This window comes from Lolium perenne, chromosome 5 (assembly GCF_019359855.2).
Source record: "Lolium perenne isolate Kyuss_39 chromosome 5, Kyuss_2.0, whole genome shotgun sequence".
Lineage (NCBI taxonomy): Eukaryota > Viridiplantae > Streptophyta > Magnoliopsida > Poales > Poaceae > Lolium > Lolium perenne.
This window is the reverse complement of record NC_067248.2, coordinates 190,722,319-190,794,407: the sequence shown is the minus strand read 5'-3', so window position 1 is coordinate 190,794,407 and position 72,089 is coordinate 190,722,319. Positions and strand designations below refer to the sequence as shown.

At 44.2% G+C, this 72,089-nt stretch overlaps 2 protein-coding genes across 2 annotated transcripts; both read right to left on the bottom strand.

The window, feature by feature from the left end:
* Positions 1–49,663: 49,663 nt before the first annotated feature.
* On the bottom strand, positions 49,664–51,836 carry LOC127301298 (probable cinnamyl alcohol dehydrogenase 8D). Its single transcript, XM_051331511.2, has 3 exons — positions 51,422–51,836; positions 50,771–50,884; positions 49,664–50,688 (listed from the first exon to the last, which is right to left on the bottom strand). The coding sequence occupies exons 1-3, from the start codon at positions 51,697–51,699 to the stop codon at positions 49,809–49,811; spliced, it is 1,272 nt and encodes a 423-aa protein (XP_051187471.1). The 5' UTR covers positions 51,700–51,836; the 3' UTR covers positions 49,664–49,808.
* A 4,129-nt stretch (positions 51,837–55,965) lies between these two features.
* Positions 55,966–58,284, bottom strand: LOC127301297 (probable inactive receptor kinase At1g48480). The gene has a single exon (XM_051331510.2). It carries the CDS (start codon positions 58,102–58,104, stop codon positions 56,128–56,130), a length of 1,977 nt encoding a protein of 658 aa, XP_051187470.1. The 5' UTR covers positions 58,105–58,284; the 3' UTR covers positions 55,966–56,127.
* Between the last annotated feature and the right edge of the window lie 13,805 nt (positions 58,285–72,089).

Here is a 72,089-nt window from a genome sequence, read left to right as displayed (position 1 = left end):
GCGTCGTCCTCGTCGCTGTCGAAGTCGCTAAGATTGCCCGGCCAAGGGCAGAACCGCTTGGCCGGCGGCTCGTCGGAGGAGCTTTCGTCATCGTCCTCCTCCTCCTCTTCCTGCTCCTCCTCCCCGGAAGAGGTGAAGTCGCAGGAGAAGCTGTCGTCGTCACTCTCCTCCTCCGTTTCCCCAACGGCAAGGAAGTGGAGGTCGCTCTCCCCGTCTGTCGAGGATTGGTCGCCCTCGGACCAGATGGAGAAGTCGTGGTCTGACTCCTCCCCGGCCGCAATGGCGCGGCGGGTGTTCGCCGCGTGGACCTCTGCCGGGTTGTACTCCGGCGTCGGCTCACGGGATGTGGAGGACTGGCTGGAAGGATCCGATGGAGCAGAGGAGGAAGAAGACATGGTGGCAGGAGGGCTTTTGGAGTGCTAACGCGGAGAAGTTGAGAAGGCAGGACATCATGATGAAGGATACTGCAACAGTTCTGCCACGACATGACCCGACGAAGGAGTGATTTTGGAATTACCAATTCCAAAACCAGGGGGGCATGTGTTATCACCAGAATTTGACCGATTCAGAGGTGGGCCACGATTGAGATAGACTTGAAGATATACATGGAAGGAAGAACAAGAATTGGCCTTATACACGAAGTTGGGCTGAATTGCCCATGTATCTGTAATATAGTAGATCGCATCTTAGATTAAAAGTTAGAGTTTTACTCGTGCACGGTTAGGTGCACGTCCGAATTAGAAAGTCCCCTGGACTATAAATATGTATCTAGGGTTTATGGAATAAACAACAACTCACGTTCAACCCAAAACAAACCAATCTCGGCGCATCGCCAACTCCTTCATCTCGAGGGTTTCAATCAGGTAAGCGACATGCTGCCTAGATCGCATCTTGCGATCTAGGCAGCACAAGCTCCACGTTGTTCATGCGTTGCTCGTACTGAAGCGTCTTTGATGGCGAGCAACGTAGTTATCATAGATGTGTTAGGGTTAGCATAGCTCTTCGTATAACATGCTTACGTAGTGCAGCCCTTGCATGTCTAGCCGCCCTCACGCCTATCTCAGGCGTGGGGGCGGCACCTGCTGTTCATCATCTAGTAGATCTGATCCGTTACGATTGCTCCTTGTTCTGCAAGGATTAGTTTAATATCTGCAATAGTTAGGCCTTACAAAGGGGGGGAGGATCCAGCGGCACGTAGGGTGGCGTTCGCAAGTCCTAAACAGGATGTTCCGAGGATCAACGCCATGTTGGTTTTTAGGCCTTGTTTAGGATCGGCTTATGAGCACCGTGCGTGGCCGCGAGGCCCAACCTGGAGTAGGATGATCCGATTATGCGGTGAAAACCCTAAATCGTCGTAGATCTCATTAGCTATATCTTGATCAAGTAGGATCACCAAGTATTCGTGCACCCCGTACGAATCATGGGTGGATCGGCTCTTTGAGCCGATTCACAGGATAACCTGAGAGCCGATCGAGGCTCGTATTTAATGTTTACGTGTATGCCACGCAGGAACTAAGCGAGGCATCCCCATCACCTTCCTGACCAGGTATAGGTCAGGTGGCACGCCCTTGCACTTCGCATCGCCGCGTGTGACCAGAAGAGCATTGCGGGCCGTCGCTCGGAGGGGTCTCAGCCAGCCGCAGCTCTAGGCTCTTCCCGGCTCTACACTGTGTTGACAGGCCGCTGCCCGCCGGTGGGTTTTGGCAGTCAACAGCTGCATCAAAGCGGACACCACTGTTTTGGTTGGTGCTCTTTTTATCTTGGGCGATCGTGTAAAATGTATTCCCATTTATCTCGTACCCTTGGAAAGTCATTATAGTCGAAGATGGTGTCTTGGCCAACATGTACAGCTGATCTACAACATGATCGTCATTCATTAAATGTTTTCTCAACCAACTGCCGAAAGTCTCCATGTGGGCCTTCCTAATCCAGGATTCAGGCTTCCCAGGGTTGTCCGAGCGTAAAATATTCTTGTGTTTCTCAAAGTACGGAGCCACCAAGCTGGAATTGGTCAGAACTGTGTGGTGTGCTTCGATCGAGAGAATGGCCGTCCATACATATCGTTGATTTCCTTCCGATCGTGCCTTTTCCACTTAGTCTCCCCTCGTGCCGCGATCGAGGAAGACCAATCGGCTTAAGGTCAGGAACAAAGTCAACACAAAACTCAATTACCTCCTCATTTCCATAGCCCTTGGCGATGCTTCCTTCTGGCCTAGCACGGTTACGAACATATTTCTTTAATATTCCCATGAACCTCTCGAAGGGGAACATATTGTGTAGAAATACAGGACCGAGAATGGAAATCTCATCGACTAGGTGAACCAGGAGGTGCGTCATAATATTGAAGAAGGATGGCGGGAACACCAACTCGAAACTGACAAGACATTGGATCGCATCGTTACATGCTTAACCGTGGTAGAACTTACGGATTGATTACCTTCGAGAGATTGCATTGAGGAATGCACATAGCTTCACAATGGCTACTCGAACATTTTCCGTGAGAGCCCCTCAAAGCAATCGGAAGCAATTGCGTCATAATCACGTGGCGGTCGTGAGACTTCAGGTTTTGGAACTTTTTCTCCGCCATGTTTATTATTCCCTTTATATTGGACGAGAATCCAGACGGGACCTTCATCTGCTCGGGCATTCAAAAAAGATGACCTTCTCTTCTTTGGTCGTAGCGTAGCTGGCACGACCTTGAAACCGTTCGGATGCCGGTCATCGTGGTCTTTCAAACTTTGCTTGGTCTGCCGTGCTTCCTTTGTATCATTTGTCTTCCCATACACGCCCAAGAAGCTTAGGAGGTTCACGCAAATATTCTTCGTAACGTGCATCACGTCGATTGCAGAGCGGACTTCTATGACTTTCCAATATTCTAGCTCCCAGAATATAGATTTCTTCTTCCACATGGCTGCGTGCCCGTCAGCTCCCTTGAACTGATTGTCCGCGAGAACCCTTTCAAAGATGACTTTCAAATCCTTGACCATATCAAATACCTCAGCACCGGTGTGTTCCAGCAGCTTCGGCCGGTGATCTGCCTTGCCGTTGTAATGCTTGCCTTTCTTTCTTCTGGATGACCTTTCGGAAGAAATCGACGATGCCCAAGGTACACGTTCTTCTTACAATTTGGCAAATGTACACTTTCAGTCTCATGTAAGCGGTGCGTGCATGCATTGTATCCCTTATTTGACAGTCCCGAAAAGGTTACTAAGAGCAGGCCAATCGTTGATGGTTACGAAAGCAACGCTCGTAGGTCAAAGTCCTCTTCTTTGTGCTCATCCCACACACGGACACCAGGTCTGCCCCACAGCTGTAAAAGTTCATCAACTAATGGCCTTAGGTACACATCGATGTCGTTGCCGGGTTGCTTCGGACCTTGGATGAGCACTGACATCATAATGAACTTCCGCTTCATACACAACCAAGGAGGAAGGTTGTAGATGCATAGAGTCACGGGCCAGGTGCTATGGCTGGAGCTCTGCTCGCCAAAAGGATTCATGCCATCCGTACTTAGACCAAATCTTATGTTCCTTGCGTCAGCTGCAAAATCTTTGAACTCTCTCGTCGATCTTTCTCCATTGCGTTCCATCTGCGGGTGTCTCAACTCCCCGTCCGACTTACGGTCCTCTTTGTGCCATCGCAACAACTTGGCATGCTCTTTGTTCCTGAGCAGACGTTTCAACCGTGGTATTATAGGAGCATACCACATCACCTTGGCGGGAACCCTCTTCCTGGGTTTACGGCCCTCAACATCGTCACCAGGGTCATCGCCTCGATCTTATAACGCAATGCGGTGCATACCGGGCATTCATTCAAATTCTCGTATTCACCGCGGTAGAGGATGCGATCGTTGATGCATGCATGTATCTTCGAACCTCTAAACCTAGAGGGCGGAACAACCTTCTTTGCTTCGTACGTCTTTGGCGGGCAACTCGTTATTCTTTGGAAACATATTCTTCAACATTTTCAGCAAGTTTTCAAATGCCGAGTCAGCTACACCTGCATGTGCCTTCCATTTCAGCAAATCCAGTGTGCAGCCCAGCTTTTTCAGACCATCATCGCATCCGGGGTACAGCGCCTTCCTGTGATCCTCTAACATGCGATCCAAATTCTCCCTCTCCTTTTCAGTTTTGCAGCGTCTCCGTGCATCAGCAATGGTCCGACCAAGATCATCAACGGGATCATCACGTGCCTCTTCTTCACCTTCCCCTTCACCTTCCCCTTCACCTTCAGCATCCTCCATGAAAGTATCACCGAAATGAGCAAGATAGCTTTCATCGATGAAATCATCCCCTTCTTCATCTTCTTCCATTATAACCCCTCTTTCTCCATGCTTGGTCCAACAATTATAGCTTGGCATGAAACCATGCGAAGCAGTGCATGTGAACATCTCTTGAGGAAGAGTAACCCTTCCGATTCTTACAGTTAACACATGGACAGATAACAAAACCCCCTGCTTGTTCGCATTAGCCACTACGAAATCTTTCAAACCCGTAGTGAACTCACTTGAGAGAGTCGGTTACCGTACATCCATTGCCGATTCATCTGCATTATTATAATATAAAATATATAATTAACCATCATGCATTTGTTAAACTAACTAGCTACAAACAATATAAATTAAACAATGAACTACACACATGCATATTTTATCAATGACACATCAAAGGTTCAAGTTGCTAACCGCGATCGAGGAGGAAAAATAAATGAGAAAGCTCAAGTGTGGCTCCAACACTTCATATCATGTTTGTTTCATGCTCTTGGGGCATTTCATCAAACACCTTATGTGCATAAGAGGAACCAAAAGCAAACCTAACACCCACTTGTGAAGTTTGTGAAGAGAATGGCTCCAAATGGCTAAGTGTTGGCTGCTTTGGATGGGTATATATAGGGGAGGGGCTTTAGTCGCGGTTGGCCTGGCCAACCGCGACTAAAGGCTTCAGTACCTTTAGTCGCGGTTGGCTGGCCAACCGCGACTAAAGCCCCCACGTGCACCAAGCCACCGAGCGCCCTGGGCCCAGGCCTTTGGTCGCGGTTCGCCTCCCGAACCGCGACTAAAGGTCCCATTAGTGGCGGTTCCTATAGCTTCGCGACTTATGGGGCTGGACGGAAGCCTGTTTTTCTACCAGTGTTTCCTTGGTATTAGGAATCCTAGATCTAAAGCTCGGAAGGATTTCAAAACAGAAGTAATTGATGGTTGTTGATGTGGGCATAACCCTTCGGGTACTTGATATTGCTATACCCGATACAGATTATCAAGATGGACCGGCACAAGGACTCGACAAGCTGAACCTGCACGCGCCTCAACTTGGACTACAAGGAAAGAAGACTCCAATACGAATCCTACTAGGACTCTTGTAAACCCTAACTTGGTTGATATATAAAGTCAGGCAGGGGCACCCCTGAGGAAAAGCATATTCAGAACACACAAATCATAGAGGCGACATGCCTAGACACCGCAACCCGCGGATTAGAACTAGACTAGATCCAACAACTCCGCCTATGGCGGCCCCCTGTACACATATTTTCATATACTGGATTGCTAGCAGGATGTAGCGATCCTCCACCGTGGGGACGTTAACCTGGGTACATCGTATACCGTCTCGCTCCCGGAACTTTCATCGTCGCCTTTCTCTAAAACCCAAGTCCATCATGTTGGGCATTGTCGAGGAACCGCCTCGTCAGTTGTGTTAAGGCAATATGCATACAACGGAGATCTAGTAGCTGGCAAGAGGTATGAAACAAGTCATTTGAAGAATTGAGAACCAACCTTGGATGGTTAGGAGGGTGGTTGTATCCCCGGCCCACCAGAGTTCAGACTTTAGGTTTAACATCTGTGTGTCCCATAAAGACGGAATATTTATTTAGTGGGAGGCGACGTTCCCGTCGATAGCGAGGCGACTGTGGTGACTTCATCAATTTCAAGATCTAATCCGTCGGCTCAGTCTTTCGGAGGTGCCCATAGAGGTAAGGTGTGCGTGTGTGCGTTCATAGGGTGAGTGTATGCGTGTGTATGTAAGTGTCTACGTTTGTATTGTGTTTCTCAAAAAAAAATCATTTGAAAAATTGTATTGAAAATTCATGTCCTCAACTTAAGATATCAAGGAAAAGGAAGTCTGGTGCTACAAAATCAGAAATTCCACCTTTTTACCAACAACAAAGCCATGAGGATTTTGCTAGGAGATTACATGTCGTAGCTAAGCATTTATGACGTGTGAACATTATTACCCAAGGCAATTCATCAATTATTTGCAACCCTTATTCAAGCCAGGGCATAGAGCTACTGTCCAAGTGGACTGTTTGAGGCTTCATATATAAGACAGAGAAAGCAAAATTATCTGGGAAGCAAATTTGGTGCACATGAGTACGAGTGCTCTCAGTTTTCAAAATATTTAAAAACTGTATTTCTGCATTCCAAAAAATCATCATATTTATTCCATGAATACATACACATGTTCTAAATATTTATGCAAAGTTTTGGTGGAAATTGCATTGTATTTTGAGCTACAGGAAAAAAAAACAAATTTGTGGCTACGTATAGATGTATATATTTGTTAGAAATTTGTCTTTTTGTATAGCTTAAAATATAACATATTTTTCTCTAAATTTTTTACCGTACCTTCAAAATGTTTATATGTGTGTGGGTATTTAATTTCAAATTTTTTTAAATCCAAAAAATATGTTTTTTAAAAATCAGGAGCACTTGTGCTCATGTGTCAAAAACACTTTTCGAATTATCTGGCACATTCCTTGCACATACTCTGCATACTACATTGGTCCTCGACTGAAAGCTGCATAAAAAGATACTACTACCTCCATACCGGATTAATGGACAATTACGCACTTCGACAAACAACTTTAACTACTAATTTGGTCAATAAAATATAAGATATATATCACAAAAATTATATTATTGAAAACATTTTTGGAATATGAATCCAACGGTATAATTTTTGTGGCATATATCTCATATTTCGTTAACCAAATTTATTGTTAAACTTGTTTCTTGAAATGAGTAATTGCCCATTAATCCGGTATGGAGGTAGTAATAGACTTTGTTCATGTCAAGACTCCTCATGCTGGTGAACATGTTCCCGCCGAAATTATCAGTAAATTGTATGAACTGAAGTTAGACAGAAAAAGATGTTGCTCTTGTTCTTGATAATTGCTTTGTTGCTTTGGGCCAACCTAAACCAGATGAATTGTCCCGGATCTAGAACATCCTAAACACTTAACCTAAATGAAATGTCCGACGTGCCTACCTAAGCGCCTTGGTTACGTGTGTGATGTGGACACGTCACACCGCTCGCTGCCGCGACGTGGAGGCGAAGCTGATGGAGTGATGGGCGCTTCTCGTGGCTGCATGCCGTGTCAGCAACTCAGGTTGGAAAAACTGTGGAAAGCTGCAACCTGCGTTGAATTATTGCAGCAGCTCTGTTCCTCCAAGGTACTTCTCCCGGTTCTCCTGCTGCGCTCCGGTTCAACCACGTGCCCAAAATGACACACGAGGACTGCGGATATTTCCATCATTTTTTTGGATGCGAATCCAGCAGCTATAGACAGTTCCGAGTCAACGTTGGCCACCACAGTCCGCGCGTGGCTCTCATCCGCTGGTTCCTCGTTGCTGCCTAGCTTGCCTGCTTCATCCTCTTCTTGCTCTGGACTCTGGTTGGACTTTTGGAGTGCGCATGGTTGACAACTTGACATTCATGCCGGTCTGATTTGCCAGTATTATCTACGAATTCCCGTGCCTAGTTTTGACAAGAATCGAAAATTCTGGAGGAGACATTGAGCTCGAGGAAACATGGGAAGAAGTAATAACCACTGATAGAACTTCTGTATATCTACAACACAACACGTCGTAAAGAGATGGAAATCTACAGAACCACAGCATGTGTAAGACTAATAAGCTCTGGTTCCATGCACGCAGAGAACATGGACAGGCATCGAAGTAGCTCGCTCTCCTATACGTATTTACAACACAACGGCCGGCCAACACAAGGCAGCTAGCTAGGCCCAGTCGCCGACGGGCACCGCCTCCCCGGCGCGCCGGAGCGGCGACAGCGAGCGGGAGGCCGGCGGCGAGCTCTCGTGCCCGCGGACGCCGCCGGCGGCAGGCCTCGTCTCCAGGAGCTGCAGCTTCATCAGGAGGTGCCTCCGGGCCTCCTCGTCCTCCCGCTTGATCCGGCTCACCTGGCTGTGGATCAGCAGCACCTCCTGCCGCTCCTGCTCCTCCTCCAGCGTCCTCCCCTCCATCGGAGCGAGAGCAAACGGGGATCTCACCATGGATCGATGGAGCACGTACGGCTAAGAGCAAGCTGAATTATCAATTATGGCTCTCTTTTTGATGTACACTACTGGTAAACCTACGAGTCTCCCGGCGTCTCGGTCGCGATTTATATAGTGGGAACTAGGGGTGGAGAGAGCGGAAGGTGGCTGTCGGGTCCAGGTTTGCTTGCGAGCTGGTTTCCGCGGGAGAGCGACGGCGGCGGGCCGGAGACGTGGGGTGGCTTCCGATTCCGAGCGGTCGTTTCAGCTGTATACGCCACGGCTGCTCTTCTTTTCTTTCGACACATGGATTTTTCGTGCAAGTCATTCTTTGCTTATTTTTCGCGAGTCAGAGTGCTGGGACCGCCAGAGAAAAAAACGTGTGGACTGATCGGCGACAGATATGTTGGACCGCTGCCGATGAATCAAGAGGAGATCCCTATCATCTTTCTGGTCACATCTCACATTATCTCTGGTCGGGTACTTACCTGATTGATTGCTGATCAATTGGATCAATGATTAACACGTGTTGCCCCTGAAAAACACCGCAGGACACATGTTAGGGGAGTGAGACCTCGAGGGTGTTGGAAAAAATGACTATAATGTTTGTATACTGTTACTTTTTTTTAAAGCTTCTTTATGAAAAATCGAAGAGTCGTAGGCAATGCATGTTTTCGTGAACATTTTTAAAAGGGTTTTTATTTTGGAAAATTATGTTTGTCAGTTTTCATAGGGTGTCTTCATGGAGAACCGGAGAGTCATAGGCAATGCATGTTGCTAATCGGACGTACTTTTCCGTCCACACTTTCTTGGTGTAAGGTCAAATATAAAATCCAAGCCAATCATTATCCTTCTCCGCGACCCAGCATACCCACCTTTATTGTAGTTTCGACCTTGCATCCTCGTCGTCCATTCCGACCTCGATATTATACCCCCGCCAGGCCACATACCCCCTTAGATATGTTCCGGCCTCGGTACCTTCGTCGGTCTTCTACAACCCATCATCGACCACAATACCGTGGGGACTTGAGGGTTTCCCACCACTCCGGTTGTTCCCCAAGGCACAACTGCTGTGGTAAGGTGTGTATGTTGATATGCGAGAGGAAAAAGATATAGTTGACTTCTGCGTCCCATTACAGATCTTATGGCTAACACGGGTGTTACGGCGCAAGAATCAGTAGACGATATTGGTTATGAATCATAGATGAATATAAACCCAATTGCAATGGAACCTCCACCAAACCCCATACTATGGTTCCATTGCCCATAACATAGTCATATTTATAATTGGAAAAGTAAAACTTTGATTTGTAATGTAGGAATGATAAGTATATTACATTTGTAAGTAATATGATAAAAAAATAATCAAATGGCATGAGCAAGTGATGAACTTGCCTAGATACTGCTAGGTCGTGCAGTTGGATTGTTTGGACTAGCCCCTGGTCCTCGGTTTCTGAAAATTAGCATCATTGTCCGGTGAGGGCAATGATTAAAGATTCAAATGATGCATGCTTCTAGTGGATTCGTTGGTTTGACCCCCCTTTGTGATGATTATAATTTGGAGTGCTTTCAAAAAAATGTTCAAATTTACTTTTCTAAAATGATATTATATTTTTTAGACAATAAATTATTTGAAGAATTTTATTGAATTCCTTTATTTTTAATAAAAATGAGAACTAACTTCAATGTTCATGTTGGACTTGGAGTATGGAATTGGAGTATTTCCTGTATTTGACTAAAAATATTTCAAGAAATAATTTGGGATAGAATTATTAATTTTAGATTTTTCTTAGATTCCTCATAACTTTTAATGTTTAAGAAAAACCTTTTAAGTATTTATTTGAGCATTTATTAAATAAATTTTAGTTTCTTTTAGAAATTTTCTTTAAATTCCTTTAAAAAATATTATTATTTCAGTAGTAAATATTTTTTATTGGATTAATTGTTCCTATTTTATTCAATTTTTAGGCTTTTCTTTTGGTGTTTTAAGAATTTTCTAGATTTATTTGATTAAATAGAATTTTGAAAAGACCAAAATGCCCCTGGACCCACTGGTCAGGCTAACCACATGGTTAGGAAAGACTAGCTCCCTTGAGCCGGCATGTCGGCCTTACTCACTCGCCCTCTCGTGCGTAGCCCTAACCCCAATTGTCCTCTCCTCTCGCAATTCTGAATCGCCTCCGTCGTTGCCCTCCTCCTCTGGCAAAACTCCGGTCACCCCAACCCTCGCCACAAGTCGCGTTCGACGCGCCAGTTGACGCTCTCTCTTCTGGTCCTTCATGATTTGACGGTCAAGTCCTCTTCTGCTCGCGTGTAACCCCCTATTGCGTCTATGGTTTCGGTGAGGGCGCACATCTCCGACGAGGTGGTGCTCCTGGACGTTCTGGTGCTGGCGAAGCTCGGTGTGGCTGTCGGTTGGGTCGCGGCTCGGCGCAGGTGGCGCCACCATGACCTGCATGTGCGCCGTCGTGTCTATCGGTGCCTCTGCTGCTCCAGGTGATGTTCTACCTCCCTCCTCTCTGCTACCTTTCTCTGGTTGTGCTTTTGGTTGTTGGCTTGGTTGTCAACTCGACTCTATAAATTCAATTCCTAGCGACACTAGTGTTCATGGGCATCTGGTTATGTCGTGTTGTTCGCCGCCATGTTCTAGGAATTCCTATAATTACCAGCACTGTTATGGGTTGACTAGAATTACTATCTATCTATCCTAGAGAATCATCCACTGTTGTTGGAGTGCTATGGCTTGACTAGAGTTACTATCTATCTATCCTAGAGAATCATCTGATGTTGTTGGTTGGTCCTATCATACTTGATTACTATGGCCCTCTGCCATGCCATGATATGTTGTCATATAGTGTTATTTACTAAGATGCTACTGATGCTTTTAAAAGCATTATGGTTCATGGATAAATAGTGTTGTGCACCCTGGTTATGCTCACTGGACACTATTTGGTTATGCGGTGCTTACTATGTCCCTGATATTTATTGGAGATATGCCCAAGAGGCAATAATAAAAGTGTTTATTGTTATATATTAGTGTTCATGATAAATATTTACATCCCATGCTATAATTGTATTAACTGGAAGCATTAATACTTGTGTGTTTTGTAAACATAAAAGAGTCCCTAGTAAGTCTCTTGTTAAACTAGCTTGTTGATTAACAGATGATCATGGTTTCCTGATCATGAACATTGGATGTTATTAATAACAAGATCATATCATTAGGTGAATGATGTGATGGACATACACCCATAGTAAGTGTAGCATATGGTCAAATCATTAAGTTCGTTTTGCTTCAATCTTTACGATATATAGTAACCTGGTCCTTTGACCATGAGATTATTTAATCACCTACACCGGATGGATGCTTTGATGACATCAAACACTACTTCGTAAATGGGTAGTTATAAAGGTGGCATTAAGTGTTCGGAAAAGTAATAGGTTGAAGCGTGTGGATCAATAGTAGAATTTGTCCATCCAAATGACGGATAGATATACTCTGGACCCTCTCGGTGGAATATCATCGAATTAGCTTGCAAGCATGTGACTGGCTCACAAGGGATGTCATATCACGGTACGAGTAAAGAGTACTTATCGGTAACGAGGTTGAACTAGGTATAGAGATACCGACGATTAAACTTCGGATAAGTAAAATATCGCGCGACAAAGGGAATCGGTTGATGGGATTCGTAGCATAGAAAACAAAAAATTTCCTACCGCAAGAACGAAAACACAAGACAAGATCTAATCTAGAAGACGGTAGCAACGAGGGGATCACGAGACTAACCCTTGAAGATTTCCAAAGCCTACAAGATTAGATCTCGTTGTTGCAGAAGATGATCACTTGCCGCTTTCAAAAGCGCGTAGAATCTTGACGGTGCCACAATCGGGCAGCACCTCCGTACTCAGTCATACGTACGGTGTTGATGAAGACGACGTCCTCCTCCCCGTTCCAGCGGGCAGCGGAAGTAGTAGATCCTCCTCGGAATCCCGGCAGCACGACGGCGTGGTGGAGGTCGTGGTGGAGAACTCCGGCAGGGCTTCGCCTATGCGCTGCGGGAGTATTATGTGGTGGATGAGAGGCTAGGGTTTGGGGAGCGGCTAGGGTTTGGGGAGCGGCTAGGGTTTGGGGCGTCGGCCTCAAGGGGTTGCAGCCAAGGGTGGCTTGGTGTGTCCGGCTGATACGTCTCCAACGTATCTATAATTTCTTATGTTCCATGCTAGGTTTATGAGAATACCTACATGTTTTGTTCACACTTTATATCGTTTTGATGCGTTTTCCGGAACTAACCTATTAACAAGATGCCGAAGTGCCAGTTCCTGTTTTCTGCTGTTTTTGGTTTCAGAAATCCTACAAAGGAAATATTCTCGGAATTGGACGAAATCAACGCCCAGTATCTTATTTTTCCCGGAAGCTTCCAGAGCACCGAAGAGGGGCCAGAGGGGAGCCAGGGGGCCCCACCCCACAAGGCGGCGCGGCCAAGGGGGGGGCGCGCCCCCCTATGGTGTGGCCCCACCAGGACTCCTCCGAGGCTGCCCTTTCGCCTACTTAAAGCCTCCGTCGCGAAAACCCTAAAAGAATAAGCCACGATACGAGAGAAGTTCTAGAGCCGCCGCCATCGCGAAGCCAAGATTCGGGGGACAGAAGTCTCTGTTCCGGCACGCCGCCGGGACGGGGAATTGCCCCCGTAAGGCATCTCCATCGACTCCATCGCCATCTTCATCACCGCTGCTGTCTCCTATGATGAGGAGGGAGTAGTTCTCCATCGAGGCTAAGGGTTGTACCGGTAGCTATGTGGTTAATCTCTCTCTCATGTACCTCAATACAATGATCTCATGAATTGCCTTGCACGATTGAGATCCATATGATGAGCTTTGTATCACTATTAATCTATGTGCTACTCTAGTGATGTTATTAAAGTAGTCTATTCCTCCTTCATGATGTAAAGGTGACGGTGTGTGCATCATGTAGTTCTTGGTGTAGGTTTTTTTTTTTTTTGACTGTAACTACGGCGGGCGTTAGCCAGCCTGAACATGTATTAAGTCAAGTTGCCTATGAGGCTTTTCAGCCTCTACAAGATGGGTTCAAATGAACCAGAGTACACGGGGGTTACAAGATAGGAGAAGAAAAAAGAAAACACACAAGCGACATCACCAAGCCTAAAAACTTAGCACCAAACAACGCTGAGACAGACCGAGAAAAGCAGGAAGGAGTGAAGTTGGATCGGTCGAAAGGATCCCGATGTCGAGAGGATGCAGAGAAACGAAACCCGCTTGCCGAGCGATCACTCTACACAATGCAGAGCTAGGAGAGTCGCAGCCACCATCGAAGGGTATCCCACTGCCGAGGTCACGCCGCGACTCCGAGAACCGCCGACGGAACCGAAGGGCAGAGTTCCACCGAGAAGACCGCTGCACCTCCTCTTGGCCTCAAACATGAGAACCATCACCAAATGAGTGATCCCCAACACTATGCGAGGCAACGAGAACCTCCCACACCATCGAAGGACAACGATCACCGAGACCTCACCGCTGCCACGAACATCCCTGAAAGAGAGGTCAACCATTGTTGCAAAAGAGCAGCAGGATTTAGCTTGGCCGCGAGACGCAAAGCACAGGGGACTAGAGCTTGCCGAGCTCGCCCAAGCAAGAGCACCACAACCTAGCCAAGGGGACACGGAACCAGAACAACGCTTCCAACGAAGACAACGACTCCCGAGGACGTCGTCGTTGCTGGCACTGACCAAGATCAGAGCAGGGCTTTCGCCCGTTCCGTATCCGCCCCGATAAACTGCTGCAAGCAGGAGGAAGGATTCCACCGCGACGCCTCCAAGGAGGATCATGACGCCGGAGGCGACACCGCCGCTGAACTTTCGTCCGGAAAGCCAACTCCACCTCCACTGCGAGAGGAACGCAGGAGGGGTCCAAGCTCAGATCTGGAGGAGACCCGCAGGGTCAATGCGGCCGAGCCGACCGCCGACGCCAGGGGTGGCCAGAGGCCGACGCGGCCGAGCCGCGCCCAGGATCCGGATCTGGAGGCGAAGAACCACATCGAGCAGGCAAGGCAGGTGCACTGCGGCACGGATGAGCGAGCACCGGGGAAGAAGATCCGAGCAGGACGAGCAACAACCGCAGCAGGGACGGCCCTCCTTCACCGTCAGCTGCTAGCGCCGGCGAGGCGGAGGACGGGCGGAAAGATCGGGCGCCCCAGGGGAGGCCAGGCCCCATCCGAGCAGCCCAGCGCGAGAGCCAGCCAGTCCCGCCGCCGCCAGCCGCCTGAGGGCTTTGCCCATGGACGTATGCCGGCGGCGGCGAGGGGAGGGCCGGTGGGGAGGGGGGTGGCGGCGCGGTGGTTAGGGTTTCCGCCCGGGTCGCCTCGAGGGAGACGACACGGGGGTCTGGTCTTTGGTATAGGTTATGATTGTAATCTCTTGTAGATTATGGAGTTAACTATTACTATGATAGTATTGATGTGATCTATTCCCCCTTTCATAGCTTATTGGAGACGGTGTGTATGATATGTTAGTACTCGGTCTAAATTGCAATGATCTATTATGCTCTAGAGGTTACTTAAATATGAACTCCGAATGTTGTGGAGCTTGTTAACTCTGGCTTGAGGGAGCTCTTGTAGCCCTACACAATGAATGGTGTTTGTTATCAAACAAGAGAGTATATGTAGCACAAGTGAGGAGAAGTTATTTATTTGTTATGTGATCAATGTTGAGAGTGTCCACTAGTGAAAGTATGATCCCTAGGCCTTGTTTCCAAATACTGCAAACATCGCTTGTTTACTGTTTTACTGCATCTTTACTTTCTGCAATATTACCACCATCTATACCACCTGTGTTACTATCTCTTCGCCGAACTAGTGCACCTATACATCTGACAAGTGTATTAGGTGTGTTGGGGACACAAGAGACTTCTTGTATCGTAATTGCAGGGTTGCTTGAGAGGGATATCTCTGACCTCTACCTCCCTGAGTTCGATAAACCTTGGGTGATTCACTTAAGGGAAACTTGCTGCTGTTCTACAAACCTCTGCTCTTGGAGGCCCAACACTGTCTACAGGAATAGAAGCGTGCGTAGACATCAAGCTATTTTCTGGCGCCGTTGCCGGGGAGGTAAGGTAAAAGGTATTCACATCCTCCGACTACTAAGCTATTTCCTAGCACTGTTGCCGGTGTGTGAGTGCTCGAAGGTATCTCCTTTAGATTCTGCAATTTTATCTTTTTGTTTCTTGTTTTTATTTTCACTAGTTAGGCTTAATGGAAAACAACAAAAAAATTAGAGATCTTTATGAACTTTATCTTGAATTAGGACATGATGTGTTTGAAGAGAGAATTAAAAAACCCATGGAACTTTGTTTGCAAAATAGTTGTAGCAATGTTATTAGCATGAACTCTTTGAATACTATTATTGCTAATGCTATGGTAGAATTTAAGCTTGGGGAAGCTGGTTGTGATATTTTTAGTCCCCCAAGTTTTGAGGAGAAAATTTACTTTGATGATACTTTACCTCCTATATATGATGATTACAATGATGACTATCATATTTTCAGTCCACCTACTATTGAGGAGAAAATTAATTATGATTACAATATGCCTCCTATATATGATGATTATGGTGATGAGAATAATAATGATAGCTATTTTATTGAATTTGCTCCCACTACAATTAATAGTAATGACTATGCTTATGTGGAGAGTAATAATTTTATGCATGTAGCTCATGATAAGAATGTTTCATGTGATAGTTATATTGTTGAGTTTGTTCATGATTCTACTGAAAGTTATTATGAGAGAGGGAAACATGGTTATATGCATCTAAATAATATTAAGTTTCCCCTCTTTATGCTGAGAATCTTGAAGTTACACTTGTTTTGTCTTCCTATGCTATTCACTTTGTTCTTCATTGACTTGTTTATTTACAAGATTCCTTTTCATAGGAAGTGGGTTAGGCTTAAATTTGTTTCATACTTGCTTTTTGATGCTCTCTTTTTGCTTCAACTCTCATCCTTATGTGAGTATCATTAAAATTACTGAGCCCATCTTAATGGCTATAAAGAAAGCACTTCTTGGGAGATAACCCATGTTTTATTTTGCTACTGTTTTGTTGTGTCTTGGAAGTTGTTACTACTGTAGCAACCTCTCCTTAACTTTATTTTATTGCATTGTTGTGCCAAGTAAAGTCTTTGATAGTAGGGTTGATACTAGATTTGGATTACTGCGTACAAACAGATTTCTTGCTGTCACGAATTTGAGTAGAATTCTCTGTAGGTAACTCAGAAAAATCTACCAATTTACGTGCGTGATCCTCAGATATGTACGCAACTTTAATTCAATTTGAGCTTTTTCATCTGAGCAAGTTAAGTGCCCCAGATAAATTCTTCTTTACGGACTGTTCTGTTTTGACAGATTCTGCCTTTTATTTCGCATTGCCTGTTTTGCTATGTTTGATGGATTTCTTTGTTCCATTAACTTTCAGTAGCTTTGTGCAATGTCTAGAAGTGTTAAGAATGATTATGTCACCTCTGAATATATGAATTTTCAATTATGCACTAACCCTCTAATGAGTTTGTTTTGAGTTTGGTGTGGAGGAAGTTTTCAAGGGTCAAGAGAGGAGGATGATATACTATGAGAGAGGGAAACATGGTTATATGCATCTTAATAATATTAAGTTTCCCCTCTTTATGCTGAGAATCTTGAAGTTACACTTGTTTTGTCTTCCTATGCTATTCACTTTGTTCTTCATTGACTTGTTTATTTACAAGATTCCTTTTCATAGGAAGTGGGTTAGGCTTAAATTTGTTTCATACTTGCTTTTTGATGCTCTCTTTTTGCTTCAACTCTCATCCTTATGTGAGCATCATTAAAATTACTGAGCCCATCTTAATGGCTATAAAGAAAGCACTTCTTGGGAGATAACCCATGTTTTATTTTGCTACTGTTTTGTTGTGTCTTGGAAGTTGTTACTACTGTAGCAACCTCTCCTTAACTTTATTTTATTGCATTGTTGTGCCAAGTAAAGTCTTTGATAGTAGGGTTGATACTAGATTTGGATTACTGCGTACAAACAGATTTCTTGCTGTCACGAATTTGAGTAGAATTCTCTGTAGGTAACTCAGAAAAATCTGCCAATTTACGTGCGTGATCCTCAGATATGTACGCAACTTTAATTCAATTTGAGCTTTTTCATCTGAGCAAGTTAAGTGCCCCAGATAAATTCTTCTTTACGGACTGTTCTGTTTTGACAGATTCTGCCTTTTATTTCGCATTGCCTGTTTTGCTATGTTTGATGGATTTCTTTGTTCCATTAACTTTCAGTAGCTTTGTGCAATGTCTAGAAGTGTTAAGAATGATTATGTCACCTCTGAATATATGAATTTTCAATTATGCACTAACCCTCTAATGAGTTTGTTTTGAGTTTGGTGTGGAGGAAGTTTTCAAGGGTCAAGAGAGGAGGATGATATACTATGATCAAGAAGAGTGAAAAGTCTAAGCTTGGGGATGCCCCCGTGGTTCATCCCTGCATATTTCAAGAAGACTCAAGCATCTAAGCTTGGGGATGCCCAAGGCATCCCCTTCTTCATCGACAACCTATCAGGTCACCTCTAGTGAAACTATATTTGTATTCAGTCACATCTTATGTACTTTACTTGGAGCGTCTGTGTGCTTTTATTTTCGTTTTGTTATTTTCATTCTCTGAATAAATTCATGCTTGTGTGGGCGAGAGACACGCTCCGCTTTTTCATATGAACACTGGTGTTCTTAATTCTATCTCTAATGTTCATGGCGGAGTTGAAAACCGCTTCGTTAATTGCTATTTGGTTGGAAACAGGAAATGCTTCATGTGGTAATTGGTATAATGTCTTGAATAATTTGATACTTGGCAATTGTTGTGCTCATATAGATCATGTTTAAGCTCTTGCATCATGTACTTTGCACCTATTAATGAAGAACTACATAGAGCTTGTTAAAATTTGGTTTGCATGATTGGTCTCTCTGAGTCTAGATATTTTCTGGTTAAGGTGTTTGAACAACAAGGAAGACAGTGTAGAGTCTTATAATGCTTGCAATATGTTCTTATGTAAGTTTTGCTGTACCGGTTTATACTTGAGTTTGCTTCAAACAACCTTGCTAGCCTAAGTCTTGTATTGAGAGGGATTACTTCTCGTGCATCCAAATCCTTGAGCCAAAAACTATGCCATTTGTGTCCACCATACCTGCCTACTACATGGTATTTCTCTGCCATTCCAAAGTACATTACTTGAGTGCTACCTTTAAAATTCTATTCTTTGTCTTTGCAATATATAGCTCATGGGAAAATAGCCTTAAAAACTATTGTGGTATTGAATATGTAGCTTATGTATCTTATTTCTTATAAGTTGCTTGTTGAGCGGTAACCATGTTTCTGGGGACGCCATCAACTATTACACCTTTGTTGAATATCATGTGAGTTGCTATGCATGTTCGTCTTGTCTGAAGTAAGGGTGATTTATCATGATCAAATGGTTTGAGTATGCATATTGTTAGAGAAGAACATTGGGCCGCTAACTAAAACCATGAATCATGGTGGAAGTTTCAGTTTGGACACTAATCCTCAATCTCTTATGAGAATATTATCTGTTGTTGAATGCTTATGCATTAAAGAGGAGTCCATTATTTGTTGTCTATGTTGTCCCGGTATGGATGTCTAAGTTGAGAATAATCAAAAGCGAGAAATCCAATGCGAACTTTCTCCTTAGACCTTTGTACAGGCGGCATAGAAGTACCCCTTTGTGACACTTGGTTGAAACATATGTTATGCAATGATAATCCGTGTTAATCCAAGCTAATTAGGACAAGGTGCGAGCACTATTGGTATTCTATGCATGAGGCTTGCAACTTATAGGATGTCTTATACATAACACATATGAATTATTACTACCGTTGACAAAATTGTTTCTATGTTTTCAAAATAAAAGCTCTAGCACAAAAAATAGTAATCCATGCTTCCCTCTGCGAAGGGCCATTCTTCTGCTTTATGTTGAGTCAGTTTACCTACTTCTTTCTGTCTTAGAAGCAAACACTTGTGTCAACTGTGTGCATTGATTCTTACATGTTTACCTATTGCACTTGTGATACGTCTCAATCGTATCTATAATTTCTTATGTTCCATGCTAGTTTTATGACAATACCTACATGTTTTGTTCACACTTTATATCGTTTTGATGCGTTTTCCGGAACTAACCTATTGACGAGATGCCGAAGTGCCAGTTCCTGTTTTCTGCTGTTTTTGGTTTCAGAAATCCTAGTAAGGAAATATTCTCGGAATTGGACGAAATCAACGCCCAGCATCTTAGAATTCCACGAAGCTTCCAAAACACCCGGGAGCCGCCAGAGGGGAGCCCTGGGGGGCCCACACATGTGGCCGGCGCGGCCCAGGCCCTGGCCGCGCCGCCCTATTGTGTGGTGGCTCCGTACCCCCTCCGACTCCGCCTCTTCGCCTATATAAAGGTCCCTGACCTAAATCTTCGAGACGGAAAAGCCACGGTACGAGAAACCTTCCAGAGCCGCCGACATCGCGAAGCCAAGATCTGGGGGACAGAAGTCTCTGTTCCGGCACGCCGCCGGGACGGGGAAGTGCCCCCGGAAGGCATCTCCATCAACACCACCGCCATCTTCATCAACGCTGCTGTCTCCCATGAGGAGGGAGTAGTTCTCCATCGAGGCTAAGGGTTGTACCGGTAGCTATGTGGTTAATCTCTCTCCTATGTACTTCAATACAATGATCTCATGAGCTGCCTTACATGATTGAGATTCATATGAGTTTTGTATCACTATTAGTCTATGTGCTACTCTTGTGATGTTATTAAAGTAGTCTATTCCTCCTTCACGGTGTAATGGTGACAGTGTGTGCATCGTGTAGTACTTGGCGTAGGCTATGATCATAATCTCTTGTAGGTTATGGAGTTAATTATTACTATGATAGTATTGATGTGATTTATTCCCCCTTCATAGTGTAAAGGTGACAGTGTGTATGCTATGTTAGTACTCGGTTTAAATTGCAAAGATCTATTATGCTCTAAAGGTTACTTAAATATGAATGCCAAATGTTGTGGAGCTTGTTAACTCCGGCATTGAGGTGCTCTTGTAGCCCTACACAACGAATGGTGTTCATTATCAAACAAGAGTATATGTAGCACAAAGGAAGAGAACTTATTTATTTATGTGATCAATGTTGAGAGTGTCCACTAGTGAAAGTATAATCCCTAGGCCTTGTTTCCAAATACTGCAATCATCGCTTGTTTACTGTTTTACTGCATCTTTACTTCCTGCAATATTACTACCATCAACTGCACGCCAGCAATCACTTTTCTGGCGCCGTTACTACTGCTCATATAAATCCATACTACTTGTATTTCACTATCTCTTCGCCGAACTAGTGCACCTATACATCTGACAAGTGTATTAGGTGTGTTGGGGACACAAGAGACTTCTTGTATCGTGATTGCAGGGTTGCTTGAGAGGGATATCTTTGACCTCTTCCTCCCTGAGTTCGATAAACCTTGGGTGATCCACTTAAGGGAAACTTGCTGCTGTTCTACAAACCTCTGCTCTTGGAGGCCCAACACTGTCTACAAGAATAGAAGCACCCGTAGACATCAACTTGTTATATTGCTTTATGTTGACAACTATCCATGAGATATACATGTTACAAGTTGAAAGCAATTGCTGAAACTTAATCAACCTTTGTGTTGCTTCAATGCCTTCTAATTTGAATCTATTGCTTTATGAGTTAACTCTTATGCAAGACTTATTGATGCTTGTCTTGAAAGTACTATTCATGAAAAGTCTTTGCTATATGATTCAGTTGTTTAATCATTATCTTTACCATTGCTTTGAATCACTTCATTCATCTCATATGTTTTACAATAGTATGATCAAGATTATGTTAGTAGCATGTCACTTCAGAAATTATCCTTGTTATCGTTTACCTACTCGAGGGCGAGTAGGAACTAAGCTTGGGGATGCTTGATACGTCTCCAACGTATCTATATTTTCTTATGTTCCATGCTAGTTTTATGACAATACCTACATGTTTTGTTCACACTTTATATCGTTTTGATGCGTTTTCCGGAACTAACCTATTAACAAGATGCCGAAGCGCCAGTTCCTGTTTTCTGCTGTTTTTGGTTTCAGAAATCCTACAAAGGAAATATTCTCGGAATTGGACGAAATCAACGCCCAGTATCTTATTTTTCCCGGAAGCTTCCAGAGCACCGAAGAGGGGCCAGAGGGGAGCCAGGGGGGCCCCACCCCACAAGGCGGTGCGGCCCAGGGGGGCGCCCCCCTATGGTGTGGCCCCACCAGGACTCCTCCGAGGCTGCCCTTCCGCCTACTTAAAGCCTCCGTCGCGAAAACCCTAAAAGAATAAGCCACGATACGAGAAAAGTTCTAGAGCCGCCGCCATCGCGAATCCAAGATTCGGGGGACAGAAGTCTCTGTTCCGGCATGCCGCTGGGACGGGGAATTGCCCCCGGAAGGCATCTCCATCGACTCCATCGCCATCTTCATCACCGCTATTGTCTCCTATGATGAGGAGGAAGTAGTTCTCCATCGAGGCTAAGGGCTGTACCGGTAGCTATGTGGTTAATCTCTCTCTCATGTACCTCAATACAATGATCTCATGAATTGCCTTGCACGATTGAGATCCATATGATGAGCTTTGTATCACTATTAATCTATGTGCTACTCTAGTTATGTTATTAAAGTAGTCTATTCCTCCTTCATGATGTAAAGGTGACGGTGTGTGCATCATGTAGTTCTTGGCGTAGGTTATGATTGTAATCTCTTGTAGATTATGGAGTTAACTATTACTATGATAGTATTGATGTGATCTATTCCCCCTTTCATAGCTTATTGGTGATGCTATGTTAGTACTCGGTCTAAATTGCAATGATCTATTATGCTCTAGAGGTTACTTAAATATGAACTCCGAATGTTGTGGAGCTTGTTAACTCCGGCTTGAGGGAGCTCTTGTAGCCCTACACAATGAATGGTGTTTGTTATCAAACAAGAGAGTATATGTAGCACAAGTGAGGAGAAGTTATTTATTTGTTATGTGATCAATGTTGAGAGTGTCCACTAGTGCAAGTATGATCCCTAGGCCTTGTTTCCAAATACTGCAAACATCGCTTGTTTACTGTTTTACTGCATCTTTACTTTCTGCAATATTACCACCATCTATACCACCTGTGTTTTACTATCTCTTCGCCGAACTAGTGCACCTATACATCTGACAAGTGTATTAGGTGTGTTGGGGACACAAGAGACTTCTTGTATCGTAATTGCAGGGTTGCTTGAGAGGGATATCTCTGACCTCTACCTCCCTGAGTTCGATAAACCTTGGGTGATTCACTTAAGGGAAACTTGCTGCTGTTCTACAAACCTCTGCTCTTGGAGGCCCAACACTGTCTACAGGAATAGAAGCGTGCGTAGACATCACCGGCCCCCTCCCCTTGCTCCACATTATATAGGTGGAACCCCCAAGAGTTGTAGTCCAAGTCTTCGAATAAGACCCCAACACCAAAACTTGCCATAAGGACAAATCCTACTCAAGATGGGAGTCCTACTAAAGGTGGGACTCCCACCTTTCCTTGGAGGGGGGTGGCCGGCCATCATGGTGGAGTCCACCTGGGACTCCTCCCCCTTAGGGTTGGCCGGCCATGCTAGTGGAGTCCCTCCGGGACTCCACCTTCCATAGTGATTTCTTCTGGACTTTTCTAGAACCTTCTAAAACCTTCCATAAATGCACCGGATCATTTTCAAACTTATAAAATGACTTCCTATATACGAATCTTATTCTCCGGACCATTCCGGAACTCCTCGTGATGTCCTGGATCCTATCCGAGACTCCGAACAAAACTTCGAACTCCATTCCATATTCCATATCTACTTAAACGACATCAAACCTTAAGTGTGTCACCCTACGGTTCGCGAACTATGTAGACATGGTTGAGACTTCTCTCCGACCAATAACCAATAGCGGGATCTGGAGATCCATAATGGCTCCCACATATTCAACGATGACTTAGTGATCGAATGAACCATTTACATACGATACCGAATCCCTTTGTCACGCGATATTTTACTTGTCCGAGGTTTGATCATCGGTATCTCTATACCTTGTTCAACCTCGTCTCCACAAGTACTCTTTACTCGTACCATGGTATGTGGTCTCTTATGAACCATTCATATGCTTGCAAGCTAATTAGACGACATTCCACCGAGAGGGCCCAGAGTATATCTATCCGTCATCGGGATAGACAAATCCCACTGTTGATCCATATGCCTCAACTCATACTTTCTGAATACCTAATCCCACCTTTATAACCACCCATTTACGCAGTGGCGTTTGATGTAATCAAAGTACCCTTCCGGCATAAGTGATTTATATGATCTCATGGTCGAAGGACTGGGTAACTATGTATCGAAAGCTTATAGCAAATGAACTTAATGACGTGATCTTATGCTACGCTTAATTGGGTGTGTCCATTACATCATTCACATAATGACATAACCTTGTTATTAATAACATCCAATGTTCACGATCATGAAACTATGATCATCTATTAATAAACAAGCTAGTTATACAAGAGGCTTACTAGGGACTCCATGTTGTTTACATAACACACATGTATCAATGTTTCGGTTAATACAATTATAGCATGGTATATAAGCATTTATCATAAACACAAAGATATATAATAACCACTTTATTATTGCCTCTTGGGCATATCTCCAACATCGGTATCGTATGTGAATGGTTCATTCGATCACGAAGTCATCGTTGAATATGTGGAGGCCATTATGGATCTCCAGGTCCCTCAATTGGTTATTGATCGGAGAAGTGTCTCGATCATGTCTGCATATTTCACGAAACGTAAGGGGACACACTTAAGGTTCGATGTCGTTTTAAATAGATATGAAATATGGAAGGGAGTTCGAATATTGTTCGGAGTCTCGGATGGGATCTAGGACATCACGAGGAGTTCCGGAATGGTCCGGAGAATAATATTCATATATGGGAAGTCACATTCCAAGTTTAGGAATGGTCCGGTGAATTTATGGAAGGTTCTGGAAGGTTCTAGAATCATCCGGAACAATTCGCTATGGCGGGTGGAGTCCTGGAGGGACTCCACCAGCCCTAGCCGACCCACCAAGTGGGAAGGTGTAGTCCATGGTGGGCTCCACCATCTTGGTCGGCCACATGAGAAGGAAAGGGGGGAATCCCTCTTCCTCTACGTTTCCAATTTTGGTAAGTTTTTGGAGTTGGACTTCAATGTGGTTTTGGGTGAACCCTAGGTTTTCCACCTATATAAAGGGGAGAGGAGGGGAGGGGCCGGCCACCTCAACTTGGCCGCACCACCAAGGGCACCAAGAGCTGGCGCCCAGCCCTTCCCTCTAAACCCTAGCCTCTCCTCCTCATATCTCCCACAAGGTTTTGGCGAAGCCCTGCCGGAGTTCTCCACCACCACCATCACCATGCCGTCGTGCTGCCGGGATTCCGAGGAGGATCTACTACATCCGTTACCCGCTAGAACGGGGAGGAGGATGTCTTCATCGACACCGTACGTGTGACCAAGTGCAGAGGTGCTGCCCGATTGTGGCACCGTCAAGATCTTCTACGCACTTTTGAAAGCGGCAAGTGATCGACTACGCCAACCACGAGATTTATCTCGTTAATGCTTAGCGATCTTCGAGGGTATGATGATCTCATCTCGTTGCTACCATCTACTAGATTAGATCTTGGCTTGTTATTCGTGATGGGATTTTCCTACCGCAAGAACGAATAACAAGCCAAGATCTAATCTAGTAGATGGTAGCAACGAGATGAAGATCATGATACTAAGCCTCGAAGATTCCAACGCCTACGAGATTAGATCTCGTTGTTGATGTAGTCGATCACTTGCCGCTTTCAAAAGCGCGTAGAAGATCTTGACGGTGCCACAATCGGGCAACACCTACGTACTCGGTCACACGTTCGGTATTGATGACGACGTCCTTCTTCCCGTTCCAGCGGGCAGCGGATGTAGTAGATCCTCCTCGGAATCCCAACAGCACGACTGCATGGTGTCGGTGATGGTGGAGATCTCCGGCAGGGCTTCGCCTAAGCACTACGGGAGAAGTGGGAGGAGGGGGCGGCTAGGGTTTGGGTGCAGGGTGGTGCTGCGACTTGGGGAGCTAGGGCTACGACTTGAGGTGCCCCTTGGTCCCTTTTAATAGGTGGCCAAGCCCCTTGTGTCGTCCATAAACCTGCCCCCAAGTTTGACTGAGTTCCGACAGGTTTCCGGTTCTGAAAACCTAGTCCTACTCGGACTCTTTTGCCAATTCCGAAATTACATTAAGGAAAGACTCCTTTTCCCTTAAGGAAACGTGGTTGCACCTATTATGGAATACTCTGGACTTCCATAGACATCCCGGGTCATCCCAGACACTTCCGGAACCTTCCATAATATTCCGGACTATTCCGGTCCTTCCAAAACCTTCTAGAAGCTCCGGTCAAAACACCGGACTTTTTCCGAACCCTGAAAAATGACTTCCCATATATGAATCTTATTGTCCGGACCATTCCTGAACTCCTCGTGATGTCCTGGATCCCATCTGAGACTCCGAACAACATTCAAACTCCATTCCATATTCCATATCTACTTAAAACGACATCAAACCTTAAGTGTGTCACCCTACGGTTCGAGAACTATGCGGACATGATCGAGACTCCTCTCCGATCAATAACTAATAGCGGGACCTAGAGATCCATAATAGCTCCCACATATTCAACGATGACTTTGTGATCGAAAGAACCATTCACATAAAATAACAATTCCCTTTGTCTCGCGATATTTTACTTATCCGAAGTTTGATCGTCGGTATCTTCATACCTAGTTCAACCTCGTTACTGATAAGTACTCTTTACTCATACTGTGATATGATATCCCTTGTGAACCAGTCACATGCTTGCAAGCTAATTAGATATCATTCCACCGAGAGGGTCCAGAGTATATCTATCTGTCATTAGGATGGACAAATCCCACTATTGATACAAGTGCCTCAACCTTATACTTTCCGAACACTTAATGCCACCCTTGTAACAACCCATTTACGCAGTAGTGTTTGGTGTCATCAAAGCATCCATCCGGTGTAGGTGATTAACAAAATCTCATGGTCGAAGGATTAGACTACTATGCATATTAAAGCTTGAAGCACAAAGAACTAAATGACTTGATCATATGCTACGCTTACTATGGGTGTATGTCCTACACATCATTCACCTAATGATATGACCTTGTTATTAATAACATCCAATGTTCATGATCAGGAAACCATGATCATCTATTAATCAACAAGCTAGTTTAACAAGAGGCTTACTAGGGACTCCTTTATGTTTACAAAACACGCAAGTATTAATGTTTCCGGTTAATACAATTATAGCATGGGATGTAAACATTTATCATGAACACTAGGATATAACAATAAACACTTTTATTATTGCCTCTTGGGCATATCTCCAACAGTCTCCCACTTGCAATAGAGTCAATAATCTAGTTTACATTTGTAAAGATATAACACCTTGGCCTTATGGTGCTTATCATGTTTGCTTATGGGAGAGGTTTCAGTCAACGAATCTGACACACTCAGAAATGTATCTATTTTGCAATTCAATTGCGTCTCCACACATCGCTCATTTTCCAAATGAGTCGGGATTAATCGTATATGTTCGGTCTTCTGGTGGAACCTTAATTCTGTGGTCTGAAATATGTCACTAATATTGTCATACACAATATAGCTTCAAAGTTCTGACACTATCGGAACTACACCAAGTTCTCAAAGAACTCCTCGACTCAAACACTCTCGGTCATTGTCAAAACAATGACATACTCTGCCTTTATTTGTAGAGTCAGTCACAATATTTAGAACTCATCTAAATCTAGCATAGACTTCTTCTAGCTCATTGTGCTACCTTTTAAACAACGCTTAGCCTTATTGAGATTGAAATTTTATTTTTATATGTGACCAAACTAATATCGGTGCAACACCTTACAACGATTTGTTTGTCATTACCCCATACAAAACTATATATATATCCTTGATTCTTCTAAAGCACTCAGGGATATTCTTACTGTTGGCCAATGATCATTACATGAATCATTCTGGTATATGCTCGTAACACTTTAGAGCACAGGACATCTGATTTTGTACATATTATTCGTGATCTAAAATCACTCATGTGCTTTTACTCATCGAGTGTCAAATACACTCAAGTCTTGTTAAACCTTCACATGGAAAAGAACACCTTCTTAATATTTTTATATTGAACTACTTCAATATTCATTCTATGTACTTTAACTTAAACTTATTATGTGTTTCAGTCCATATCCTTTCATTGAAGTTAATTCTCAATGAAACCTTTTAATCACATCAAGTATATAATTACATCATTTATAATCAATGATATGTCATCCACATATAATATTATAACTATGTCTCAGCGCTCCCACTTAATTTCTTGCAAATGCAATCATCTTCATCGTTTCTGATGAAATCAAAACTCTTTGATTATTTCATCCGGTGAAGATTCCAAATCCGTGATACTTACTTCATCCAGTGAAGTTTTTATACCTATCTAGTATTTCACGGACTAGCAAAACTCTTTGGTTTGTATCTAGTATACATCCTTCATACACACTTCTGGTAATAAATGTATTTCTTCCATCCTACTATCATATCTCATAAAAGAAATATGTAGTGATTACTAGAATAATCCACATAGACTATAAGCATCGCTACGCAAGATCTAATCTTATCATAGTCAACTTTTTGAACTTTGTCGTAAACAACTTTTCAACAAGTCGTGCTTCTTCAAGGATATTCCATCCAAGTCCATCAATTTTATAGATCCATTTACTTTCAAAAAGTATTCACCTATCTTGGATTTCATGGCGTATAGACATTTTAACGGAGTCAGGGCCCATCATAACTTCTTTGTATGTGGTTGGTTTATCATTGTTCAAAATCAATCCTTTGTCCACAAATCATTTATTTGATCACAAAGTAAACCATACCTACAAGGTTCAATAGGTACTTCGATCTCCATGGCTAAAACACTTTGTAGTCATGGGAACCATTTCCGATGCTACGCTACTCTGATCATTATGCTCAGGTTCATAAACCTTATCAAGTTCCATTGTCCTCCCACTCAAATACTTCGCTAGAAAACAATTTCTTGGAAATAAGCAAGTAACATTCACAAACACTTTTGTCTTTTACTTCATAGTGGAAAGAATTCTCAATTTGTTCTCTGGGACAACTACAAAGGCATTCATCCGGTTTTGGTTGTAAACTTATTTACTTATGCTACGCATACCAAAATTTAAGAAAATACTATTAGGGTTTAAACCCATGCCATAACTCGTATGGTGTCATTTCAACGGATTATGATGATGCTCTATTCAGTGTAAAAGCGGTAGTCTCTAAAGCATAATCTACAAAAATATAATGGCGTCATTTTATTTTATCTCATCATTAATCCAACAACGTTTTGATACATCTCTCGGAAACTACATCATCACTATGATACTCCAAAACGTGAGTTGTAGAACAATTTCATAACTCTCTTAGATGTTCTCTAAAAATCGTAATTCAAATATTTCCACCATGATCCAATCATAGATATTTGACTTTTCTATTACGATGATTTCCACTTCATGCTGAAATTTATTTGAATCCATTCAAATGTTTCTAACTTCTTTCTTATCGAATAAATATATCCACATATATATACTCAATTCATTGTTGGAACTTTTCATGAAGTAGAAGGATCTCCCGCACACAACTATGCCCATTGAACCACATACATCATCATGTATGTTTCCACTAAGTTAGTTGCCCGTTCAACTCTTGGCCTATGAACGGTATTTCAGTCATTCTCTTTAGAAGAGATTTGCAAGCGTCAAACGATTCAAAAATCAAATGACTCCAAAAATCCATTTGCATGGAGTTTCTTCATGCGTTCCTTTCTAACATGACCTAAATGGTGGTTCCACAAATAAGTGGAATTCAAATCATTTGCCTTATGGCATTTTAGCGTCAGTGTTACGCATGTGTGTTTCACCATTAAGATTTATAATAACTTATCCATCGTACATGGAGTACGGTCAGAACTTTGAACAACTCATTGTTTTTATTTGACCAGAACAAAACAACAATTATGAAGTTCTTTATTATAAATCTGAAGGGCTAGATAGAATGCCAACGACGAACATAATAACACTTTATTTTTGTTCCAGACGTGCATTCCTATCATATTCCTTGTCAGTCACTTAGGCCATTGTATTCTTGTATTGCGTTGTTTTGTATGACACTTCATACCAACCAATATGGTACAAATACCCAAGAATTTCATTGTGTGACCAAACAAGAAATACATTCATAACATGTATATCATCTATATACACCTGAGCTAGACTTTCTAGTCTTTTCTTTCTTTCTGCCAAAAATCTTTTGTAGTTTATCTTGTAGCTTTCCTCATTCTCAGAAAACACTTCACCTTCAATAACTTCTAGGTCCATTGGTCAAATACTAATAACCTTGAGGTTCTTACCTTGAAGTTGATCATCACATGACAAGTGTTCCAGATTTCACTATTAGTAACCTTTTTAATGTGATGAAAAATTTCACTCATACTTTTTATCTATCCAATCATGACAACTTTCCGAGACCATGTCTGTACATGCTAAGCTCGTAAAGTTTAACCTTAGTATTCGCTTGTGCAAATCTGGCTTGCACCTGTTGTATGCACACGTAGAATCTATAACACCTGATCATCACGTGATGCTTTGAAACGACGAGTCTTAGCAACGGTGCATACTAAGGACGATCACTTCATGGATATGCGAATATCGTTAGTGCCCAACTAGTTGGAGGATTGGGACGCCTGGCGTCTTCAACCTTTGTACATTCCTGATGTCTACGGGTGCTTCTATTCTTGTAGACAGTGTTGGGCCTCCAAGAGCAGAGATTTGTAGAACAGCAGCAAGTTTCCCTTAAGTGGATCACCCAAGGTTTATCGAACTCAGGGAGGAAGAGGTCAAAGATATCCCTCTCATGCAACCCTGCAACCACAAAGCAAGAAGTCTCTTGTGTCCCCAACACACCTAATAGGTGCACTAGTTCGGCGAAGAGATAGTGAAATACAAGTGGTATGAATGAATATGAGCAGTAGTAACGGTGCCAGAAAAGTGCTTGCTGGCGTGCAGTTGATGGTAGTAATATTGCAGGAAGTAAACAAGCAGTAAAACAGTAAACAAGCAGCGATAGCAGTATTTAGGAACAAGGCCTAGGGATCATACTTTCACTAGTGGACACTCTCAACATTGATCACATAACAGAATAAATAGATAGATGCTAGACTCTACACCCTCTTGTTGGATGATGAACACCACTAACTGTGTAGGATTACACGAACCCTCAATGCCGGAGTTAACAAGCTCCACAATATTCAATGTTCATATTTAAATAACCTTAGAGTGCATAACAGATCAACATAACCAAACCAAGTACTAACATAGCATGCACACTATCACCTTCACACTACGAAAGGAGGCATAGATCACATCAATACTATCATAGCAATAGTTAACTTCATAATCTACAAGAGATCACAATCATAGCCTACGCCAAGTACTACACGATGCACACACTGTCACCATTACACCGTGCAGGAGGAATAAACTACTTTAATAACATCACTAGAGTAGCACACAGATAAATTGTGATACAAAACACATTGCAATCATAAAGAGATATAAATAAGCACTTCACTATGCCATTCATAACAGCGAATAAGTATTCTGTGAAATATAGCCTAAGAGACCCACACGGTGCACACACTGTCACCTTTACACACGTGGGACAAGGAGTCTCCGGAGATCACATAAGTAAAATCCACTTGACTAGCATAATGACATCTAGATTACAAGCATCATCATATGAATCTCAATCATGTAAGGCAGCTCATGAGATTATTGTATTGAAGCACATAGGAGACAGATGAACCACATAGCTACCGGTACAGCCCCGAGCCTCGATGGAGAACTACTCCCTCCTCATGGGAGACAGCAGCGTTGATGAAGATGGCGGTGGTGTCGATGGAGAAGCCTTCCGGGGGCACTTCCCCGTCCCAGCGGCGTGCCAGAACAGAGACTCCTGTCCCCTAGATATTGGCTTCGCGATGGCGGCGGCTCTGGAAGGTTTTCTCTGGTTTCGTCGAACGTAATAGGGTTTTCGCGACGGAGACTTTAAGTAGGCGGAAGGGCAAGGTCGGTGGAGTCACGAGGGACCCACACAACAGGGCGGCACGGGCCCTAGCCTGGCCGCGCCGCCTTAGTGTGGCGCCACCTCGTGGCCCCACTTCGTATCTCCTCCGGTCTTCTGGAAGCTTCGCGTGAAAATAGGACCCTGGGCGTTGATTTCGTCCAATTCCGAGAATATTTCCTTACTAGGATTTTTGAAACCAAAAACAGCAGAAAACAGGAACTGGCACTTCGGCATCTCGTCAATAGGTTAGTTCCGGAAAACGCATAATAATGACATAAAGTATGCATAAAACATGTAGATATCATCAATAATGTGGCATGGAACATAAGAAATTATCGATACGTCGGAGACGTATCAGCATCCCCAAGCTTAGTTCCTGCTCGTCCCGAGCAGGTAAACGATAACAAAGATAATTTCTGGAGTGACATGCCATCATAACCTTGATCATACTATTGTAAGCACATGAGATGAATGCAGCGATTCGAAGCAATGATGAAGATAATGAGTAAACAAATGAATCATATAGCAAAGACTTTTCACGAATAATACTTTCAAGACAAGCATCAATAAGACTTGCATAACAGTTAACTCATAAGCAATAAATTCTTAGTAGAAAGCATTGAAGCAACACAAAGGATGATTAAGTTTCAGCAATTGCTTTCAACTTGTAACATGTATATCTCATGGATAGTTGTCAACATAAAGCAATATAACAAGTGCAATAGGTAAACATGTAAGAATCAATGCACACGGTTTACACAAGTGTTTGCTTCTAAGATAGAAAGAAGTGGGTAAACTGACTCAACATAAAGTAAAAGAAAGGCCCTTCGCAGAGGGAAGCAGGGATTAAATCATGTGCTAGAGCTTTTTAAGTTTTGAAATCATATAGAGAGCATAAAAGTAAAGTTTTGAGAGGTGTTTGTTGTTGTCAACGAATGGTAGCGGGTACTCTAACTACCTCATCAACCAGACTTTCAAGAGCGGCTCCCATGAAGGACGTTATCTCTACCAGCAAGGTAGATCATCCCTCTTCTCTTTTGTTTACACATGTATTTTAGTTTCATTTTTTTTATTTATGGATGACACTCCTCCCAACCTTTGCTTTCTCAAGCCATGGCTAACCGAATCCTCGGGTGCCTTCCAACATTTCACATACCATGGAGGAGTGTCTATTTGCAAAATTAAGTTGCTTACTGATGAATCAGAGCAAAACATGTGAAGAGAATTATTAATGCAAGTTAATTAATTGGGGCTGGGCACCCCATTGCCAGCTCTTTTTGCAAAATTATTGGATAAGCGGATATGCCACTAGTCCATTGTGAAAGTCTATCAAAAGTAAATGACAAGATCGAAAGATAAACACCACATACTTCCTCATGAGCTATAAAACATTGACACAAATAAGAGATAATAGCTTTTGAATTGTTTAAAGGTAGCACATGAAGTATTTGCTTGGAATGGCAGAGAAATACCATGTGGTAGGTAGGTATGGTGGACACAAATGGCATGGTTATTGGCTCAAGGATTTGGATGCACGAGAAGAATTCCTCTCAATACAAGGCTAGGCTAGCAAGGTTGTTTGAAGCAAACTCAAGTATAAAACGGTGCAGCAAGACTCACATATGAACATATTGTAAGCATTATAAGACTTTACATCGTCTTCCTTGTTGTTCAAACACCTTTACCAGAAAATATCTAGACTTAGAGAGAACAATCATGCAAACCAAATTTTAACATGCTCTATGTAGTTATTCATTAATGGGTACAAGGTACATGATGCAAGAGCTTAAACAAGATCTATATGAGCACAACAATTGCCAAGTATCACATTATTCAAGACATTATACCAATTACCACATGCAGCATTTTCTGTTTCCAACCAAATAGCAATGAACGAAGCAGTTTCAACCTTCGCCATGAACATTAAAGATAAAGCTAAGAACATATTTGTTCATACGAAACAGCGGAGCGTGTCTCTCTCCCACACAAGCATGATGGATCAGATCTTATTCAAACACAAAACAAAAATAAAAGCACACAGACGCTCCAAGTAAAGTACATAAGATGTGACTGAATAAAAATATAGTTTCAAGAGAAGAAACCTGATAAGTTGTCGATGAAGAAGGGGATGCCTTGGGCATCCCCAAGCTTAGATGCTTGAGTCTTCTTGAAATATGCAGGGATGAACCACGGGGGCATCCCCAAGCTTAGACTCTTCACTCTTCTTGATCATAGTATATCATCCTCCTCTCTTGACCCTTGAAAACTTCCTCCACACCAAACTCAAAGCAACTCATTAGAGGGTTAGTGCATAATCAAAAACTCACATGTTCAGAGGTGACAAAATCATTCTTAACACTTCTGGACATTGCACAAAGCTACTGGAAGTTAATGGAACAAAAAAATCCATCCAACACAGCAAAAGAGGCAATGCGAAATAAAAGGTAGAATCTATCAAAACAGAACAGTCCGTAAAGACGAATTTTAAAGTGGCACCAGACTTGCTCAGATGAAAATGCCCAAATTGAATGAAAGTTGCGTACATATCTGAGGATCACGCACGTAAATTGGCAGATTTTTCTGAGTTACCTACAGAGAATTCTGCCCAGATTCGTGACAGACAGAAATCTGTTTCTGTGCAGTAATCCAAATCTAGTATCAACCTTGCTATCAAAGACTTTACTTGGCACAACAATGCAATAAAATAAGATAAGGAGAGGTTGCTACAGTAGTAAACAACTTCCAAGACACAAATATAAAAAAAAGTACTGTAGTAAAATAAACACATGGGTTATCTCCCAAGAAGTGCTTTCTTTATAGCCATTAAGATGGGCTCAGCAATTTTAATGATGCACTCGCAAGAAAGAGGAGTTGAAGCAAAAGAGAGCATCAAGAAGCAAATTCAAAACACATTTAAGTCTAACATGCTTCCTATGCATAGGAATCTTGTAAATAAATAAGTTCATGAAGAGCAAAGTAACAAGCATAGGAAGATAAAACCAGTGTAACTTCAAAAATTTCAGCATATACAGAGGTGTTTTAGTAGCATGAAAATTTTTACAACCATATTTTCCTCTCTCATAATAATTTTCAGAGGCATCATGAACAAACTCAACAATATAAGTATCAAATAAAGCATTCTTATTCACATGCATAAAAATATCATTACTCTCCACATAAGCATAATCAATTTTATTAGTTGTAGTGGGAGCAAATTCAACAAAGTAGCTATCATTATTATTCTCATCATCAAATATAGGAGGCATATTGTAATCATAATTAAACTTATCCTCCATAGTAGGTGGCACCAAAAGACCACTATCATTATAATCATCATATATGGGAGGCATATCATAATCAACATAAACTTTCTCCTCAATACCCGGAGGACTAAAGAGATCATTTTCATCAAAACCGACCTCCCCAAGCTTAAATTCTTCCATAGCATTAGCAACAATGGTGTTCAAAGCATTCATACTAATAACATTCCCATTAGCATGCATAAGTTCCATGGGTTTTTTAATTTTCTCTTCAAACACATCATGTCCTAATTCAAGATAAAGTTCATAAAGATCTCTCATTTTGTTGTTGTCTTCCATTAAGCCTTACTAGTGTAAAACAAGAGACAAAAAGATGCAATTGCAGGATCTAAAGGAAATAGCTTCGAGCACACACACAACGGCAACAGAAAAGTACTTTACCTGGGACCGGAGTATGAGTGCCTTTTACCTTTCCTCCCCGGCAACGGCGCCAGAAAAGTGCTTGATGTCTACGGGTGCTTCTATTCTTGTAGACAGTGTTGGGCCTCCAAGAGCAGAGGTTTGTAGAACAGCAGCAAGTTTCCCTTAAGTGGATCACCCAAGGTTTATCGAACTCAGGGAGGAAGAGGTCAAAGATATCCCTCTCATGCAACCCTGCAACCACAAAGCAAGAAGTCTCTTGTGTCCCCAACACACCTAATAGGTGCACTAGTTCGGCGAAGAGATAGTGAAATACAAGTGGTATGAATGAATATGAGCAGTAGTAACGGTGCCAGAAAAGTGCTTGCTGGCGTGCGATTGATGGTAGTAATATTGCAGTGAAGTAAACAAGCAGTAAAACAAGAAACAAGCAGCGATAGCAGTATTTAGGAACAAGGCCTAGGGATCATACTTTCACTAGTGGACACTCTCAACATTGATCACATAACAGAATAAATAGATAGATGCTAGACTCTACACCCTCTTGTTGGATGATGAACACCACTAACTGTGTAGGATTACACGAACCCTCAATGCCGGAGTTAACAAGCTCCACAATATTCAATGTTCATATTTAAATAACCTTAGAGTGCATAACAGATCAACATAACCAAACCAAGTACTAACATAGCATGCACACTGTCACCTTCACACTACGAAAGGAGGCATAGATCACATCAATACTATCATAGCAATAGTTAACTTCATAATCTACAAGAGATCACAATCATAGCCTACGCCAAGTACTACACGATGCACACACTGTCACCATTACACCGTGCAGGAGGAATAAACTACTTTAATAACATCACTAGAGTAGCACACAGATAAATTGTGATACAAAACACATTGCAATCATAAAGAGATATAAATAAGCACTTCACTATGCCATTTATAACAGCGAATAAGTATTCTGTGAAATATAGCCTAAGAGACCCACACGGTGCACACACTATCACCTTTACACACGTGGGACAAGGAGTCTCCGGAGATCACATAAGTAAAATCCACTTGACTAGCATAATGACATCTAGATTACAAGCATCATCATATGAATCTCAATCATGTAAGGCAGCTCATGAGATTATTGTATTGAAGCACATAGGAGAGAGATGAACCACATAGCTACCGGTACAGCCCCGAGCCTCGATGGAGAACTACTCCCTCCTCACGGGAGACAGCAGCGTTGATGAAGATGGCGGTGGTGTCGATGGAGAAGCCTTCCGGGGGCACTTCCCCGTCCCGGCGGCGTGCCGGAACAGAGACTCCTGTCCCCCAGATCTTGGCTTCGCGATGGCGGCGGCTCTGGAAGGTTTTCTCTGGTTTCGTCGAACGTAATAGGGTTTTCGCGACGGAGACTTTAAGTAGGCGGAAGGGCAAGGTCGGTGGAGTCACGAGGGACCCACACAACAGGGCGGCGCGGGCCCTAGCCTGGCCGCGCCGCCTTAGTGTGGCGCCACCTCATGGCCCCACTTCGTATCTCCTCCGGTCTTCTGGAAGCTTCGCGTGAAAATAGGACCCTGGGCGTTGATTTCGTCCAATTCCGAGAATATTTCCTTACTAGGATTTCTTAAACCAAAAACAGCAGAAAACAGGAACTAGCACTTCGGCATCTCATCAATAGGTTAGTTCTGGAAAACGCATAATAATGACATAAAGTATGCATAAAACATGTAGATATCATCAATAATGTGGCATGGAACATAAGAAATTATCGAACGTCGGAGACGTATCAATTCCCATAAAACTTATGAGTTTATGTAGTCTCACCAGATTATATTCTATCATCTTGCAATAAGGTCTTAGATATCACATATATCTCATATCTCGCTTATTTCTGAAAACAAAATTTCCAGCTCCTTACTTTTCAAACGGATTTGAACTTCAAGTTTCACGGAGACAAGATGATTTTAGGTACTAATTGAAACCATTGCTCTTTGAATCAGAAATGTGAGGTTTACTAAAAGTTTGCAATAGGACTTAATCATTTCTTGATTCTTTAACAATACGGTACGAGTCCGTAAAGTTTCTTGTCAGACTTAACATTATTTCTATCTCAATTAAGACTAGCGCATGGTAGATAACGGATGCCAATTCTACAAATTTAATTCAAAATACTATTCAGACTATGTTCATGATAATTAGTTCATGTTTTAATCTAATTACTAATGAACTCCCACTTAATACAACATCCCTCATAGTTGATTAGTGGCACACGATCCATATCCACTACACCAAAACCGATCATCACGTGAGATGATGTGGCTTCAATGGTGAACATCAACATGTTGATCATATCATCCATATGACTCGTGTTCAACCTCTCGGTTTCCTGTGTTCCGAGGCCATGCCTGTACATGCTAGGCTCGTCAAGCAAACCCAAGTATTTCCGCGCGTGCAACATGGCTTACACCCGTTGTATGTGAACGTAGAATATATCACATCCGATCATCACGAGATGCCTCAAAACGACGAACTGTAGCAACGGTGCATACGAGGGGAGAACACTTATTATCTTGATATTAATGTGAGGGATCATCTTATAATGCTACCGTCGCGATCTAAGCAAGATAAGATGCATAAAGGATTAACATCACATGCAATTTATAATATGTGATATGATATGGTCTTTCTTCTTGTGCTTTTGATCTCCATCTCCAAAGCACACGAGCATGATCTCCATCATCCCCAGCATTGCACCAAGGTCCATGGTGCCGCTTTATGGTTCTCCATCACTTATAGCTACTATAACAACTACTTGAAATAAAGCTATTACATGATGAATAGACACGCAGGTGTTAACAAATTTAAAGACAACCATTAGGCTCTTGCCGGTTGCCATAATACAATAATGAACATCTCATACGTCAAATATAATCATCATCACATCATGGCCATATCACATCACCAAACCCTGCAAAATCAAGTTAGACGCCTCTAATTTGGTTTGCATATTTTACGTGGTTTAGGGTTTTCGAGTAAGATCCAATCTACCTACGAACATGAACCACAACGGTGATACTAATGTTGTCAGTTGAAAGAGTAAATTGTATCTTAACTATGGCGAGAGAGACAGACACCCGCAAAGCCAGTTATGCAATACAAGTTGCATGTCAAGCGTGGAGCAAGTCTCATGAAACGCGGTCATGTAAAGTTAGCCCGGGCTGCTTCATCCCACCATCCCGCAAGATGCAAAGTACACTAACCAAAAACAACAAGAGCATCAACGCCCACAAAACCATTGTGTTCTACTCGTGCAACCAATCTATGTATAGACACGGCTCTGATACTACTGATGGGATTCGTAGCATCGAAAACAAAAAAATTCCTACCGCAAGAACGAATAACAAGCCAAGATCTAATCTAGTAGATGGTAGCAACGAGATGAAGATCATGAGACTAACCCTCGAAGATTCCAAAGCCTACGATATTAGATCTCGTTGTTGATGTAGTCGATCACTTGTTGTTTTCAAAAGCGCGTAGAAGATCTTGACGGTGCCACAATCGGGCAGCACCTACATACTCAGTCACACGTTCGGTGTTGATGCCGACGTCCTTCTCCCTGTTCCAGTGGGCAGCGGATGTAGTAGATCCTCCTCGGAATCCTGACAGCATGACTGCGTGGTGTCGGTGGTGGTGGAGATCTCCGGCAGGTCTTCGCCTAAGCACTACGGGAGAAGCGGGAGGAGGGGGCGGCTAGGGTTTGGGCGCAGGGTGGTGCTGCGACTTGGGGAGCTAGGGCTACGACTTTAGGTTCCCTTGGGGTGCCCCTTGGTCCCTTTTAATAGGTGTCCAAGCCCCTTGTGTCATCCATAAACCTGCCCCCAAGTTTGACTGAGTTCCGACAGGTTTCCGGTTCCGAAAACCTAGTCCTACTCGGACTCTTTTGCCAATTCCGAAATTACATTAAGGAAAGACTCATTTTCCCTTAAGGCAATGTGGTTGCACCTATTATGGAACCCTCTGGACTTCCATAGACATCCCGGGTCATCCCGGACACTTCCGGAACCTTCCATAATATTCCGAACTATTCCGGTCCTTCCAAAACCTTCTAGAAGCTCCGGTCAAAACACCGGACTTTTTCTGAACCTTGAAAAATGACTTCCCATATATGAATCTTATTCTCCGGACCATTCCTGAACTCCTCGTGATGTCCTGGATCCCATCCGAGACTCCGAACAACATTCGAACTCCATTCCATATTCCATATCTACTTAAAACGACATCAAACCTTAAGTGTGTCACCCTACGGTTCGAGAACTATGCGGACATGATCGAGACTCCTCTCCAATCAATAACTAATAGCGGGACCTAGAGATCCATAATAGCTCCCACATATTCAACGATGACTTTGTGATCGAAAGAACCATTCACATAAAATAACAATTCCCTTTGTCTAGCGATATTTTACTTATCCGAAGTTTGATCGTCGGTATCTCCATACCTAGTTCAACCTCGTTACTGATAAGTACTCTTTACTCATACTGTGATATGATATCCCTTGTGAACCAGTCACATGCTTGCAAGCTAATTAGATATCATTCCACTGAGAGGGCCCAGAGTATATCTATCCGTCATTAGGATGGACAAATCCCACTATTGATACAAGTGCCTCAACCCTATACTTTCTGAACACTTAATGCCACCTTTATAACAACCCATTTACGCAATAGTGTTTGGTGTCATCAAAGCATCCATCCGGTGTAGGTGATTAACAAGATCTCATGGTCGAATGATTAAGTTACTATGCATATTAAAGCTTGAAGCACAAAGAACAAAATGACTTGATCATATGCTACGCTTACTATGGGTGTATGTCCATCACATCATTCGCCTAATGATATGACCTTGCTATTAATAACATCCAATGTTCATGATCAGGAAACCATGATCATCTATTAATCAACAAGCTAGTTTAACAAGAGGCTTACTAGGGACTCCTTTATGTTTACAAAACACACAAGTATTAATGTATCCGGTTAATACAATTATAGCATGGGATGTAAACATTTATCATGAACACTAGGATATAACAATAAACACTTTTATTATTGCCTCTTGGGCATATCTCCAACAATTCGTTCTTGCGGTAGGAAATTTTTTGTTTTCTATGCTAAGAATCCCTACAACATTGTTAGTTTAAGGATGTTTTCCTTGATGATTAGATGTATTTACTCGAGTTGTGTTTGGGATTGGTTAAATACTTTGCTTAATATAGATCTAGTGATTTTATTGGAATTGGTGCCTAGATCTGATCCCTACAGGAAAATGATCATTTGGCCTATAGGTTAGCTTTGTTCTTTGTGAATAGAGTAACTTTACTAGTAGCATGGTGATGCATGTAAAATGCATACATGAACTTTGCACTTTATTAAACATATTCCCACATATTTGCAACATATATGATGTTATTTCCATGTTTTATATTGATTTATGGAGATTTACCAATGATCCCCTTTATCTGGGTTATAACTCTGCAGGACAGGAAAATCTTGTTTTGTGTATTTTCACATTCACAGACCTATACGGAGTCACATTGAGCCAGGATTTCAGGGACGTCAATATTTTATCACGAGCCAGCTAGAGCACCTGGACCTCACGAGGAAGGATTGGAGGCCCAAAAGAGCCTAGGTGGCGCGCCCATCAGGGGGCACCACCAGTCTCTTTTCACCATCTATCGTCCAATTCGCTTCAATCTTGCGCCAACCCCTACTTATTTTGACCTAAAAACACCTATATATATGACCCCTCAGGGTTTCCTCATGGGGAGCACTGCAGAAATATCGAAACACGAAAACAGAGGGTGCAGCAGGAAAGATTGGAGGGGGAAACTCCGTCAGAGCCGCGTCGGAGGGATCTCCACCTTCTCCAACATCTTCCTCATCAACACCATGATCAAGGGGGAGTAGTGCACCTCTGTACTATGTGTTTGTGGCAGTAGCTTGATCTATTTCTCTCTTGTTCTTCATAGATCTTAGTACCATATGAGCTACCCAACATGATTATGGTCATATATGTAATTCTTATGTGGTGGATCTTTATTTATGATATTATGATATGAGATTAGAATCTATTATGTGTAAGATGTATTGATAGATGCATATTATGTACCCCATTCTTAAGTATTGGTTTTGATCCAACTTGTATGCAAGAACATGTGAGGAGAGATGTGTGTATTAGATGAAGTACCATGGTTTTACTGATTGGATGGTGACAACAAATTCATGATCTATTATGGTTTTGTCTTTTCCTTTGCTACCTCACTAGGATAAAGTGAATGCATGTGTTATGTTCGTCACGTGATAAAAGTGATGATCTTGTTTGTTCAAGGTAGCAAACATCATGTCAAAGTACTTATGGCTAATGCTATGGTAATTCTTAATACAAGATTGCATTGAGTTTCCCCTTCTTGTGGAGTATAAGAGATATGTGTTGTATCATATCCATGATAGGACATGATGCCCATATTAATTCTTATCAAACACATTCTGAATTTCCACCAATATTATCTCATTGATGAATTGATATTATCCGCTACAACTGTAAAAAGAGAGTAGACAAGTTAATTCATGAACCCCGGTCCAATTTTAATCATAAGAAATACCTTTCTATTGCATTTATCTTAATTTTTTGCAGCAATATTTTAATCCGAAAATACAAAAATATTTAGTTCACTTAATCACACATAAAACCCGCATACAACTATCTCTCTATTGTATTTACTTAGTTTACTTTATTTGTCTACTTTACTTTACTTGTATTGCATCTCTTATTTACTATTACTAATTCGAAACCTTGTGCTTGACAACCACACGGTGGAGTTGGGGACACAAGGCAATTTCTTTACTTTGCTGGATTTCCAGAAAAAAAAAGAAAAGAGACGACTCTATTTACCAATTCTCTGAGAATTCGATATAAACCTCAAGTCACCCCTGTGTGGGGGAAAAAATCTTCGCTGACTATAACACTCTGCTCGGGAGTCCCAACGTCATCACATGGCTACCGCCTGGTTGCTCTTCACTATAGTGGAAGGATTTGTATGGATTTATTGATTCAGTAGGTGATCAATTCATTGCTTGCCACGGTGAAATCTTATATGTAGATACCCCGATTTTCTAATGGTTCTAGGCTAGCTACACTGGGTATTCTCTTGGGTTTTAGATGGACTGGTGCTAGCTCATGTTGGTTCAGACGTTCAGTGGTGCTATTTTCTTGTTTGTTATACATGCACACAATACCATATGGCTTGGTACAAATGGATCTACTTGCTAAGTTGAGTGCTAGATTAGCTAGCCTTAGCCAAGTGATGATTGAGCTGTTGCACTACTTTGTGTAACCTATTTGGGCATTATGCTGAATTGAGGAATAGATCCACTGGATATGTTCATGGTATTTGGTATACCTTACTCCAACTCCTAGATTATATGACTGCTTTTGTTGTCGATCTCTTGGTATTGCTACTTCTCCTAGCTCTAGCTTCCACTTCTTCTGGATCTGGTTCTAGGAGACCATGTTGTTGGGTTGTTGTTCTTGAAGGATGAACACCTACTGTGCTGGAAGAACTGTGTTGTTCTTGTGGTTCAGATGGTTTGTGTGAGTTGTTGTCGATGGATGGCTAGGGTTTGCTGTAAAATGCTATTTGTAGCTTTGGCAAAGCTTGACCTAGTCAACACATATTACTGTGACTCACTCTATGACTAACCTTTGTCTGAGCTTGTTCCCTAGTGACTGAGCTGCCTGGTAACTCGGGGGAACTTCATCTCCAAGCTATCCTGTATAGGATCGGCTGGTTTGGTATTATCCCCTGTGGGTAATTATTCTTGACTGCCAAGTGGTAATGCCCCTTGTTGTCTTTTCTATTTCTTGGTTTTGCTTGCATGTGATCAACAACAAGAAGATGATCAAGGTTTTGAAAACTTAGATATGTTTTAGATTAGATTAACTTGTTTTCTGGTTTGTAAAAAAACTTGTTTTCTAGTTGTGTCAACCATGTAATGCTTTATTTATTTACTTATTGATTTTGTAATATTAATGGAGTATTGTAAAGACAATGTATCCTTGTGTGTATATAAAAAAGCTCAACTTTTGTCTATTGAGCTATTGTTGTATTACTATTTTATAATATTTATTTGAATTCAAATAGATTTCATATTTTATATTTTTATTTGAGTTCAAATTGTTCATTTGAACTCCAATTAATGTAGTGATTTGAATATTTAAAACCATTCTTTATTTATGTTTACATTTAGAATTCAAATTTGAATTTGAATATCAACTCAAATTTACTCTCCCTCTCAAAACCCTAGTTTCAGAGAGAGGTCATGTCGAATTCTATTGCACCCTCGCCACAACTAATTCCTATTTGCAGGGGGAGAGAGACTTTGATCCCCTAGATTTTTATGCAATTAAGCATGATAAAAAATCCATCTATTGCGATGAAATGTACATCCCTTCTAAATTCTACCCTGCAACCGTAAAACTAGGATGTTACAGAAAAAAAATTATACCATTGAATTCTTGATCAAAAGAAGTTTTCAATGATATCAAGTTTGGTGTTATACACATCTCATATTTTTTGATCACATTGATGTTCAAACTTTGTTTGAAGTGCGTATTAGCCTAATAAGCCTGTACCGAGGGAGTACTAAGATTAACCTCTGTTTAAAATAGCGGCTATAGCCTATAGCCGCGGAGATTCCTGAAGCTATAAAGGCTATAGCCAGGCTATAGCGAGCTAAGACCATATATTTGATTGCTAAATAATAGGGAAAAATAAAATATTACGGCAGCATATAAATCGTATATATGAAAAATAGTTCACATATACCATAGTAACATTGTCACATAAGGGATGTGCATAACGAAAACATAGTTCACATATAGATATGTCAAAAATATGGTTCGTAGATAGTTAAGGACATAGTTATGTCAAAATATTTCAACATCATTAAGTAGTAGGTGTCATGGGCATACCCTTCGGGTACCCATTATTAGTATACCCGGCTCGGCCCATTAATGGAGAAGGCCCAAGAAGCCAACCCGGAGAAGTAGTCGACTAGGACTCTTGTAAAACCCTAGGCTGGTTGCATATATAAAGCCAGCCAGGGCACCCGATAGAGGGGAGACAACATATAGACAACATAGCTCCACCTACGGCGGCACCATGTAAACATACTTATGATCTTATACTAGATTGCTAGCAGCATGTAGGGATCCTCCACCGAGAAGATCAGAAACTGGGTATATCGTGTCCCGGAATCACCATCGTTGCTCTTCCCGAAACCCAAGCCTACAATACGTAGGCATTGGCGAGGTGATCCCTCGTCAATTGGCGCCGTCCGTGGGGATTACGATGACTGGATTTTGTCATCCGGATGGGATCCGTCAAGTTCGTCATCAACAACTTTCAGATATCCGAACAGAAAATCATCGAGTTCGTCATCAACTACTACATCTGCCATTCGGCCGGATTTTTTCGCGCACGCGAGTGCACATCGATCGGGTCAAGCGCGACTGCTGGGTCGTGGCTAGATCGTTCCTCAACACCCGCCCCAACGCACTCAATTTCATCATCCACCGGGGCCAGGCGATAGCAGCGGGTGCGGCAATTGACTGGACACAACAAAGATCGATCGAGTCTCAAATCAGGCCATACGGGCGACATATTCTAAGCAAAGAAGAAGTGCTAGCCAAATTTCAGAAAAAGAAATCAGGGGCAGCGCCGGCCGAACTAGAAACAGCATCAGGCTGGATCGCCGTCACGAGAAAAACATCTCACGATTCTGCTTCTCCATGGTTCTTTAACTACTGGGAAACAACCGGGCGTGTAAGCCATGGCGTGTGTGAATTCTATCTGATCTTTTTCTTTCTAACTTTAACTAGTGGTTATTTCTTTTGGTATTTTGTAAATCTGATCTGGTAATTCCTGGCTGAATCGGTATACAGTGGCGACACGGAAAAAGCATCCAGGTTGTTGCCTCATTGTCAACCAAAACTGAATAGTCACAAACCAGACCGAGCTTTCCTCTTTCTCTCCGCTCCCCTTCCTCCAGAGCCTTGAGAGTCGCCAGCTTTTGACCGGGCCATCCGACGGCCTCTCCGCCAGATTAGCTGGCTGGAGCTGGTTCTGGAGCGGCGCCGGAGTAGCTAGGTAGTAGATCTTGTAGGTTTTTCTCTGTTTTGGCGTTCTGCCGTGTTTGGGCGTCTGCCCTGTAGCTTGGAGCGGTGCCATGGATTTCTCCTGCCGAATCCATGGTGTAGGGTCTCTCCTCTCTCTGCTGCTGCTCCTCTGGTCGGAGAGTAGCTAGGATTGGAGCGACATGGTCTCCCTCAATAAATCGGTGGATGCAGGTCTTCTTCCTGTGCAAGATAGCAGCAAGGTTGTGGTACTCCTGTCCGGCCATGGAGGTGAGGGGGATTACCATGGCGGCGCTGTGAGAAGTGCTTCGTTTCGGCTCCTGGCCGGCCTTGGTGGTGAGGGGGAGCATAGGCGCAGCACGGCGCATCTGGCGCTGGATTGGAGTTCCTGTTTTGTTTGCCGATGTCGACTACAGCGGAGGAGCAAAGTGCTGCGGTCAGCTCTGGCCTGCCGTGGTGGCGCGGGGAGGGGCTGCGGTGGTGATCTTGCTTCTGCGAGTTTGTCTTTATCGGATCTTGCCGAAGTGGTGCTATGAAGCTGCGTTGTTCAGATTTCCTCGTGCGGAACACATGGCGTCCAAGTTTGACGTTGTGACCTTTGGCCGAGACGGCGGCCCGAATTCTACCTCCATGGCGGAGGCCCTATCTGAATCCAGTCGCTGGAGCTCGACGCTGCATCGCTTCCAAGTGGTTCGTCCCCGGTGGCGCTGTGGTAGCTGGCGGCTTCGATTCTTCGTCGGCAATGAGATCCATTCGAGCTTCTTCTTCTCTGACCTCGGCGGTGGCTACGCCTTGAGGTCGCCGACGAGCGGCGGTGGAGTTGGTTCCCAGGCACCTGATTGCTTTATTATTTTTAGTGTCAGGGTCCTTTATGTAAAATTGGAGGCCTTTTCTTCAAATTCTAGGTTTTGCTGTGCAATAGACGCCAAAGGGCCTCCTTGTAAAATTCTGTACCCACCGTTTGTATAAGCAGCTTCTAGGCCTCTCAAGGCCGTTCTTTGTTCAAAAAAAAAAAAAAGTCACAAACCATTAGAGACTCGGCCGATTCAACGCAGTCGAATAAAATCCAACTCAATCGCCGCTCAGATTTCATCCGACACAACAATTAGGTGCTATATTTCTAGTTAATTACTATTCGTAAAATTTATTTAGCCAAATATTTGTACGGTTTGTGTTGTTACTTGCTCGTAGAATTTTTGTGCCATAATATCACTGCAGATCAGACCAAATGTCGACTACTTTGCTTCGACGACCCTATTTGCCATCGTGCACTCGCCACGTTCAGGGGTTCGCCTGTCGCGGATTCAACATCGTGCACCTCACCACGCTCGCGGATCCGCCACATCGATTGTGCCTTCTTCATCGAATACTTCCGGCCGGGCATTGTGTGACTACATCGGCAGTGTCCACCGCACTACCTGATTTCATGTCGGTTCCGCCAAAGTCAACAAAAAAGCTAAGTGCTCTTCTTCGTCTTCGTGCGGCCACTTTCGACATCCATCTACTGCATCGGTCACTTTCAGTTATATAATACTGACCCGATGCACTTTCGGGTCAGTGGATTTATCATCTATGGTTATTACTGGAGTTATTTTCTTCGGTGCAGTTCCGGTGAATTTATTTTATTTGGATTCATCTATATGGATATTACTGGTTTACTCTTATACAATACTACCCGATGTGTTTCCGGGTCAATAGATTCATCTTCTATGATTATCACTGGATTTATTTTCTTCGGATCAATGGATTCATCTTCCATGGTTATCACTGGATTTATTTTCTTCGGCTCAATGGATTCATCTTCCATGCTTATCGCTGGATTTATTTTCTTCGGGTCAATAGATTCATCCTCTATGATATCAGCGGATTCATCTTCAATATATGCTTCATATTTAATGGCATAAGCTTCAATGTGGATTCATCTCAATTTCATTTCGGATTCATCTTCAATGATTTATCTCTCATGGCGTAATCTTCAATGGCTTAATATTCAAATGACTCCAGCTTCAATGGGGTCGACAATTTCATTGAATTCTCTAGCGGAAGTTTAAAAAAATGAACAGATCGACACCAAATTTGAAGGAACCCTCATTGCCATCAACTTTGACACGTGCAGTCTAACACTCAGGGGGCTCGATAACGACTTCGCCCCGGATAACAATTGCGACACGGCGTCTAAGCAACAATTATGACATCACCCCAGCAGCGCTCGGGGGCTCGGCTATTTCTTCATCAACAATTTGGCAGCATCCACTTTTACTATTCGGTGGTTTCTACTTCGGCCCGATTTTTTCGCTGCACTCGAAGACTTCATCAACTCAGCTTCACGACCTACCTCCGTCGACTCCGTCGTACCCAATAAAGCTAAGTGTTCTTTTAATTTACACAAAGTTGATTATCATTTACTTTCGCCGCACCCGACACTCGGGGACTGCGCTGTATAAATTCACTCTACATATCAGATCGACAAAAGAAGAACTGCGCCTACGAATTTCTCTTCAATGAGGAACCTCACAAAATTCTCTTCAAGGAGGAACCCGACGAAATTCTGTTCAAGGAGGAACTCGACGAAATTCTGTTCAAGGAGGAACCCGACGAAATTTTCTTTAAGGAGGAACCCAAAAAAAAGTGGAAAAATCTTCGGGTCCATTGGCTCGTCATTTATTCCGATCGAGAGCACCGGCGGTGTACCTGACGATAATATGGAAGAACCTAATATATTCGGCAATACCATCATGCCCGCGAAAAATATAGAAGAACCCGAAAAATGGGTCATTACATCAGCCGAACAAGGCGCTAGACAACATATTCTCGGAGCGCGTCCGCCGCGGTAAAAACTTCGAATGTCGTGACTCGTAAAATGGTCACGAAGATAAGACCCCAGGATCCGTCCTGTGTGGCGTGGCATCACCCGAATGCGCTCTCCCACTTTATCCACATCAACAGGTGTGAAGGAAAATCCCGGCGGACGTGTTGTGGATCCGATAATTTTGCTGGAATTCAGTTTTGGTAAGTCCTAAAGCGGCACATTCTGAATTACACCAGTATCCCGAATTTGTTTCCGGGAACGCGAGTTTGAAGTAGGTTTATCTGGATTTGCCACTAGAGCAATTAACTGGTACCTGATCCGTCAGATGAACCAGCCGCATTTACCAATATCCTTGTACAATATATTTGTCGAAGAAAATATAGCGTCTCCTTGGACTCGAAGAATTTGAAAAAGAGAAAAAGCACGGAAATTCTATTCGATTCTGTAAATATATAAAGGTTTGTAGACTCAACTCGACTCTGCGACTCGAGTGGATCCTACTCCCATTGGGAGCACATGGATTTCATTAAATCCTCCAGCAGGAGTCGATAAAAAGAGGGACTGCGCCCAGAAATATAGTCAAGTTCTTCATCGAGTAGTACAACTTGAGTCTATGCCCAGGTGCAAACACCTGCCCATAGACTCAGGGGCTACTCCCATCGGGAGCACTGGCCACGCACCCGATAGAAAAATAATTTCGAGAATCGTTGACATCATCTACGCTACACGTAATCTATGACATTGACTTGATATATTTCCGGATCAATGGTCTCGCCTTATATTTCTTCGACTTCGGAGATGATTATGATTGGAGTCTCTACGCAAGTCTTCGACTTACCTAGACACTCGGGGGCTACTGTCATGGGCATACCCTTCGGGTACCCATTATTAGTATACCCGACTCGGCCCATTAATGGAGAAGGCCCAAGAAACCAACCCGGAGAAGTAGTCGATTAGGACTCTTATAAAATCCTAGGCTGGTTGCATATATAAAGCCAGCTAGGGCACCAGATAGGGCGGGACAACATATAGACAACACAGCTCCGCCTATGGCGGCACCCTGTAAACATACTTATGATCTTATACTGGATTGCTAGCAGCATGTAGGGATCCTTCACCGAGGGGACCCGAAGCTGGGTATATCGTGTGCCCAATCTCGCTTCCGGAATCCTCATCGTTGCTCTTCCCGAAACCCAAATCTACAATACGTAGGCATTGGCGAGGTGATCCCTCGTAGGAGTTCTTGATATAGTGATGTTTAGGGTCAAATTTTTTTTGGACTGTTGAGCGGTAAGAATGCCGCTATTAGGCTAAACTGGACTAAATAGTTATAACCAAGCTATTAGCGGTCTATTTAATCTTTAAAGGCTCTAGCCCGTAGCCGCGTCTTTATTTTAAACAGAGATATTAACGGTAATGGTTACAAAAAGCTCTAGATGTGCATGCATTCGCCGAAGAAAATTACCACTGTCATGTTAACGGGAATGGTTATACCAGCTTATGCGGTTGAGCCGAGGCTGCCGGCCACGTCGATGACGAAGCGGTAGCGGACGTCGTTCTTCTCGAGCCGCTCGAGAGCTGTGTTAACGTAGTCCATCTTGATGACCTCCACCTCGGCAGTGATGCCGTGCTTCCCCGCGAACTCGAGCATGGCCTGGCAGTCCCTGATGCCGCCGACGCAGTTCCCAGCGATGCCCTTCCCGCCCGGCACGATGGCGTACGCCGGCAGCTCTAGCGGCTTGGTTGGCCCGCCCACGAACACCATCTGTCCCATCGGCTTCATCAGCGCGAACAGCGGCGAGATCGGGTGCCACGCCGACACGGTGTCGAGGATGCCGTCCATGGTGCCGAACGCCGCCTGCATCTGCTCGGGGTCCCGGCTGACCAGGAACTCGTCGGCGCCGAGCCGCTCCAGCGCCTCCTCACGCTTGCCCGGCGACGTGCTGATGACGGTGACCTTCATGCCGAAGGCCTTGCCGAACTTGACGGCGACGTGGCCGAGGCCGCCCAGGCCGACGACGCCCAGGTGCTTCCCCGGCGCGTTGAGGCCGAAGCGCATCATCGGGCTGTACACCGTGACGCCCGCGCATAGCAGCGGCGCGGCCCCGGCCAGCGGCAGCCCGTCCGGGACGCGCACCACGTAGTCCTGGTTGGCGACGATGACGTCGGAGAACCCGCCCTGGGTGACCTCGCCGCCGTGCTCGCGGTCGATGCCGTTGGAGGTGAGCACCATGCCGGAGCAGTAGTTCTCGTACCCGTTCCCGCAGCACTCGCAGGAGCGGCAGGACCCGAGGAAGTAGCCCACGCCCACCGTCTCGCCGGCCTTGAACTTGGTGACGCCGCTGCCGACGCTGGTCACGACGCCGAGGATCTCGTGCCTGCTCCGAGAAGGGAAATAGTTAAGGCTACATTACCACCTCTCGTTTGATTTGTAACTTGCCGGATTATGTTGTGAATTACCCAGGAACAACGGGGTACATTGCGGTTCCCCACTCGTTCTTGATAGTGTAGAGGTCAGTGTGGCAGATGCCGCAGTAGAGCACCTTGATCGTCACATCGTCGTCTTTCTGAGCCCTGAAATTGTAATTAAGCAGCAGAGCAGAGAGTCCATCAGGCACCAGCTGATTAGCTGAACAGAGGAATTTAGCATTGAGCAGAGGAGCAAAAGACCAGTATGTCACTCTAGCAAGTGCTAAGAAGGGATCTAGATGTCTGAACTATATGAACATTTCATTATCGTACGTTGATTTCCCAACAGGCAACCAAAATCGCAGACCGAGAGAAGCCTGACTGTCATAGTGTTATCTACTACTATTTGTGTTGACATTTTAGTCTTGGTTATTTTTGTAGGACTCGAGTCCTCTGCTCCTATTCATGTTACTACTAAACTACTACTACTAGCCTTCAGTACTGACAGAAAAAACTACATTAGATCTCGGAACGGCATCTACCCCTCTTCTCGACAGGCCAGACTGAACCCGTCATCAGACAACCTGAAAATTTGCTAGAAATTTGCGTATGTTGAAAACAAACACAAGAGCGCTGCAGATGAATCTTCTCACGCGGGAGCGAAGCAGATGAGCTTGCTGACGGCGAGAAGTACACACGCACCTTCTTGAGAAGTCGAATGGGGAGAGGACGCCGGAGGCGTCCCTGGCCGCCCACCCGAGCGCCGCGCTTCCTTGGGCCGTCTCCTGCACCCCCATCTCCTTCGCCGTCGCCTTCGCCTGGTGCCGTTGCATTGTTCTTGCCGGCGATGCTACAGCGACTCCGACGCTGCTGCTGCTGCCAAGATGCTTGGGCTCATTGCACGACAAGCGGGCGCCGAGTCCACCGGGGAAGAATCGCACGGGGAGAGCCGAGCTGCGCAGCTGAAAATTGTGCGACATGGTGGTCAATCGATGCTGATGCTGCCCTGGGATATGCGCGGTTGATTGGTTTGCGATGCGGAAGAATTTGAGCGAGACTCCAGGAGTTCTACTGTTTTGGAGCTAGCTGCGCATGTGCTGAGTACACTAGTGACAATTGTGTCGCGTACGATCGTAACTCGTAAGCTCATTGGCCGTGACGGATAAGAGGGGTCTACGGCCCGGCCACGGAGCAGGAAGAGCACAACGAAGGAAAAGCGACATGACAGAGCACACAATTCAGAAGAGAGTGCAACGAAAAATATGCAGCCAAAGTGTGGGATCCCGCCAAAATCACACCTAAAATTTATTTTGGCATTTTTAGTGTAAATTTTGAGACTAAAGTTTACACCAAATATGCCAAAATGAACTACGAGTTGGGTTGCTGGGGGATCCCGCCAAAACTACACCTATAGTTCACTTAGTATTTCTAGTGTAATTTTGGGACGTCCCACTTAAATCTCCAATTGTTCAACCATAATCCATATGCCAAGGTTAATCAATGACGAAACAAGTAAAGAAGCGCATTTAACCGTGTTAAACCATGTGTAATATTGTATTTATACTAGCATAGAGTAGTACTCTACCTAGTAACAGGTCTTTGATTGTAGGATTTCTCTACACTATATAAACACGAACCCCAATCTAGGAACAGGGTACGGTTCCAACCCTATGCTCTCACATGGTATGCTCCTCCGACCTTGTTGATCGGATCGCCGCCCCCCCCCCCCCCCCCCCCCCACCCTCCCCGCCAGATCGCCTAGGAAACTGATACAAAACAACCGAACACCAACTCCGGCCGTGACCCCACCGTCGTGATCCCTCCCTCCGAAAACCATAGAACCCAAAACATCCGACAATCAAAGACCGATGGATTCCTCTTCGTTTGTTGCGGCGAGTCCCGCCCTCAGAGCTCCACCGACGGAGAAGTTGTCCCAAGAAAATCACCTGTTCTGGAAAAATTTATAAAATTTAACCGATAAATAGACAGATCTAGTCAATCTTATGTACTCCAAAAAGACTAGGTACTGAGTTTTTTTTTTACATAGGTGACATTTAATTAGCAGGAACTGGGGCTATAAAACGTATTATTTTTCTCATCAAATGATGTGAATGTCCAAAAATAAATAAATGTGTCTTCTAGTTAATTTCGGCACACTACCAACAATACTCATATCCTTAGTAAAATAACCACGATGCCCTCTCATATTTGCAATGGCTACTGTGCTAGTTCATAGTAAACACAATTGCGAATATTTGAGACAAATAGACAACAAAATCACATTTTTTCGATAAAGAAAAAAAGATCACATATTTATCATCACTAGTGCAACCACTTGAAAGTGAATTTTCTACTTGCTCCAAACAACCCCTCAGATGGATACAGTATAGATGGACAATAATGTTGCAATACGTATTGGTGTATTCAACGGTTGATGTAGATGCTAAGGTCTCATTTAACTTTTTCAAGAAAATGTATAAAAAAATAAAACATGTATAACTCCCTGACCAAGACCCCAGAACTGAATCCGTATGTGCACCGAAAGACAGAATGATGTGTATCCATCCGCGACCGCGAGTATATGTGACCATCTTGTCAGCGCCGCGACTGCTCATTTTTCTCGCCATTAGCTTCTTATTCAAATCTAGATATAGGATCAGTGTAGGGGTATATTTTTAGGTAAAATTTTATAAATCTTGTTACATATCATATATTTGAACAAATTTTGTCTGGATAAATTACAATTTATCGGTTCATTTACTTATCTTCTGAGATTTTTTTTTTCGGGAGCACCGCTGCGGGCAGACACCCCATATACCCCGGCAATGTGTCAAACGTTTCCAACAGCGGCCATCTGGCACTATTTCAGGACCGTCCATTGTGAGTGTGCTGGAGATGCTCTCGCGACTCCCTTGCCGTCAATAGGCTATAGTAAATTTTATCTTTAATAAATTTAATATAAAAAATTAATTTTATGGACATTAATTTATTTTTTATAATTTTGGTCATAACTAAAATACTTTATCTTGCAACAAACATTGAACTTTAATTATTTTGAAACGGGGTATATAGCAGCAGCATTGACGTGATGGTCCCAGAACAGGTTGTGGTTCAAAGCTCCGTGCGCAAGACCTCGGGTTTTTTTTTGAATCATGTACTCCCTCCGTCGATAAATAAATGTCTGCTTAGCTTTGTTTTAAGGTAAATTTTATTAAATTTTACCAACCTTTTCATATAAAAGTAGCAATATATGTTACATTAAATTTATATATTATACAACTACCCCTTCCGTCCACAAATAAGTGTACATCTACCTTTTAAAGTCAAAATTAATAAAATTTTACCAATTTTAAAGGGAAACATAATTATCATAACAAGATCCATTTTGAAATGTAGTTTCATAATATTACGATTTGCTCTTATATATGTTGCTACATTTGTTTATAAAGTTGGTAAAAAAAAAAAGTTGACTTAGGCAAAAAAAAACTAGATGTGCACTTATTCCTGGATAGAGAGAGTACATGTCAAGATGAATCTAATAATACTAATTTAGTGTCAAAAATTTGCTACTCGAAATGCGAGTACTAATAAAATATGAGAGTGCTTTTTTTAGGGAATAGATCATATTTAATAAAGTTTAACTTAAAAAATCCAAATGCACACTTACTTGTGGACGGAGATAGTAGTGTAACTAGTGCCGAGGAATGAACATCTAAAGTTTCTCAGAGAATCTTCAGTTGTGTTTTCCAAACAAAGCCTCGAAGGCCTATCGGGCACGGCACACAGAAACCCGTGCCCGACCACGTGCCCAAGGGTTGTTTCTGGCCAGCGTCGCTCAATCACGTGCCCAGCGTCCTGAGTCCATCATGATACACATGGATCCTTGTCCATCATGATACACATGGATCCTTTTGAACGTGCAGGATGTAACACGGTGACGATGTGGACCCATGATAGGTCATCCCTATCATTGACACAACGCCTGGTAGACACGATTCCTATTTTCCTTTTATTTCTCCTGCTCATTGATACGCTTTCCCGCCAAGATGTTTCCGCTGCCGCGCACGCGCCCCCATTCACCCCTCGCAGCCATGGTGCCGAAAGCTCCCAAGGCGCCATCGAAGATGAAGCAGGCCAAGCCGAAGGCAACGAAGTCAGGCGATCCGAAGGGCACGAAGGCGGCCTTCAACAAGACACGCAAGGTGTCCGCGCCGAAGACAAAGCTAGGTGGGATGACGCAAGAGAAGTGAGAAGATGGTTGTTGAGAAAAAGAGAGTTGTCATGAAGAAAAAGGAAGGAGGACTTCATGATCTTGACCGTTGGCACTTCGAAAATGGGTGATGAGGTGAAGGTGGCGCACATGTTCTGCCGCAACATATGATCTTTCAAGAAATTGCCATTCGAATGGAGGCGGCGACAACATCTACAGCTTCAGCAGCGACGACATCAACGACTGCAATGGAGACAACATGTTCGACGCCGGGCGAGTAGGACGGTGTCGTTGTTCTGGACGAGCCGCCAACGACAGCGGCGTTCTTCTAGGTTTATTTGTGCCATATGGTTCTGTAATATTCTAGCCGACGAACGCGGCATCACATATGATTCAATATTTATTTGTGTAACACCATTTCATACACGAAAGTCATCTGAAGAGTGTATAATTGAAAGACGCTATATAGTATGTTCATCTTGCATCATAATATGATTCACTACCTAGCCCTACATGAAAATCGTCTGAAGATTAGACAATTCCCAAGCCTTGCGTATTTCCATCGAAAGACGCCTGGGTTGATCTTGTCAGCGCCGCAACTTCTTATCCTCCTCACCACTCGCTTGTCGTCGCTACGCGACCCGATTGCAGAGCTCAGCTGCGCCGTTAATGGTGGGTATCTATATTCTCGTTTGCCGTCGGGGACAGCGACAGTCTTACCAGGTCAGAGACTTTGAAGCCTTCAAAGTGTTGGTACGGCGGCTGTAGTGTACGCTCACACCGCTGAAAAAACATCCATCCTGAAGTGGACTTGGTCGACTGACCCCGACCGTTTCAATGTTGGCAACCGGGCAGTGTTGGAGAAGTCTACACTTTGCAGTTGCAGCGCAGCAGAATCCAAATTGTTGGGAGCTTCTTTTCTCCATGTTGGCTGGGAATTTCTGGTATGGTGGTTTTAACTGTACAACTAGCTGAGCTTCCAGTTCCAAGACCGATGTACTGTAAACGACGAACAGATCGATGTAGATATCTTAGATTTGTTTGAAGTTGGAAGTATATCTTTTTGCGAGGAACATTGATATATAATCAGAAAAAACCAAGGAATAAACAGACTCTATGAACATGTTGAGGAATACAAAGTGTTGCAAAAGAAACTGAACTGATTCGCTAGGGAACTGAAACACGGTGGCCGAGGTGATCACGAGGACTGGTCGGCGGACACGCTGTGGAACTCGTCCGAGTCGGACGCCGCCTTCCGCAGCGCCCTCCCGACAATGTCCTCGATCCTCGCGGCGACGTCGGCCATGGCCGGCCGCTCGTCGGGCCGCTCCTCGGTGCAATCGGAGGCGAGCTGCAGCAGCCGCACCATCTCCTCCTCCACGAGCGTCTCGTTGGCGATGGCGGCGTCGAACGCCTCGCCCGTCCACTCCTCCTGCACCACGGTGCGCACCCACTGCGGCAGGTCGGCCGCGGCGTCGCTTCCCGGAACCGAGTTGGCTGGGGCCCTCCCGGTGAGCAGCTCCAGGAGCAGCACGCCGAAGCTGTACACGTCGGCCTCCTGCGACGTCTTCCGTGGGTCCATGACCTCCGGGGCGCGGTACCCGGTGACACGCTTCAGCGGCACGCCGGCGCCGACGAGCTGGACGAGGCCGTAGTCGGTGACGTAGGCGGTGTCGCGCGCGTCGGTGACCAGCACGTTGGACGACTTGATGTTGCCGTGCGACGCGCCGGCGGCGTGGATGAAGGCGATGCCCCGCGCGCACGCCCGCGCGACGCGCGCCCGCGCCGCGAAGTCGAGGCTGGCGGCGCCGTTGGGGAAGTGGAGCAGCGCGGAGAGGCCCTTGGCCCGGACGAAGTCGTACACGATGAGCTTCTCCTCCTTGCTGTAGAAGTAGGAGCGGAGGGGCACCAGGTTGTCGTGGCGGAGCGCGCCGAGCAAGGCCACCGTGCCCCGGAACTCCTTCTCCGGGATGGGCAGCTCCCTGAGCCGCTTGACGGTGACCACGGCGACGCCGCCCTCGAGCGTGGCGCGGTAGGTGGTGCCGAGCCAGCCCTTCCCGAGCACCTCGGCCGACGCGTGCAGCAGCGACTCCAGCTCGTAGGCCACGTCCGGCTCGCCCCCCACGAACACCAGCTTCCTGGCGTCGCTGCCCACCGTGGTCATCTGCGCGGAGCGCGACCGCGAGCGCTTCACGTCGCCCTTGGCCCCTCGCCTCGCCACGGACACCGTCTCCGGCGACAAGTCCTCGTCGCCGTACGCCGCCGTCTCGGTGGAGGTGTCGGCCTTGGTCTTGCGACGACGGAAACAGAGCAAGTAGATCACGGCTAGCACCACCACTAAGAGGGCCACGACGGCACCGGCAACGATGCCGGCGATTGCGGCGGCTGAAAGCTTGCTGTTCTTGCTGTCCTGATCAGCAGGGGCCGGAGGCGAGAATGGCGACGGCGGTGGCGGCGCTGCTGTGGTTGTGCACGGGCTTAGAGGGCCGCCACAGAGCCCCGTCCCGCTAAACGCGCTGGCCGGCCTTGCGGCGAGCGACGCGGGCACGGGGCCGCTGAGCTGGTTGCCGGAGACGTTGAAGAGCTGGAGGTTCGGGAGGTCAAGGTCGGGCGGGAGGGCGCCGTTGAGGGCGTTGTTCTCCAGGTACAGAGTGGCCAGCCGCGGGAGCCTGTTGAACTCCGACGAGACTGCGCCGGTGATGCGGTTTTCGGAGAGGACGAGCCGCTGCAGCAGGCCGAGCGAGAAGAACCCTTCCGGTATCTCGCCGGAGAGCTGGTTCTCGTGGAGGTAGAGGTACCTGAGCTCCACGCAGCTGCCGATGTCGGCGGGGATCCCGCCGGAGATCGCGTTGGAGCGGAGCGAGAGCGTTCTGAGGGCTGTGAGGTTGCCCACGGTGCCGGGCGGGAGCTGGCCGATCAGGCCGGCGCCGGGGAGCTGCAGCGCGACGACGCGCTGCCCGGCAGCCCCGGTGGCGTTGTCGCAGGTGACGCCGCGCCAGCCGCACGGGGACTGCGCGGACGCGTCCCAGGGCAGGCCCGGGCCGACCGCGGCCCGGAACGCGAGCAGCGCCGCACGGTCCGCCGTGAGGTCCGGCACGACGCACCGGAGCGCGGAGCAGCACAGCAGGAGGACGAGGAGGAGTAGGCCGCGCCCGCCGAGCCCCCGCTGCCGCATTGCCGGTCGATGAGCTAGATGACGTCTGTCTCTCCGGTGACGATGGAGCTGGTTGCCGGCGGCAACTAACGAACTGGATCGGGCACGTACGTGCGGAGGGAGGCAAGGTAGGGGTAGGAAAATGCGGAGAGGTGCGTGGACGTACTTTAAGTTAAGTAGTCCCGAAATTCGCAGTAAACCCAGTCAAACTAAACGCTTGCGCGCCAAGGTCTCGCATGATGATGCACTCCACACATCGGTAGCCAGCCAACAGCCATGGAACGGTTCGTGACAAGGATGTGGACAAATGTGGCATCGAAGAATGGAAGCTAGCGTTGTGCGGCTTGCGCGAAAGGGGAACGATGCGGGAGAGAAACCGACTGGTGTGTGCTACAGCTTGACGGATAGATGGGTGCAGCTAAGCTAAGCTAAGCTAGCTGGTGGCCGGAGCAGACACGGCCGCGCGCGGCGGCCTTCCATTTGGACCGTTTGAGAGCACATCAACTCAGGGCGCGCGCGCGTCTCTTCCACGAAGGGACGTCTTACTAATTCTAGTGTTTGGCAACTTGGTCGTCTTCTCGTTAACTCGTCGCGGGCGTTAGGGCATCTCCAACAACACACATTTGTCCCGCGTTGTCATAGGGCGGGACTCAGCAATTTCTATTCATGTTGACACGTTGTACATACAAAAAATTATCCTCCTCTCGCATGCTAAATTGATAGTTGGTGACCCAACAACGGTCCACCTCTCTCTCCCACCCCTTCGCCCCCATGAGATTCCACCTCATCCTCTCCGAAGTAGGGCCGCCATTACCGATTCCGCCACCCTCAGCCACACCGCCGGTAGCCGAGCGAGTCGGAAGCGTGTTTCCGTAGATGTTTGTACCTTCCATCGGCGTCAAAGGAGCTCAGTCCGTGCAGTGACCGTCGGTTCGTGTCCTCGGTCGTATCGTCATCTCAATCTACGACTTCGCATGAGGAGCTCGACTTCGCCGAAGGTACTCCCCTTTCGGGCCAGGATAGGTTGCCTTCGCCGGTCGTAGGCCTCTTGCAAGGTCGCGAACTACGTCGTTCGCAAAGCTGTTCTGCCAACTGTCCCTCTAGGTTTTTAGGTATGGGTTTTTTGAACTTCGTCTTCGGTGCTCTCTAGGCTTGCGGTAGGAAATTCTCCAGTGGTCAACTATGAGATCAATGGCCACTAATACAACACGAGACGCTATCTAGCTAATGGTATCTAGTTCCCATGGTTTACATTTGTAAAGATAATTCCAAATCCCATAGAAGAGAAGAGAGTTAGATTTTCAAACGAGTACGAGAGTGCTAGTAAGAATGTGGAGCAGGCATTTGCTGTGCTCGAAACTTGATGGGCCATTGTTACCCTACTAGATCACGCAAGATGGGAACAATGTATGAGGCAATGACTGCTTGCGTGAAAATGCAAAACATAATCGTTGAGGGTGAATGTGATGGTTAACTATGAGGTAATGACTGCTTGCATGAAAATGCACCGGTAGATGACCTCCATAAGATGATCATTTTTATTACTAGAAGTTTTGTCATTTATACAAAGCCATAACTTCCAAATAATGGCAGTTGCTCCCACACCCTAATAAGTACCTTAAACCTAGGATCCACACTATTAAGCCAATTGACAAAAATATTCGCAACGCTACATGGTAGATATAAGGTAGAACGTATTTGGATGGCTAATCATATAGATCTAGCAAATCTACATTGGAAGAATCAATGTTTTATCGTCTGGTCCTGGTGACAGAATACACACGCTTTACTTCCATGTCAATTAAATTTTATAAGGTTAGTTTTGGTAAGAGTTACACCTCGACGAAGATACCACGCGAAAACCTTAGTTTTACCGGAATCTTCATCTTCCAAATTTTCTTATTGTTATCAACTCGCACCTCTGGAAAGATTAGAGCTTTATACATAGAATCGACCGAACAATTTACTCCATACATGTAGGTTTCTTTGAAATTCATAGGTCCCCTATGTCAAATGGACCAAAGCCAAACGATGTAGCAAATCGTTCTGAATGATGCTATCCTAGGACCAACGAGATCTCTTCTGAGTGATATATTTGGGGGTGAAGTTTACAACACCTTAGCGAATGTATCACTTTTGGGGCGTACAATGTTGTACAAGGCCGTATATTGTTCTCGGAGTTTGGTATTACCTAGCCATTACCCTCCCAGAACCTAATTTCCGATTCATTCCTAATGGAGAAAGAACCATATGGGAAGAATAAATTCTTCGTCGTCATGATGACAACCGAGGAGTGCGAGTCTCTTGGTTCCCAATAATCCCGAGATGGTGGATTTGAGCCAACACATTTTCTCCTAAGGAGTGCTTGCCATATCCCATCTTCGGAAACAAGCTTGGAAAGCCATATACCAAGGAGGACCATGTTCTTGACCTCAAGGTCATGAATCCCAAGTACTTCTTCGTCTTTAGAGCGACAAACCACACTCTACTTAACCGATCGATATTTTTTTTCTCTCCCTATCACCTTTCCAAAAGAATCTTGATCGGAAATAATCCAGTATTTCTAAGACTCCTTTTGTAAGTTGGAATAATGATAGAATATATTGTTAGATCCTTTCTATCTCGTTAACCTCAGGTAATAAAAATATTTCACCAAAATTTATGCGGATCGATTCTAGTTGTCCAAAATGAAGGAAGTTGAACAGTTCTAGAAGATCTTATTTGATTACATCCAAGAAGTTCTGGGAAAAGCTATCCCGACCAAGAGCTTTGTTGTGTTTCATTTGGAAAATCGCCTTTCTTACTACCTCCTCAGCGTAAGGTGCAGTAAGTAGGTTATTTTCCTCATCTAAAACTTGAGGGAGATGTCGTATGTTCAGTCTCATCTAGAGAGAATTTGCCTTCCTTGGATGTCCCGAACAAACCTTTATAATAATTTGTAACATACAACTTTAGTTTCTCATGACCCTTAGTCATGCCCTCATCCTAAATCAGAGATCGAATAAGTTTCTTCCTATGCATGTCATTGGAAATACTATATGGAAGTATCTTGTGTTCAATTCTCCTTCTAGAGTGAATTGTGATTTGGATCGTTGATACAATTTACCATTCGTGCTAGTTGCCATTTACTTTGGCTTTTAAGCTCAATTTCATGCGTGGAAAGTGGACAACCTCCGCTAACTATTCGAGGTTGCCAATGATTGACAAAAGTAGTTGTGTTCGGTTTATTCCAGCAACAGGTCTTTCCATACCTTCTAACCATCTCTTGAATGTCCTCACGGTGTAACCATCCAAGTTCAAACATGAATTGGCGAGTACATGGTTCCCATGGAGTCTCCATCGCTACTCTATAAGGGACAACCAACGAGCACTCGTCATCTTCCATCATAGAATCCTCAGATCACAGGCACTCAAAATGAGATCCAACCGATGTCGATGATGTACCCCTGGCCGATATCGGCCGTCGGCGGGATTCCATCCTCATCCACGCCAATTAGTTGGCTCCCATGGATGCGGAGGCGTGGGGTTTTCCGAGTAGGTGGTAGGTGGTGGTATGCCCTGGGTGAGTGCCGGATACGAGGAGGATGCGGTTGTCTCGGGCGGAGACGGCACCACGGGTCCTAGCTGAGGCAAAGCGAGAGGTGGGGATAAAACAAACTTAATTAAATAATTTGATATTTTGGACTATTTTAGTAATGAAAAACATGGCTGAAATGATGAAAATGTGTGTCCCCGACAGTCAAATGGATCTTGCGGTTGGATGCACAGATGAACCCAAAAGGACAAGCTGTTTTTCTATGTCTATAGACCATCAAAACGAACCAAAATTACGTACTCCCTTTTTCCGAAAATAAGTGTCTTAACTTTTTTATGTATCTATAACAAAAGTGGGGCATTTATTTTAAAATAAAGATAGTACGGTATTTAAAAATGAGGCCCATGGGCGAGCACCGAGGGCATAATCTTATAGGAGGGCTAGGGGAGCTATGAGCAGCAAATGGCGTTATCCAAGAATTGAACCCAGGTTGCTAGGTAGCTTAGCGCACTCCTGCTTCAGCTAACCATCTAACCCTCTAGGCAGGCTCAAGGTAGTACCCCATTATTATGTTCAAAATGTGTGGGAGGCCCTTAAGCTAGTATTGATTTTTAGTCGGTAATGTGTGTGTACAGAGTAATTTTTTTAAAACTGAAGGCTCCACTAGCCCAACTTTAAATTAATAAAGTCATCACCAGCTAGGAGTACAACAAGAACAACCACAATACAAAAAACAAAGCGAAAGCTAGAGTTGCCAGCTAGAGATACAAGCACATGTGCTAAGCTAAAGCCTAAGAAAGAAATACAAAGGAGCTCAATGCAAGGAAATTCAATTCGGCTCTTGGGTGCATATGGTGGTTTCGCGAAAAAATTCAAATAAAAAATTTCGCATGTACATCTCGACAATCTATGTGCGTTCGTGCAGTTTCGCGAAAAGCCGATATTTCTGGTGATCGATGTAAAAAAGACAAAATAAGTCTCACGAAAAATCTTATTTTTAGCACTAAATTTTATCTTTTTTACAGAACCCAAACTACAAGTTGGTTTTTCATGCAAAAACTTTGTGCGCATTTAGCATTTCAAGATGTACACATGAATTTTTCGTTTGAAATTTTTTAACATTCCAAAATATCACTCCCAGGAGCCAAAACATCACTCCCCGCCCAATGCCTTAGTTAAACACCAGCAGCTCACCTGGAAACTATGCCGAGTATTTTGAACGTGTAGGAGCGTGGGAGAGCTGGCGGGCCATCGACGGTAAATCGATCACATGGAGCGTGCCTTCAGAGTGGTGCAAGACTAGCGAGCCGCGCGCGCCGCGCCGGGGTTTAAACTAGCATGCGCGTCGTGATCGGCGTCCAAGACTGGACGTTCGAGCTGTACCTTTACGTGCCGGGGCGTGCGAGAAAATGCGCCGGAGATGCTGCCGGCCGCGCGGCCGCGCGGGTACGTATTCTTTGACACTCGACATCTCGATGGACGTATGGACACCACGGGATGAGCCGCAAATATAACCCTTACCTCCGTTGAGGCAGCCCCCTGATTAGCAGTTGACGTAGCGGCCGGCCGGCCTGGTTAACCGGTTGGATCCCCTGTCAACTTTTACTTGGTTGAGTACGTACGTCAGCACAAGAGAAACGCGTAGCGTGCAGGGTGACGCTGCTGCTAAATTTAGACAATCCGTTGCATCCCCTGTCAACTTTGACCGTGGCTCATCGAGTGGCCCTGCTGATAACCTCATCAGCGTGATGCTGGATGGAGGTAGGTCACAGAAATACCGAGGCGATCCATTTTCATTGTAAACCAATAATATATAGGGTTCTGACCCTTTTGTAGGTAATATTGTCGGTCTGCTCCGTCTCTAATGGCTTTGAGGCTTTAGAGGTGTGGAGGACCACATCCTCTTGTCGTCGGGTCGATTCATATTCATTGTTTTGCTTGTTTTCGGTGTCCTCTTTGGAAAGATGACACGATTGCATCTTCAGGTCATAAGGTACTCTCATTTCTATCATCCCTTCCATTTTGTATTCTAAACCTGCTTACCAACCATATGTCTGTGGATGAAGCTTAATGGAAAATCATATATTTCCATCAGAAAAAGGTTGGGTGAGTTGCTTCGCATCAGTCGTCATCGCTAGTGTCACAGGGGCACGTTGCACACCCCTCTCCTCCTCTTGACAACTTGAGCGCCACCACAAACTCTTTCGAATAAATTGCACGGGTGGTCCTAATTCTTTTCATGTACCTTCACTTTGGTCCTACTTCTTTGAAATTGCACTTCGAGATCCTAAATCTTCCATAAGTGCTTCACGGTAGGTCCAAAACCAGTCTGACACGCGTCGACAGGTGCCATGTCAACAGTGGGGCCTAGGAGGAATATTGGTCAACATGCATATTTGCAAATAGGTCGCCCAAATTGTTTCTTCCAAAACTCAGTCATGTTCCTCTCCCCACCCGGAGACAATGCGAACGATGCTACCACTGCTCCAGAAATAGAGATAGAGGAAACAAAGAAGGACAAGATGGGGAACGAGCAGCAACAACACGTTAGGATGGAGGATGGGTAATCCTACCGCATCACCTGTCTGCGCGTGCGGAGGTAAATCAGGTGGCGAAGAGCATCGGCGCCATTGTCATTGGAGGTGGAGCATAAGGATCTGCTGGAGGCGGTGGTCGCCAACCTCCCCATGGAAAAGGCCTTGGGGCGTATGGTCACTACGTAGTTCATGTTCACACTACTGCGGATGGCACACATACTGCCCACCCTGACAAAGACGACTGCAATCACCGAAGAGGAAGCAGCGATGAGAGCAGGGTTATGATCGAGTGAAGCAGTTGTGGCGTTCCAAGCAACCGCCACATCAACAGCACGCCGAGCGGGCGGGCGTGATGAGTTGCCCAAACGAGATGGCCGACGAGCTGTTGTAGCTGCCAAGCCTCACACGGAGCCACGCGAGCACGACGAATTGGCCCTTCACGGCCGGTACCCCTGCATCCAGCTTTAGAAATTGTTGATCTATGTGGCCAACTCTTAGATCTTGATGTTCCATGTGTGTGTGTGGGGGGGGGGGGGGGGGGGTGGGGGGGTTCCTAGAGGAGAGAATCTTGGATGGCGGCGAACTCCCGGCTGTGGACCTGAACATGGTTGACCGCGGCGGCAACCGCAACGCTGCTGCACCTAGCGGTGCCGCAGCTTGTCGCATCACTGGAAGATTTTCTCCAATCACGTCCTCTTCTCAATCGGGACCATGATTTGGAAGTGAGTAAAACTAGGAGGGCCTATTTGCAAATATGCGCGTCTCACTAGTACTCTTTGTGGGTCCCATGTAGAAGTGGCACTGGTCAAACCACCACATAGGCAGGTTAAAGCGGGTCACACCAAAATAAGACCTCACGTGAAGGAGGGGAAGGATGTGAACCGGGGTGCATGTCCACCCGGTTTTTTAAATATTGTAAAAAATCTACTTAAAAGTTTCAAAAAAATTGATTTTTTTTCATGTACATATTATATCGATACTTACTTGTGCAAGTCTGCACGATAAAAATACGATTATATGTGGCCTACATGAAAATGACAAATATTCAAATGACACTATAATGGTTGGTGAGGTACTATTCATAGAAATAGGGAATTGCAGTTTCACATTTTTGTGTAGGTTACATATGGTCATTTTTGTCCCAAAATCTGCAAAAATAAGTATCAACATTATATCTACATACGTGCATTTTTTCAAATTTTTCAGAAACTTTGAAATAGCATTTAGGGTGCATGTACACCCAGGTGTAACTGGGTACTTCCCCTCACATGAACCACTTGCATAAGAATTGGGATCTAGATGTGCAATTTTAGAAAAGTAGAACCAAAATGAAGGTGCTGGAACTGAGAAGGTATAGCTAGCCATGACACTGTAAAAACATGATAGGTTTGATCTATGGTAATTGAGAGACTCCAAACCGATCTACTAAATTCATCGAGTTCTTCTAAAGAATCAAAATTATTGGGTATTAACGGAATTTCTTATCGTCTTTCCTGAAATACTCGTTTGGACGAGGAATTCCGAACACGTCTTAAGCTAAACCTATACTAACAAATAACCAACCCACAATAAATAGGGAAGATATAGTAATTCTATGAATAACCAAATATCAAATACAAGTAATAATATCAGCAAAAGAATGTTCTCTCTGTTTTCAGACATGTTGAGCTCCCAAAATTTTGTACAATCAAAAACGTAATTGATTCTTTAAAATATGGGATCAACTAGTAAATAGGAAATTACTGATATTCCATTTTGGAAAATGATCCATCCCCCCCCCCCCCCCCCCGTGGGGATCGCGCGCATCACCATCCCACCAACTACCGAACAAATATCTCAGCCTTATCCACTCGGTGTCTCTCCACCACAGAACATATGCAGTTTCGCTCCACCGCACGCCCACGTTATTCCTCTACCTTCTCTCCGGCCGAGACAGCCCGACCCCGCCTGGAGCTCGCCCGTCTCGTCACCCGTAGCTCACCAACCTCGCCGCCGGGAGCTCGCCTGCCTCGATCTGGAACAACGCGTGGCCGAAGAGGTGGAGACAGGACCAGGACGTTGTTGCCGAGGTCGAGGCCAAGCTCCGCTTGGGCGCCATCCGCGCCATCGTCCTTGACGCTGCCATGGGGTGCACTCGCGAGGCCCCGCCCGGAGCTCTCTGATGACCCACAAGTATAGGGGGTGTATCGTAGTACTTTCGATAAATAAGAGTGTCGAACCCAACGAGGAGCAGAAGGTGTTGACAAGCAGTTTCGATGAAGGATTCACTGTAAATGCTCACAGACAAGTATTCAGGGGGTTTTAGTATAGCAGATGAATAAAGTACAAGTAAGTAAAATGCGAGAGTAATAATTGCAGCGAGTGGCCCAATCCTTTTTAGCACAAAGGACAAGCCGGTTTGTTTACTTATAATGACCAAACGTTCTTGAGGACACACGGGAATTTAGTCTAGTGCTTTCGCTTCATATAGCTGATTAATCTTCATAGTTTTGATAAGTGTTGTGTGGGTGAACCTATGCTAATGCACCGCCCTTCCTAGGACTAATACATACTTGTGATTATACCCCTTGCAAGCATCCGCAAATACAAGAAAGTAATTAAGATAAATCTAACCACAGCCTTAAACTCTGTGATCCTGCTATCCCTCCTGCATCGATATACCAACGGGGATTTAGGTTTCTGTCACTCCGGCAACCCCGCAATTAGCAAACAAATACAAGATGTATTCCCCTAGGCCCATAAATGGTGAAGTATCATGTAGTCGACGTTCACATGACACCACTAGAAGAATAACACCACAACTTAAATATCATAACATTGAATACTAACCAACATAATTCACTACTAACATTTAGACTTCACCCATGTCCTCAAGAACTAAACGAACTACTCACGAGACATCATATGGAACATGATCAGAGGTGATATGATGATGAATAACAATCTGAACATAAACCTTGGTTCAATGGTTTCACTCAATAGCATCAATAACAAGTAGAAATCAATACTGGGAGAGTTTCCCCTACCAAACAATCAAGATCCAACCCTAATTGTTACAGCGGTGACGAGGTGCAGCGGTGGAGACGGCGGTGATGATGATGGAGATGATGGTGATGATGATGGAGATGATTTCCAGCTCGATGATGATGATGATGGCGTCGATTTTCCCCTCCGGGAGGGAATTTCCCCCTGCGGATTTCAGCCTGCCGGAGAGCTCTTTTCTCTCTGGTGTTTTCCGCCCCGCAGAGGCGGCTGTGACTCCTCGCGACTATCCTCTGGAGCTTAGGTTTTCGGGACGAAGATGTACGCGAAGGAGAGGAGGCCAGAGGGGGTTGTGGGCCCCCTCCTCACAAGGCGGCGCGGCCAGGCCTTGGCCCGCGCCGGCCTATGAGGTGGGCCCATGGCGGCCCTCCTCGGCTTCCCCTTCTGGCTCCCTTCGTCTTCTGGAAAAATAGGATTTTTCATATAATTTCCGTCAATTGTTGATCTTCCGAAATATTGCATTCTGACGGCGCTTTTTCCAGCAGAATCCTGACTCCGGTGCGCGATCCTCCAATAATCATGAAACATGCAAAATAGATGAAATAACATAAGTATCATCTCCAAATATGAAATATATCAATGAATAACAGCAAATTATGATATAAAATAGTGATGCAAAATGGACGTATCAACTCCCCCCAAGCTTAGACTTCGCTTGTCCCCAAGCGAAACTGAACTCGGTAAACAGGACCACATGTTTATGGAGTGAAGAGTCGATAAATAAAATACGGACAAGAAGCATCATATTCATTCACACAAGACATTCTAGTGAACAACTTCCTCATATAATTCAACTTGAAACAAGTAGAAGGTAATCACAAATAAAGGTGCATAGGAAATCATAATTGGTGATGGCAAACTTTGTTCTTGGTCAGAGAACAGTTAACAGATTATACTTATCTATTGAGCAGCGCTCTCATATTAAAGCTTATAATAAACTTGCATACTCAATCATAGTAATCTCCTCATAATCATTGATAACTTTCAAAGCTATGTTCATTCAGATAAAACTTGTACTTAAACAAGGAAGAATAAAATGCATGATTAAGTAGATCACAATATAGATGGTTGGATCACAACAACTCAATTGCTTGCTTAAGATGGAGGGAAATAGGTTTACTGACTCAACATAAAGTAAAAGATAGGCCCTTCGCAGAGGGAAGCAGGGATTAAATCATGTGCTAGAGCTTTTAAGTTTTGAAATCATATAGAGAGCATAAAAGTAAAGTTTTGAGAGGTGTTTGTTGTTGTCAACGAATGGTAGCGGGTATTCTAACCCCCTTGCCAAACAGACCTCCAAAGAGCGGCTCCCATGAAGGACGTTATCTCTACCAGCAAGGTAGATCACCCCCCTTCTCTTTTGTTTACACATGTACTTTAGTTTATTTAAGGATGACACTCCTCCCAACCTTTGCTTTCTCAAGCCATGGCTAACCGAATCCTCGGGTGCCTTCCAACATTTCACATACCATGGAGGAGTGTCTATTGCAAAATTAAGTTGCTTACTGATGAATCAGGGCAAAACATGTGAAGAGAATTATTAATGAAAGTTGATTAATTGGGGCTGGGAACCCCGTTGCCAGCTCTTTTTGCGAAATTATAGGATAAGCGGATGAAGCCACTAGTCCATTAATGGAAGCTGCCTAACAAGACTGAAAGATAAAACACCACATACTTCCTCATGAGCTATAAAACATTGACACAAATAAGAGGTAATAATTTTTGAATAGTTTAAAGGTAGCACATGAAGTATTTACTTGGAATGGCAGGGAAATACCACATAATAGGTAGTTATGGTGGACACTGATGGCATAGGTTTGGTTTAAGGGTTTGGATGCACGAGAAGTATTCCCTCTCGGTACAGGTCTTTGGCTAGCAAGGTTAATTAGCAAGCATAAGAGTTGAGGGAAACAAACAAATATACATGTGATAGAAACAATCATGCATCTTCCTTGTAAGCACAAACAAATTTAACTTCAGAATACTAAGCTAGGAACTAACAAGAAAGATAATAACATATCTACATGTATTTCCTCTTTTCTACTCAAATTCAAGGTGTTGTTGCTATTGACCCAAGCTAAGTTTGCCAAAACCAAATAGGTTTACTCAATGCTCCCAAAGTGATACCAATACTAACAACAAGATTAATCATATAATAGAGATTGCAAACTAAAATAAGATGTGCAATATGTAAATGATAGGACTTCTCATTAATATTCCATAACGATAACTCACACCAAGGGATACATAGATAACCACTAAAAGAGAGATACTTCCATACCGCAACACATCTTATATGATAACTTCCCTACTCATGATATGACACTACTTGATAGTAAAAAGTAAAAGATGGTGATGGTGTGATACCGCGGCACTCCCCCAAGCTTGGAACAAACCAAGGGGGTGCCAATACCGATGATGAATTACTCCTTCGGCGGTGGTGATGATGAATTCCTGATAAGCTTCTCAACGAGCTCCTTTAGCTCATCAATCCTGTACGTGAGGTTGCGGATCATCTCTGAATTGTGCTCGACGCGGTTAAGAAGCATGTCCGACGATGAGTCTCAACTCTTAGAGTTGTTTCCCCACTCTTCAGCTTCAGGCTTCATCCTTCCTGCAGTGTTAGAACGATCTATATCCCAGTTGCTGGGCAGCACTGCTTTGGCAACCCTTTCAGTTTGACTATTATGAATTAGAATATGAAAGGGGCGGTAAGTGCCTGGAGGAGATGTCCTTGGAGCTAGGTAGTGACGGGGGACTCTTCCTCCGGTGCTAATCCGTGCGCTTTTCTTGGCGTTGAACGGATTTGACACCACTCCGATGCTTGCAACGGTGGCACGCGGGTATACTCGCGGAACTTCCTCAACTTCTTCTTCATCCTTCTTGAATTCTTCTTTCAACTCGGGATGTTGAATATCTTCCTCCGAAGGCTCCTTGTCCTTGTTGTTGGAGACCATGGTGCTTCTAGATCAAAGACAGATCCTGGCAGAAACAGCTCGAAACAAAACACGACGAGAAAACAATATACGGACCTCCAGGGGTCCGGGAGATTATATAGCAAAAAATTTCGCGACAGAAGGAAAGTACCAGGTCGAACCAGAGTCGGAGAGGAGCAACGAGGGGCCCTCCTCACAGGGCGGCGCGGCCAGGCTGGGGCCCGCGCCGGCCTGTGGGGGCACGCCCTCGTGCGTCTCCTCCACTCCGTTTCGATCTCGTAATTTTTCATATTTTCCAAAAGTTGCAAAAACATTGTTCGGAAAGTTAAACGCGGACTTTTTCTTACCAGAACTGTTACCTATTCAAAGTCGAACTCTGCAGATCACAACTTGGCCTTTGATGAAGGCCTCCGGAGTTACCACTTGAATAACATCAACATCTTTATTATAAGAATCACCAGAGATATAATGCTTGAGTCTTTGTCCATTCACCACTTGTGTGGCATTACCTTGCAGAGAGCTAATTTTAATTGCTCCTGATCGATACACCTCATCAATGACATATGGTCCTTCCCATTTTGAGAGTAATTTCCCTGCAAAAAATCTGAGACGAGACCGATACAATAGGACTTTATCTCCAACATTAAATTCTCTTTTGATAATTCTTCTATCATGCCATTTCTTAACTTTCTCTTTAAAGAGTTTAGCATTTTCATAAGCTTCACTTCTCCATTCATCTAGAGAACTCAATTGTAGCAATCTCTTCTTACCGGCAAGTTTAGGATCTTTATTTAGTTCTCTTACAGCCCAATAAACTTTGTGCTCTAGTTCTAAAGGTAAATGACAAGCTTTCTCATAAACCATTTTATACGGTGACATACCCATGGGATTTTTATAAGCAGTTCTATAAGCCCATAATGCTTCCTTCAATTTAATAGCCCAGTTCTTTCTAGATTTATTAATAGTCTTTTGCAAGATAGATTTAATCTCTCTATTTGATAATTCTACTTGCCCACTAGTTTGAGGATGATAAGCGGAAGCAATCCTATGATTAATACCATATTTAGCAAGAGTTTTTCTAAAACCACCATGAATAAAATGAGAACCTCCATCAGTCATAATATATCTAGGAACTCCAAATCTAGGAAAAATAATATCTAAAAGCATTCTTAGAGAGGTTTCACCATCAGCACTTTTTGTAGGTATGGCTTCCACCCATTTAGTAACATAATCAACAACGACAAGTATATGAGTGTTACCTTCTGAAGAAGGGAAAGGCCCCATGAAGTCAAATCCCCAACAATCGAATGGTTCAATAACAAGAGTATAATTCATAGGCATTTCATTGCGTCTGGAGATATTACCAACCCTTTGACATTCATCACAAGATAAAATAAAATTTCTTGCATCTTTGAAGAGAGTTGGCCAATAAAAACCTGATTGTAGAACCTTTTGCGCGGTTCTATCTCCGGCGTGATGTCCTCCATAAACACTACCATGACACTTACTCAATATCTCTTGTTGTTCATATTCGGGAACACATCTTCACAGAATACCATCCACTCCTTCTTTATATAAGTGTGGGTCATCCCAAAAATAATGCCTCAAATCATAAAAGAATTTCCTCCTTTGCTGAGCTGAAAAGGTTGGAGGCAAGTACTTGGAAACAATAAAGTTAGCATAAACAGCGTACCAAGGACTATCTCGCGAGCTCACCTTTATTACAGCCAATTATTCATTTGGAAAACTATCATTAACAGGAATAGGATCATAAGCAATATTTTCCAATCTAGACAAATTATCAGCAACAGGATTATCAGCACCTTTCCTATCTATAGTATGTAAATCAAATTCTTGCAAAAGAAGTACCCATCTAATAAGCCTTGGCTTAGCATCTTTCTTTGCCATAAGGTATCTAATTGCAGCATGATCAGTATGAATTGTAACTTTCGAATC

Bases quoted from the DNA above. Each gene is read 5' to 3' on its own strand.
- LOC127301298 (XM_051331511.2), bottom strand. From the start codon at position 51,699: ATGTCGCACAATTTTCAGCTGCGCAGCTCGGCTCTCCCCGTGCGATTC. The intron at 50,885-51,421 runs GTGCGTGTGTAC...TTACAATTTCAG, and splicing joins CCATTCGACTTCTCAAGAAG to GGCTCAGAAAGACGACGATG. The intron at 50,689-50,770 runs GTAATTCACAAC...TTCTCGGAGCAG, and splicing joins ATGTACCCCGTTGTTCCTGG to GCACGAGATCCTCGGCGTCG.
- LOC127301297 (XM_051331510.2), bottom strand. From the start codon at position 58,104: ATGCGGCAGCGGGGGCTCGGCGGGCGCGGCCTACTCCTCCTCGTCCTC.